General features: G+C 42.3%; 2 protein-coding genes across 3 annotated transcripts in view; both read left to right on the top strand.

The window, feature by feature from the left end:
• Nucleotides 1-4,338, top strand: part of DOCK1 (dedicator of cytokinesis 1) — a 317,964-nt gene extending 313,626 nt beyond the window's left edge. For both annotated transcript variants that reach the window (XM_080403104.1, XM_080403103.1), the window contains exon 52: nucleotides 2,976-4,338. In XM_080403104.1, coding sequence (XP_080259230.1) covers nucleotides 2,976-3,071 — 96 coding nt within the window. In that variant the 3' untranslated portion in view covers nucleotides 3,072-4,338. The remainder of the gene's footprint in view (nucleotides 1-2,975) is intronic.
• Nucleotides 4,339-23,634: 19,296 nt separating this feature from the next.
• NPS (neuropeptide S) lies at nucleotides 23,635-62,483 on the top strand. The gene is made up of 3 exons (XM_080403113.1): nucleotides 23,635-38,223; nucleotides 38,346-38,427; nucleotides 40,758-62,483. Exons 1-3 carry the CDS (start codon nucleotides 38,216-38,218, stop codon nucleotides 40,965-40,967), a joined length of 300 nt encoding a protein of 99 aa, XP_080259239.1. The 5' UTR covers nucleotides 23,635-38,215; the 3' UTR covers nucleotides 40,968-62,483.
• Nucleotides 62,484-72,089: the final 9,606 nt, after the last annotated feature.

Below are 72,089 nucleotides of genomic sequence, written 5' to 3'. Positions count from 1 at the left end.
ATCTCTGTTATTTCTTTCTGCCTAATTTGCTTGCAGAATGTAAGCTCTGGTAGGTTTTGTGCTTGTTATTTATAGCATATATATTTAGCTTATTCTCATTGTATTTGCATTGTATCTGTTTTTCAGAAGCAGGTTTTCAGGGATAATTTGATTGTTCTCTGATCAATATGAAGGGCTCATTTGTTTGAGAAATTCCTTTGATCTAATTGAATTGAGAATTATTGTCAATATACTGTTATTTAAATTCAAAGTGGATTTTCACAAATGATGCTATCAGCAGAGTTAGTTTTTTCTTGTAATAAATACAAAGTTAAAGATATCATCTGAGAGCAAAGCACTGAGGAAATTTTTATGTTTTGTAATGTATTTTAAAGGGGCACCTGGTTTATTTACTTATGAAATTAATGTGTTCTCCTTGGGGAGTTCTTGCATGTTGTACATTGATATTCTTCAGACCACCAGAATTTCCCAAAGTTTGCCCAGAGCTCTTGCCTGGATCCAGGATTGTAACTAAACAGTTTCTCAAAGATTTCGAAATCTGCAGTTCACAACTGAATGTGTGAAGCTAAATAACCTTGACAGTCCAGCTTTTAATCAGGTGCCATAGTCAAGATTCAGGAGCTAACTTAACATGCCAAGTTAAGAAAAGTATTTGGTCAGGTAGAGGAAATGTTTAATGGTTCTGACAGCAATGCTTAGACAGATCAGCAATGACATTTTAATATAAAAAACAAAAACAAAACAAATCAAACCACAAAAACAATAAACCCCTTGAGTTTTGCATATAGTAAAATAAAATTCTTATCTGCTTTTCCTATTAGTACAATGACTTGGTTTTCTGACTTGGAGATCATTGTGGTTCATTGTAAGTCAGGAATGAATAGCGCATGGGTTAGAGCCTGCTCTGGAAAATGAATGCTGCTTACTCAGCAGGGTTTTCTTGAAGCCTACATTTCAAGCAGCAGCGCTCTTTTGAGACTCAAACCTTTTCATAACCTGGTTGTTTCTTCAAAAGAGCTAGGATAAGCTTCAACCAGAATTTGAACACGGAAGTCTTCATTGCCAGGTATGTTCAAAATACGTTCAAATATGCTCGTCGGTGAGCAGGAGGCTTCCCCTGGCAGAAAGGGGAATGCAGCTTCCCAGGCAGGGCACTCCCACGCTGCCGTGCCTTGCCTTGGTCCAGAGTTTCTCATTCAGTAGCAAATTAAAACCAATTGATTTCTGAGTTGCTAACTCAGAAAGTGTTTGGTGTCCGAGGAGGAAGGTGAGAGTGGGCATGTCCCTGCTTCGGTGGTGCTGCTGGAGGGGCTGGGGGAATGCAGAGTGCACAGTCTTCGCCATGGCAAATGGAGAGACAAGCTTAGGGCAGGGCTTACCTGGCGATGGTTTGTGATCCCTGTTGGTTTGCCATGGGGGAGAGCCAGGAGGAACGAGGAAAGTAGTAAAACAGACTGGAAAGGATTGCTTTCCAGTAAGGATGTTCCAGCAAAAATCCAGCCTTCTTGGCTGTGCCACTGTGCAGTCTTACCTTTCTATTTAGTCTGTCGTTAGTAAAACTATCTGGTATCTGGGTTTATAACTTCATGCTGTCTTAAAACCTGCTTTGAAGATGGCGTTCAGTTACCTTGAAGATAGTTTTCTCCTTCTATTACACATCTCTGAAAACTCCCAGTCACTAGATTGCAGGAGCGTTAGGAGACTCTCCGGACTTCTTCTGCCTCACAGCAGAGGAAAGACTGAAATGTCCCCGCGTCACCCTGAACTCCTCTTCTTTTTGGACAGCAGCCTTGGATATCTTTTAAAAGGAACTGTCTTGTTTCTTAGGCACTTTCATGTGGTTTATCATATATATTGTATACCTCGTATACCATTTTCTTATGGTGATTGAGAGATCAGTTATTTTGTCCAAGCAGTACGTGCAATGTAACACCGGGGCATTTCAGATGTTTGAGCTGTTCTTGTAGGGGCGATCAAGGGAGTCTGGCAGAGTTTGGCAGGTTTTAAGTGTCAGAGCGTGGAGCCAGCGGTTTAGTATGGGGTGGGTAAGGCAGGACAGGTAGGCTGAGATGCAGAGAAGTGAAAAAGAAAAAGCATCAATATGCTTGGAGGAAAACAAAAGGCAGTGGCTGGGTGAGCAGGGGAAGAATGTAAGAAAAAACCAAAACCAAGGCAGCATTTATGAGCTGAGACACAGCAGTACAGCCTCAGTGCACTGACGGGGAAACTGTAATGTCTGCGTGGCCAAAATGCTACAGAAACCATGACTGCAAAGTGTCCCAGCAAACTGCACTGTTCTCAAGCTCTTTCTGGAACAGATTTTATCATATATATGATTGAACATTATGAAAAAAAGTCTTAATTTCCATAATGACTTTTTCAATTTCTCCAATTAGACGGTGAATCTAACCAAGGGTACTCTTGTTCTGTTGTATGATATATGAAGTGATTTAAAATATGTATATTTGAACAGTCTGGATTTCTGTTTTGAATATTTTAGTTATAATTGAATGTGTAATAGTAGATTGCAAGTTACTTACCTCTTTAAATGGCTTCCTTTTTTTTTTTTAATTATTTGTGTTCTAAATGTGCAGACTACAAAAATAATGGAAAAGCAATGAAGCTGTTGCTTCAACTTGGCTTTTAAGCTCTGTAGTGCATAGAGGCTGAGGGCAATCGATACAGACCCAGAAATCAATATCCTATCATGATATAAAGTGGGGAATTATAAACTTCTCCAGTGCTTTCAAAAGATTTTTCCTGAAATACTGAGCTAATTAATCATGAACCCTTAAGAGACTTTTTCATTGTCAAAAGTAAAAGTTATATTATAAGCTAATGGCCAAAGGCATTCAGTATTCATGGTAGCACATTCTATGGAAAAGCTTTTACGAGTCAGAGTTACATATGAAACAGCAAATATTTCAAAAATCCATTCATTGCTAACATAGTCTATCAAAATTGGTTTCTTCCAGCACCTGCCGCCCCCGCTCCCCAGCAAGACTCCCCCACCTCCGCCTCCAAAGACAACTCGGAAGCAAACATCTGTTGACTCTGGGATTGTTCAGTGAAGAAGGAAGCATTTTTTCCAAAGATAAAGCTGTAACAATTCATTTCCCTAAGTATTTTATGGCATATAAAGTTTACCTCATTCAGGCGTGTGTATCTAACATTTAGTGCAATGACTCTAACTCCATAAGAAATCCATTTCTAGCCGTGTGTTGGAAACAACACTACATCACACCTCTCTCTGGGGTTATTCCCTCCTATAACGTGAAAGAAATCTGGATTTCTATCTGCGACTGGGAGGCGTTCATCAACTGACACTGCCCTCTTCCTAAACCTTCTCCCTGCTTCTTCTGAATAACTTCAGGCACATAGGTAGCTGTGGAGATTAAATTGAGAGTTGAATATTTTGTACCTAAAGCATTTAGATAGCTATGGAGTTTAAAATGAGCTGAGTATTTTGTACCTAATCTCAGTGTATATAGGAATCAATGATGATATTCACATTGAATTCTGTGCACGTTGCAGTAGGCTTCACGGTAAGGAGAAGCTGCTGTAGGATTTCCCCAAATAACAGTTCTGCCCAGGGCTAAACATCAGGCGCAGCTTATTTGTGAGATGTGCCTTCTCTTTAATTGTTCTGTATTACAAATAAACTGATTGCTAATGGGCTTTGTAAAATTAGTCGTTGGTGATCAGTCATTTCCATTTTCATTCAGTTGGCCATTCTTCTGGGTGTTGATCAATGCGTGAAGCAAGGAAGCCTTTTAGCTGCTGACGGGCACGAGCATATAGGAAAAGAAACGGAATAGGCAGATAGGAGACTCCTGGTCGTTCTGAACCCAGCAGTTGAGTACAGGAGTGGGAAGAGCTTTTTCTTTTCTTTTTTAATGTGTAATATTTCATGTGGATTAGGATGAACTGAATGGAGTCACTTTTTCCTTGTGCCATCATTCTGTACAGCGTTTGTATATATGATGGTTTTTAGAATGTTTTAATTTTTATGGTGCCTGCTTTTTATGTAATAATGAATTAATGTACCTGCAAAGAATGCCTTAGGTATTTTTAATTTCCTAATTGCTGAAAGTGTAAAAAAAAAAAAAAAAAGCAATTTGTTTTCCAGATATTAGGCTCTGAGAAATATTGGACAATGATGGGACGGGGTGTCGGGAGGGAGGAAGGAAACTAACTTTATACTTTACTGTTTCTTATTGTCATCACATTTGTTTTTTACTATCTACAATCTTTTTACTCTAAAGGTAGATTGTTCTGAAATATACCACTGACTCAAAAAATAAAACATTATTTAAAAAACTTGTCTAATAAAATGAATATATTTCTTTGGTATTTTTGATTCTTACTGCAGAAATTTGTGAACTGTAGCACTCTATAGGGTTACTTTTTTTTTTTTTTTTTTTTTTTTCCTCTTCCTGAACAATTTTGAGGGACCCCATGGTAAGGCTGAAGTCTTTCATCATACTGGTAAGCTTGCTCCTCATGTACGTGTAGTACTGAGATAAAACACAAGTCAGCATTAGGAACATCCAGCTTTGTATGCTGCCAATATTCACAATGATAGCTTACTTATCTTTAAGTTATCTGTTGCTTAACACTTCAGAAAACAGATGAGTTTTGAGTAATATTTTCTACCTCAAGTAGCTACTACATGATGCAAGCAGCAGGGAGAAGCATGACTTACCCAGCAGTAAAACAATAATGTTGTTACAAAGGCAGAAGGATGACCATTCTCATAAAAAGTGGTGCAAGTGGTCAATTATATATTCTCATAGTTTTGCCTTAAAGCATTGTATCACTTTGGATCAAACAAACACACTTCTTCTTGCAATGTGAGATAACATCAGCTACTAGAGTGTCTCAGAATTTACTGTTGGCTATTGTCCTACAATTCCCTATTTGTTTTGTTATTCGTATAATCTCTGTTCAAGAGAAACAAGCTGGGAAGGATTTTTAGCTACACTCGATCAGATATTCTCTCCATAGACAATCAATAATGTTATTACAACTTTAATTCTGTAAGTCTTTCATTTAATTGAAAATTGCTGTAGAGACTGCTCTTGTTACTGCACGGGAGATTACACTGGGATGCTGGTGAGTTTTACTCTTTTCTCTTCCATTTACTTTCTAAAGGATAGAAGGACAGGAAGAAGCTTTCACATGGGCCTTTAACTGGATGATTGTAAATTGTATTTCTGATAATGTTTTTGTTTTCACACATCCTTGTCGAATTCCTGTACTCATGCAAGTGTTATAATTTAGCCTTGCAAGGATCCTCAAACAAGAGCTGCACTTTCAAATTGGTCTTGCAGTACAAACTCTAAATCTCATCTCTATGTTTTGCAAATATGCAAGCTGAGACTGGGAATTGAAAAATGAGACTGTCAGATTTTCTTTCAAACCCAAACTGTCACCATTTTTACAATCTAACAGCTTCTAGGCTGTAACTTGTCTAAAACCCAGCCAGAACGAATCATTACCCTCCTCAAAGTGTAAAAACACACTTCAGCAAATCCAGAAACTAATTCAGTTACAGTCTCTAAACAGTGAACAATCCTGCACAGGCTGTTATTTTTCCTGTGGTATTCTCGCTCCCTTTGTACTCCAGTGCTGTTCTATCAGAGCGTCCCAATGCGGTGTGAATTTCTTGTGACATTGTTTGCAGCAAAGTTGAGCTAATGCAGAAGAGCTCAGTACAAGACGATACAGGAAAATAAGTTTATTTGATTGTAACCAAAGTGGTATCACTTACACTTACGCTATCATTTTGACATCTTCGCCAGAATCGAGGCACGTGTGTCCAAGTAATGGGTCCGGGGTTGCTTGTGGTCCTGTAGAAGACAAGAGGTGCCTGCTGTGAAGTCTGCATCCTGTCTCTGTGCTGTTCTGAGGTTGGTGAACACATGCTTCGTGTTGGATATGCCTTGGTTCCCTTTGGGAGTTGGTGGTGGCTATGACCTGGTGTTTCTTCAGTCTGTCCTGTTCCTATGGGAATTCGTTAGGCAGCACTCGATGTATTTGATGTCTCTTGTCTCTCTGCCTGGTGAGGATGCTGTACAGTTCCAGTTCTGCTCTTCATCTTCCCACCGTCATCCCTTAATGGCCTCAATGAGCCTTTTTCTTTTTGCAACTCAATGGTTTGTGTAGCTGCCTGTGGATATGGTGGGACTGGGATGACCTGGTCCAGTTGCCACTGCTTTATCCTCCTGCCAGCACTCCTGGTGCCTCCACACCAAGACTTCATTCAAATCGATATTTCTGCTACAGGAGGATGCTGAAAGAAAGCTTCTAGGACAGGTGACTGCTCCATGTCTTCCATAGTAGACCTTGGCCAGGGCATTAGCAGGATCCACAGGGGCCAAGTTTTCACCATTTAAGACAAGGGCTACTGTTCAGAGATCAACCTCCCTTCAGTGCCATCCCTTCACTCCGATGTGAGAGCAACACCACAAGGCTTTGCAACACAAATTTTCCTGAAAGAAGAAATTCAGAGGTGTCAAGTTTGTGGATAGTATGAGAAAACAGATTTTCAATGGCCAGTAATTTTTGCTTCTTGAAAGTCAGCTTGAGTTTATTGGTGAAAGTTAACTAACAGTGCCAGTATAAAAAGGAGAAGCCCTTAATGCCATTTATCTGAGTCTTAGCTTGGGAGCAAGAGGGTAGTTTTTGCAGGTGCACACGTCAATTCCCATCAGTCCCATGCAAAACCACAAAAGATTTTTTGGGCACCGTTTTTTTGTTTTTTAATCAAATTTGTTTTCAGTGGGAAGCTCAATGCAAAGGTCAGTTCTTAAGCTTGTTTCCATAATTGACATTTACGATTACTGAAATGTCTCTGATGATATCACAAAATCTGAGTATAAAAATGTTTTTAAATTGTTTTGTCTTAAGATAGGTATATTTCTTTACCATAGATGTCTGTGATATGTGACTTTGCAGAAAAAATTGTGAAAATGTTTGCAGTGCACATATATATGTTTAATTTATAAGAGATTTATGTGAGTGTACACACATGTGTATACATGCACACACATTTAAACACATTTTTTATTGAAAAAAAAATCTCACTTCATTAACTAGTTGAGATATTCACCATCTTCCTTCACATTAGACATCTTCCTTGTTGATTCTTAGGGTCTTTTGGGGGAGCATTCTATGGCAGAAGTTCGACGTAATGTTGTTAATGCCTGTTGTCCTGTGGTGGATGTTCACAATTACCTATTTTTAGTAAAGGTTCTTTGGATAAACTAGTAATTTCTTGTGTACATATTTGGCACAATCAGGTGAAGTAAGCAGAAAAATTACAAGGGCTACAGCTGGTTTGACATTTAAATACATGTAAAGCAGACTTAGACAGTGGATGGTGTAACAGGAGTTGTCGTTTTCTGATCTGGCAATTACTGTCCTGCATTGGGCTTTGGAATAGCATTGTAAACCGTTTGGAACAAAACGGCGAGCCCTGGCACGGGCTGCCCAGGGAGGTGGTGGGGTCACCACCCCTGGAGGTGTTTACAAGACGTGTAGATGCGGTGCTTGGGGACACGGGCTAGCAGTGGGCTTGGCAGTGTTTGGTTAATGGTTGGACTTGATCTTAAAGGTCTTTTCCAACCTAAATGATTATGATTCTATAACGAAAGTATTTTATCCCCAAGCTGAAGGTAGAGGAAGGTAAGGCAGAAACTTTTTCCAGGGCCTGTTACGTTACGTGGGCATTTGCTGTGTTTCACAGAGACGTTGCTGTCACCGTTTGTAACTGTCAGAAGCACACGCTGCTGAGGAGCAGGTTGCACTTTCCATTGCCACTGCCTTGCAGCCATTAGTGGAAGCATGTACGATGCCTTGTCCAGCTTCTTCCTGTTTCCCCATCATGAGTCTCTTAAGTCCTTTGTGTTCTCTTGCAAGAAAAATGTTTCTTTTATTTTCTTTTTTTTCTCTTTCTTTTTTTTTTATTAAAGTAAATGCAGCATGCCTTTCTGGTTGTTTGCTTACTGTTACTGCATCCTTCGAGATGCCACACTGATAAATTGCCAGCGCTTTGCTCAATGTATTTAAATCTAATGCAAGATGCTCAGGGTGCACGCGTAGACTAGAGCTTGGGGACAGCCTGAGTTGGAGCAGGTCTCCGGGGAGGATGGGTGGTGAAGGTGGCCAGGTTTCATGCTACCACAGGGCAGGGGGCCAGGCTGCAGCTGCCTGCATCCCTCTGCACAAACTGAGTAAGGGGTTTTTCAGTTTGCATCTCCACCTTACCTTGTGACGAAGCCATAAATTGTAGCACGTGTGGAACGTGCCTGTGAAAAAAAGACCAAGCACTTGAGTGATGGTGAACACTGAAATTTGGGGTTTTCCTTTATCCTCAGCTTTCAGTGTTAACGCAGTAATGGGAAGCGTGAGGTCCAACTGCTCTGACATTTCAATTTCCTTTCACTCTCCTTTTGTACTTTTCATGGATCTAAACTGAATTTCAGGCTTGCAATTGCCTCCTTCTTGGTGATGCAGAAACGTGTGGATTGGTATAAATACTTGGTTATTGTATGGGATCTAACCAGCTGCTCTCCAGTGAGGCTATTTATAGGATTTTAAATTTCCCTCAGTTTTGTCATATGTATTCTGCAGACATGAATAATTACTGTAAATTAGGTTTCTCTATCAAATGACAGACCTTTTTTTTTTTTTTTTTTTCTTTCATTTCCAGTGTGTGTGGTATTGAATTCTAACACTTTAATGCAAAGTTGCCGAATTAAATAACTCATTTCACATCTAACCAAGCTGGCTCTGGACCAATGTACTGACCCCCTTATGAGACCAAGTTGGGATGATGACTGCATTCAATCTCATGCTGTGTTTAGCCCAGCAGTTTCCATTCCTTAACACCATCTTGTTACAGCTGTACCTTGATGTAGGGTTTTCAAAATCCAAGTTGACTATCTCAGATTCATTGCTACCCAGACTCCCTGTCTGCCGTCCCAAACTTGCAGAGTTTTTATGAGTGGTGAAGTGTTGCTATTTTAGGTTGAATCCATACTGGTTTGGCCATTTACTCAGCTTTTCGTTCCACACTTTGGCTCTGATGCTGTTGAACTTCTGTGTTTTGCAGCCCAAACCCTTGCAGAGCTGGGCAACTAAACAGAGGGACGTTGGCCATAGCGTGTTAATGCTACAGATTCAGGGATGAAAATTTACATCCTTCACACACATCCTTCACAGCTTATGTTTAATTTGCTTTATTTACAGACATTTGCAAATTATTATTATGAATCTTTCTCTGGAGATTCCCCTAGGATGCCCATATCAACACGTTCTCCTGGAATTTAGCCTCCTTGGTAGACACTCCCATTTCCATTTTTCAGCTCTTTTTTTCTCCCTTACAATGCCAGAAATCCGAATGGTTTGAATCTTCTTGTTTGTCAAACGATTCCTAATACACACCTCTTAAAAGGCTTTTGGGGCAGTGTCTGCTTGGTGTGTGCTGCCTTGCACTTTGTCTGTTGTGACAGAGGTGTCCTCACTATGACCAACGCCTGGTTGCCTGCCCCCGTGTTCTTTTGGGTGATTGTATGAAAAACCTTGGAGCCTCTGATTGTCCTCATTATAACCAAGAATAAGCACTGTCTGTCTGTCACACATTTCCAGACCAGGAGATCTAGCTGCTTAACAGATGCTTGAAAAGATGCTGGTTCTGCTGTTGCTGGCAGCTGTGGCCTGCTGCCGGTTTGCATCAGAGGGGAATATATGGTGCCATCAACATGTGAGGGAGTCCTTCATAAAGAGAAGGTGTAGATAAAACTCAACATTACACTGTTTTCCTCTAGATAAAGCATTTTTTGTGTGTGCTTCTGTTGTTGGCTTCTTCCAAGTTTTATATTTATTCTCCAGCCTTATTTTCCTATGGCTGTGCTCACATTTCCTCAGCACCATAGTCACAACTTAAATTGAGTTTCCTTTCTCCATCATTCTATGAACAATGACCGACCACTGCACTGACAGTGGAGAACCAAGAAAATGAACTACAAAAAACATCTTGACTGGAAAAAAAAATCTTGGCAGAATATTAAGCAGCCTGTGGAAGCAAATAGGTTTTTTTAAACTGGGCACCATTTTAAAGCAGTTTGACACATGTCCTGTGTTGAATTGCAAGCAACCGATGTAGAAGTGTAACAGTTCGAGAGGTAAAACCCCACCAGCTTTGGTCTAGGCAAAATGCTTCTTCAGATTAGTATGAATTATGCCATTTAAAACACTTCTTAACGTTTAATTTAACATTATGAATGTTGGTTTGGGAGGCGTGTTCTTGTAGCAAAAGAAGTCATCACCAAGTGCAGGAAGTTCACTCTGAGCCAAAATGATTGTTTCTCTGAAAATTATATGTGTTTTCCTGCATTTTGATCACATGTACCCAAAACCTCTCAGAGAAAAGATCTAAATAAATCCACCATGGTTTTAAAAATTTCGAAATTAAAATACTTTCTTTCAAAAGATGAGATAGTTATCTACTTCTTAATAGTGTTATGGGAGGCCTGTCCTGAGATATTTTTAAATCACGTTGGGATCTGGCTGTCAGTAATATCTCAGTCTACTGGTTATAAATTTCCTTCCATGATTTTATTACTGTGTGCAGTTGGCAAATATATTTGTTGTCATTGGTCTTCTGTGCAGCATGTTATTGTGAACTTGCTCCTCAGAAGGAAACAATAGCAAGGAACTGGAACGAGAAGTTATATTTTGTTTAAAAGAGGTAGGTTCTGTCTTTAATTACTGACCCCATGGTCCCTGTGGAGGTGAACGGAGGTCTGTGGAAGGTGACAGCATCCTTTTGTGCTGAACCACCCTTCTGCATCACGTGCCATGCCTGAACAGGCACTCAGGGACACGACTACGAGTACAAACACAATAACCCTTGGGAAGAGGCAGAGCACTTCTGAAACTCGCATCAGAAGCATCAGGAGAAAAATCGGTGTTTGTTCCTGTTGCAGCTGCTCTGTGGGGCTCCTGGCACGGTGGCAGAAAAGTGGCTTTGGGAAAATTAATTTCTTTTCTCCGGCGTGAGGTTTTCTGGGGGCGTGGTGTTTGTGTAGTGTCAATAGTAGAAATCTTGTCTTAAGGTAGGCCAGGCCTCCTAAAAGACCTGGAAAAGGTGAAGTTCTGTTCTGTTTGACAGCAAGTGGAGTATTGCTCTCACAGTGTTTGCACCTCTGTTCTTCAAAAGCAGAAAGGAGACACCAGGGGCTAAATCCCAAGTTACAGCTCGGCTCTGCCACATCACCCCCTGAAGTCATCCCTTTGCCAGTATCACTGCAGGCAAAAACTAGCATCCTTTTCCTAATGCTTAATCTACATAAAGCTATGCATTGAGCATCCTCAGGGTAACAGAACTGCCAGGCCAGTACTGAGTTTATGCCCATAGCACTTGCATGCATCATTCCTGTATTGCATTATTATTTTTCTTGGTAATACTTCTGCTGAAGGGAGTGAGATTGCTTTTCTAATGTGTTGGTAGAATTAAGGAGGAGTCTTGCCATAAAAGCTTAGTTTCTTCCTGCTGTACACTATTAAGACTATAGTATTATAAACTTATTTTTTAAAATAAATCATTGTTAAGCACATATCGATCTTGCCTTGATAACTACTTTTCATTCAAGAGTTACTCAGACAAAATTACTGTTGGTATCAGTCGGGTATACAAAGGGAACTGTTTTTTTTATTTTATTTAAAATAAAGGACTTTTACGCAAGAAATTAACATTTCTTGCCCAAATTATGAGTGTAAACAATCATAAAGTTTGGTATAGTTTTAAAAGTCAGTTTTGAGTGAAGGTAACTCGGTTCTAGATGAAGATCTCTCTCAATTCTTGATGCTTTGTACCCCGTGGTTGATGAAGCTCTGGTTTAACCACAGATTGCCTTTATTGAGAACCATTTTACATTAGAAAGTGTTTTCGTTGAAAACAAAAAAAAATAATAATTTGGGCATACTGGAGAACCAGGCTGCTTTTGCCTTGGCTGCAGACACATTGAGGTAATTGGAAGCTAAACGATGATTGCGTGTGGAAGAGCTGGACTGCCCCGAGCACTGGGGAGCTGAACCCCCCCGGCCTTGGGGAAGGAGAAAGCTTGCCAAAATAAAGTGGCAGCTGATAGAGTTTTCAGTCTTGTTTGATTCAGTAAACCAAACTGATTAGTTAATGGAATTTGCAACGATAGCATCCTGCTAGGTGCTTTGGCCCTCGCTGGGCTGGGGGTGAGCAGCGCGCGTGCCCCCACGCTGGGTGTGGAAGCGAGGAGCTGGCGGGGCACGGGAGGGACGAGCACCGCGATTCTGAAGGGGGGTGTTTACACCCTGCACAGCATGCGGGGTGCCCATGGGGGCTGCTGCGGGCACGGAGGTCGTTCAGGGAAGAAATGCTGGTGCTCTGCAGGCAGCTGGCAGCACGTCATGTGTCTGTCCTTTTTCTTGGGGAATGCATTTAAATCCTGGATAAGGCAGCAAGAAACGTCATCCTTTTTCTCAGCAGCTGCAGGAGAGCTTTGAGTGACTGCGTCAGGCTGAGCTGCAGCCGTGCCAAGCGCTACGGGGCAGCCCTGGCCCTGGGGAAGCAGAGGTGCAGGATGCGCCTGCCCTCTCCCCCGGTCCTGAGTGCCCGCTCCTGCCGGGGGGGACGTGCCCATGGGTTCAGGCAAACACACGTCTTCCCTCTGGGTTTGCAGCCCAAACAGGGAAAGCAAATGGAATAGAATCGATATGCCTGCCAGACGGTAAGGAAAAACTGGAAGTCCTCTGAAAGAACTGTATGTTGCAGTGTGGAGGCTGAGGTCCATGGAACAGACCGTGGCTGGGCAGAAGCCACCCATGGCTACCACTGCGCTTTCAGCAGATGTGTCTCCAGATGCACCTCATTATACATTACCATTTCATTATAATCCTCAGTGGTTTGATTCTCTTCCTTGTTTCTTCACCTCCTGAGTTGTTTGCCCCTGGATTCCAGTTCAGGCTGGGATGGGTTTCTCTTGGCACTTTGTGCACAACAGCAGGGCTGACTTCCACACCCGTCCCCATCCCTGCAACACTTCTGCTGTGTTCCACCCGTGATTCTTCCCTCCTGTCCGCTGGGTGCCTACGAGGCTCTTCCAGTGTAGCAGCAGGACAAGTAACAAGGACTCAGTGTTAGTGGGGAGAAGATGATCCCAAGGCGGGGACCTCACCCTGGTACATCACAGGCAGGAGCGGGCTGCTTTCTGCTGCGCCCAGAGCTGTGCCAAGCTCTGGCAGCATTATCTAATGCAGAGTTACCCAAGTTCAGCAGGGATGCTTTCCTTCCCTGCAGGTCATTGTAGTACCAATAAAACCCCCCTGAAGTCTCTGCATGGAAGTTATTTTTCTCCAGTGCTCCTTGTTTCTGGCTGACAGCAAGCATCAGCCGGTGGTACAAGCTAATTGGAAGTGACCAATGACCGCAAAGCCCCGTGTGGGAGCAAGAGCATGGCTTACTTTTTTTTTTTTTAAATACTGATGTTCACATTTAAGATGCTCTTTTTTCTCTTCTCCTTCTCCATCCTTTCCCTCCTTGATTTCTGTTATTTAACGAGCGGAAGAATTTAAAAGGGTACAACTGAAAAGTGCGTTTCATAAAAATGAGGATGCGCCCTTTTGGTGCAGTTTCACCCACCCCTGTTATCCTATGGGCAGGAGCATGGGTATGTTTGGGTTTCCACGGGGTGAGCTGTCTGTGCCTGGCTCTGCTTTTGCTGGCTGCAGTGCCGTGCCGTGCCATACATCATCCCCACGAGCCCCTCTTGCCCCAAAGGAAGGGCTGAGTTCACAGCACGGCCCCATGCTGGAGCCTTCATCAGATTTGGGAATGGTACCTCCCAGCTTGGGCATGGCCCAGAAGCCGTGGGGACTCTCCCAGTGAAGATGTGGGTCTGTAGGAAATTTTTTTCTGGCAAAAACCTGCCATAGTTGGCGGGGAAGAGGTTCAGGAGGAACCTCAAACAGGATGAAAGGGGGTTTTGTTATTCAGGCAAGGTTTTATGCAAGCATATACGTTATCAAATGATACTTGCATTACACTGTGCTGATAATAATAAATCAGGATGCCTGTTGCATTTTATTTTCACGATAAGAAAAATGAAAGGGAAGAAAGCCAAGCGCTTACCTATTTTGCCAGATAATTTACCCGTAGTCAAGCTATAAAATGTATGTCGCTTGCATTTCTCTTCTCTCTTAAAACAAAATGATGGAGCAGAGGAAGGCACCTTCAGGCAAGAGCAGAGCTAGGGGAAAAAGTAGAGCACGTGCTGCTGTTGCGTTTGCTGAGAAATGATGTGAGCATTTGGCAGCTCCTCACACGGTGCTGTGGTGCCTGTCTGTGCATTGCGTAGGGCAGTTGGGAAGGATGGGCAAAGGGCAACTGGGAAGGAAAGGCTGTTAATTAAGAGTGGGTAGCAAAAAGTAGCTGGCAAACGTATGTCTGTTTCCTAACCTCTGGATATACTTTTCAGATGGGGAAGTTGAATCTGTAAGGTGCTTTAAGTTAAAATTTCATTTGTTTTGCAGGATTTCTGCCAGAGTGCTGTTCCTCTCATTTATAATGAGCTGGAAAAGGTGTGAGTGCACCATCCAAAGCCTTTAATCACCGGCGCTCATCATGATCTTTCAAGCATTTGGCTGTATCATGATGATGGGTCAGAAATTATCTATAAAATAATTAATGCATCATCTGCTGCACATAAAGAGGAGTTTGGGTAATTCAGTGGACTATATGTGCTATTAAATATTTCAAATACATTCTGTACATTTTTGCCCACTTTCTCTTCTGCTGGGTAATCCTGTGTCTCTACCCCTGCCGCAGCCTCCTGTCCCTCCTTGGGCTCAGCTGCTGGTCGCCTGGGGAGCCAGGCTCTGGGGCAGGGTTTCTGAGACGGGACAGCATTCAAGAAGAAAAAAGGTTTGCATGGAAAAGTATAAAACCCTAAAGGAAAAAAATCCAATAATAATAAAAAGAAAGATCAGGGAAGGGAATTGAGCTTCAGTGGGGCATTGGTTGGCGCGTCAGTCGCTCAGGACACTGATGCCACCCAGGTGTTGGTGCTGAGGAGTGAGGGCTACTCAGCAGCATCGAGGATCTGGTTGCTCTATCGGGGATAATGGCTGTACCATTGCTTAGCTAAGGGGCTTTTCAAATGCGAGCTGTATTCCCTGTGTGTCAGCCAATAAATAATCACTCTATCATTTAAATTGTGAGCTGCTTGCAGAATCTTCTTGCACACAGAGAAGCTGAACAAACTGTAACTGGTATGAGGCACATTCCTAGAGAAAACAGTGTTCATTGCCTTTTGTTCCTCCCTAGAAATTGGTATCCAGCTATTTTCCCCTGAATTTGTTTCAGAGAGAAAAATTGTCTCCTTTGAAGCGCCTCTTTTGAAAAGGAACGGGTCAGCTCATTGCCAGTCAGTTGGTGCAGGCTTCATGGGATCGCCTGCCTGAAGTTCCCACCATCATAGGGTGGTCGGTGTTTAAAATCGCAATACTTAAAATAAGGACTGCGGTAGGAATGTGCTAACAAGGTGTTTCTTTTTACTTAGCATTAGAAATACTGAAATTACAGCTCCAAGATAGGTAATTGTGTTTTGAATATCAAGTATTACAACTAAATGCAGGGGGAGGGTCAAGGATTATGGACGTTTTCATTAGGAAACACCACTAAGGAGGTCTGGGTTTTATTTGTATTATAGAAACTACCACCTGAGTGTTCTAGATAATATTCCCCCAAAAAAACTAGTGGTTTTATTCCTTCTTTCTGCTCAGTTTCAAGTCTAAAAGGTGCTTGGGTAAATGGGAGCTAAACTTTTAAAGTTATTGTGAAATTGGTATTGGCAACTGAGTCTTGCGTTATTTGCCTGTGAATTGATACACAAGATTACAGCTAGCTGTGGGTTTGGGTGGGTTTTTTTCACTTTCTCTAAGTTAGCCCATTGAGACAAAAACCTCCAACTGTGGTATTTAGATTTTGATGACATAGGTATGCGTATCTTCTACATTGCAAATAAAAGCTGTGGATTTAACTAGTGCCATTTCAGTTCTCTGAGGAACACGTTAGCTATCTTGCTGCTTAAACTTTCTACATCTTCCATCATGCCATTCTCTTACACAACTTTGGTCCTCAAACCTCACTAAAATGAGGTGGATGCAGCAAAGTACTGTGTGGGTGATGTGCATGTTAAGATCTTGGCCTCCTGAAGTTGATGGAGTTTTTCATTACTTTGTTATTCCTAAAGCTCTATTTTAGCCTAGATTTGGTTGGTTTGTGGGTTTTTTTTTTATTATTATTTAATGCCTGTAAGGTTTTTTTTTAAAACCTTTAGTGTCCATTTCATAAATGAGAAGGATTTAGAGAAAGAGAAGTCTGTGCATTTTGCAGTCTGAACACTGGGATGCGTAGGGCTGTAGGACGTTCAGCCCTTTGAAAATCAGATCCTTTCCCTAGTTCATCCCATGCACCCCCAAAACTTCCCAGGATTGGTCATCGCTCCCTTTTTTTCCTTCTGAAGGTGAACACACAGGGAGGGAGAACATACGCCCGACCTGAGGAGCTGAATTAGCGGGGACGTAAGCAAAGGTGACACTTCCATTCTCTGTAGCTTCACATCCCACTGCTTGCTTTTGTTATGGTCTCCAGTTTCTATGGCTTTCTGTGAGTTTTCCTGTCTCTTTTCCACTGAATCAAGGCTTTTAGCCCTTAAATTCTCAACGTGGAGCTCTGCTTCTGCCTCTCTGCAGCACAGAGAAGCTGGCAATGCAGTAACATAAGTATAAGGAAAATTTAAAAGCATTTTCACTTAAACAGATTTGATTTTATCATTCTAGATGACCTCCACTTCCCAACATGCTGCTCTTATCAAGCCCATTGTAGCTGTTAAGAGAAATGGGATTCAACCATTCTGACAAATGTAAGGGGAAGACGCTGGATTTTGAGTATTTTAGGGTTTGCTCTAAGCATTAGACCCTTTTTCCTTTGTTTTTTTTATTTACTGGGAAATATTTGTCTGATAACCAGCCTGATAAAAGTCCAACGCCAACTTAGCGTTAAAATTCAGAACCCGAAGCACATCAATCTTACAGTTTCTCTTTTAACTTTAGACTTGTCAGGCTCTATTATTCTCAATACAGTTTGACAGTTCTAGGTTAAAAAGACATCAATTACCTTTTGAAATTACCCTCTCCGCTACAGGATTAGCTCTATTTCTGCTGACTTTGCAAGTTTGTTGTGTATCATAGATATTTTGGAGGGGTGGGGTGGGGGGTGGGGGTGGGGGTGGTGGGGTGATGCCTTCAAATGCTCCCTATAGCCATTTCACTGTGCTTGACTGGCTGCCTTGGTGATGGCTGGGGCACTTGGTGGCAACTCTGTCTTAGTCCTCCTTGACCGCATTCTAGTTATTAATAAAACCTGATTGTGGGGGTTTGCTGGTGCTATTTCACTCCTCTTGCAGTGTGTCCAGCTTGTAAATACGGTGTTTTGATGCTGCACTTACTCTATTAAACATGGAGAAATTGAATCAATCCCAAAGACTGTCACTGCTATATAACTGTAGGAAAAAAACCACTTTCCAGTTGCAGAGATGACTTTCACAATTTTCTCTTCCCCGTTGGAATGTGACCAAGAGCCTTGCAAGTATTTTTTTCCCCTTTTTTTTTCTTTTTTTTTCCCCCCCTTCCCCCGCCCCCCACCCCCCCACCTCCCCACCTCCACCCCCCCCCGGAGAGGAGTAGAATGGGCTTCTCCAGGGGATGGTTCAGCATTAGATGTTTAAAATTGCCTTCTGGAGGAACCTCTTTCTAGTGCATCTCCTGTGCCTAAAATGGCTTTATTAATCAATACCCCTACACTTCTGTGGGTGTCTAGGTGGATAACAGAGACAAAACTTCAGATTTTGTTTATAACAAGTAAATTAGTTGAAGACGTCTGGGTTTGAGCAAAAGCCCAAAGGTCTCATGTTTCCCCATTTTACTTATTCCATGACTGGTTTTGACCTACATCCATGTTCTGCTGTTACAATCTCCCCTCTGCTTCTTAAATCTATACAGGATTTTGTGCATATTTTCGGTGACAGTGGAGGAATTGATACTAGAAATGTTGCAATTTAATTTATAACTAGAAAATAGAGGATGTGACTGCAAAGCAAACATTGTGACCCAACAACAGAACTGTCCTAGATTCTCATATCTTGTTTTGAAATTTTATGACAGCTTTATTGCCCAGGGGTACAACATAATCACTTCGCAGTTCACTGATACGCTTTCTTTTAACATCTGTACTAAATGTGTTTTTATCCCTACTGCATGTAAGAGCACTTTTTAATTCTTCAGCTGCAAGGGAGAAAAAAAAAAAAGGAAAGTCTCAAAGTGTATAATGGGTAGAATTGCATTCTTTTTAATTTTCAGTGTACATATGCTTTGAATATTAACAGTCTTTCCACCCCTCGCCACCAAAATTCTTTATTGTCGATACTGGTTTTCTGCCTTTCATAAGCATTAGCCCTGGATAGCATCACCATAGCTTACTCTGTTGTAATATTTGCCAAGAAAACTTCTGAATATCTGAGCCACAAGGTCATCATTTGCAAAATTTACTGGTGGCACTAGAAGAGGTATGAGGGGCTGCAGGATCTTCCTGGCATTAAATCAGGTCCTGCATGGAGATTTTGCGTGCTGCAGTATCGGACTGATGAGGGCTGACAGTGTAGATATATCTACATATCTATATGTAGATACAGACTGTATCTACATATTCCTATTTAAATGTGTGGGCAAATAAAATCAATGGCTGTTGCTCTGGTTTGCCACTGAAGTTGTACGTGCGAGGTCTGAAAACCAGCGTTTCGGCCAGAGGTCCCTGAAGGGCAAACAGCCAAAAAGGTAGTCTTTAACCTGAAAGGTGCTTTCAGTGGCACATTTTTGGATTGTATTAAACAGCTTAGTAAAATCACTCTGTTCCTAAGTAAAGAGGTGATGTTCTTACTTTGACTCTTCTCTCCCTGAGAACCGCACTTGGATCTTCCAGCAGCACTTTCTGTGCTCGCTTCCTCTGAAATCAGATTGCCTTTCACCTTGATTTCGGTGAAACTTTGACCGCGGTGGAGTTTCTCTAAACCCTCGCTGCTGTGCGCAGAGCTGATGAAGAGTGAAACAGACTTTGCTGACAATTAGGAACACCGTTCCAGAGGAAACGGAGAGCCCCACCGCATTCGCTGCTGAGATCATTTCTGACATCTCTCAGAAACATGGATGGTACGAAGCGACACAGTAAGATAATGTCCCGGGAAGACCTTTTTCTCCTTGTCCCAGCCAGACCTCCACAGAGCCTCTCTGACTCTTCCTCCTCTCTTTTTCTGGATGATAGATTCGACATTTGCCAATATACTGGTGTGTGTCTCCACAGTGCCCCAAGCTCTCCGCGCCGTGACAGCCTTGGACAGAGGTTATAAATGAGCTGTGTGCCCTGAATCGTTTCACCTGGCTATTACCGCATGCTTCCAAAGTCTGTCATCGAAGGGAGGCCTTTATGTCTCAACATTTCTATTTTCTATTGCCTTGAATAAAATGGGACCTTCACATGCCCATGACCAGCATAGCATTTTCTCATCTTTTCTTGATGCTCAGATTAAATTAATTAAAAATAAATAAAAAAAAAACTGTCAGTGACTTGCAGTAAGGTTTTGGGAAGAAAAATTATTCTTAAATTAATAAGCAGAAGATAAGTCATGAAATGTTGTATTTGCATCAATAGATTATTATTTTATTTTTTTTTAAATAAAAATGACATTTTTGTTTTCATTTACCAGAACTCCAATTTGGGAAGCATCACCAATGCAGGCAGAGCTGCTGCAACCCCTCTGGAAGCCCCTTTGCCACAGGTGAATGTTGGTGAGCCTCATACGCTGAAGCAGGTCATATAAAAAAAGTAGGCTTCCTGTTGTACAACCAGAAAAGTAATTAATATCAAGAAATGGGAGGAGGAGACTGTTGATCATCTCAACCTCTTCTACTTCATTATTATCTGTTGTTTCCTGTCTGTGGTTTTAATGGATTGCCTCATAGCTATTAGATTGCTCATAACTGATCTGAATTTCTGACTTTCAAGTCATGGGAGAGGGTGTGTAGCTGTTATTTTTCATATTATTTCCTTTCTGCTTTTTCTTTTTGGTATTTTCTTTTTAGGGTATGCACCGATACATGCTTTCAAGAAAGTGTAGATCTATTTCAATTTTAACCTACATATACTATGCCTTGGTTAGTTAAGAGTCTTAAGGTAGTTTTGAATCTTCAAGTTGGCTCTTAAATTGCACACCAAAAACGGAATATGCTTCTCTATGGCCTTCTGCTGCAAGGCTGGGCATCAAACCTGACAATCATCTTTGTTCCTGGAACATAAGGAGCAAATTTAAAGGAAGATCTAAAGCACTTCAAAAAATCCATAAGCAATCAAAACACCTTTCTCTAGCTACATGAAAATAATCCTTTTTTCAAGGGTACTTATTTATTTATTAGGAAGGATTCAGAGGAGTGAGTTATTTATCATATGTAAATAGTCGGTGCTGAAAATGAGACCATGCCAGCTTAGCTGGATCAATGTTTTAGAAACCTTCATCCTGTATAGCAAAATTTTAAAATATTTCCCCAAGAAATATTTATACCTGTGCCTACATGCTGCTATTGCATGTGCATGCTTTGATATTAATGGCAACACCAGGCAGTTACCATATCCTAAACAGTCCCATCCTGAGGTATGGACTGCATCCCATCATTTTTGAAGCTTTCCCCCTTAGAGACATTTTGCCCAGATAGTAGCCTTAAGATTTATTTTAGTTCTGTTTTCTTCATTTTGCACCCCATTTGATCAGTTTTATACTCCATCTGCACTGCACTTCACATTTGTCTGTGTCACATGGACTGCTTCTCCACTTGCTCAAGAGATTCGGAACCTGTTGAGTAGCACTTGACTCAGCTTGCAGAGACAACATTTTACTTAGACCTTTATATAAACAAATATTGTCTGTTTAAAGCAATGAAGCAGCTCTGACCAATTGTCATGTTTCAGGCTGCATCCCCAAAGTGTGTTTCTTACTCAACACCCAGTCAGGAGGAACAAGTGTGTCTTTCTGGGAATCAGACCAAATGGTTATATATGCATTGTTGCTACCAGCGTTTTAAACCTGAAGAAATTTGATGTTTTTCTTGCCATTTTTGCTGTCCCAGGCCATTAGCGCATGTGAACTATTTCCACTTTGCTTTTGGTATCCTTGGTATTGCTGTTAACATCGCAGCCCTGCAAGCTGATGCTCCTGACATCGTTTGCCACCCAGTTTTGAATGCAGTCAGAAGACACACCTGTGCGATCACCGATTGCAAACTGGATAAATACCGCCTACGTGTTTTAACTCTACATGACCGAAATCAGAAGAGGTTTTCACATTAACCTCAGTGAGAGAAATCCCTGGCTCAGGGTGCTCTTGCACAGACATACACCAATGCATGAACTGCTCGTGCCCAGCTCAGAGCCGCCTGCCCCAGCACTGCGGAAATACCTCTTTGCATGTTATGTCTGAAAAAAGCAGTGGCTGTAAAGGCTCTGGTAGAGGCAGGCAAAGGGCCTTTTAACCGTTACACTCCATAACCGTCAATGATGTCACCTAATCCTTCCTCTTTTCCATCAGCTTGAAACTGATGGTACATATTAAAGCAGCTTCGGGGGTCCCAGAGTGCCCAGGGTCTGAGCACGCCAGCACCACCCGGGTGCAAGGAGATGTAGGCACGGGCCGAGGGGGAGCAGGATGGTCCACGGCAGGAGGCACGCGGTCTACTCGGTCTCCGCACATTTAGCAAGCACTGTCTGCATCTGCACTCCTGGGGAAGACCCTCACCAGCGCTGGTGGGACTGAGCAGAGCTCACTCCGAGGCCGTCTGTCCCTCCAATAATCCATGAAGAACGCTGGTGTCTGCTCCAGAGCAACAGATCTGTGACATTTCAAGAGCAGCTGGTACAAAAGTGGGTGATGGCCCAGGCAGAGCAACAGATTGCAGAAGGAAAGCAGGAGTATGAAAAATAAAGAAGGAATTGGAGTTTTCCACTCCATACCCATTTCTAGTCGGTTTGTACCTGCATGCTACCCTAGTAAAAACAGGGAGCTATGGGAAAGCATTTCCCAGCCAGGCAAAAAATTACTGGACGTTGTAAAGCACAGACCCTTCCGCACAAAAGGGTGAGCTGTCCTGGAGGAGGGCTGCTAGCATTCCGAGAGGGAAGGAGAGGTGGTGAGTCCATCACGCAAGTGTCAGGTGAGGAAGCTTTGCTGGGTGCTGAAAGCCATTTATAAAAACCACCACACAGTTTTGACTGACCACGCTTCTTCCTTGTTGTGTGACATCTGGATGAGGGAGATTTATCTCTTCAGTGAGATTTAGTTCCTTTTCTGTCTTCATTCGCGATATCCCATGACATTTCACTCATTGGTACTGAGAAATATCTCCCAGGAAGGGAGATCCTGTCATGCAGACATGAGCTACGCAGGGTTTGTTGTGACCTTTGGTGAAAGCTGGCAGGAAAAGGACCATTATCCACAGTTGTCTGACGTTGAAAACATTCCTCTTCAAACTGCAAAATAATTACTATTATGATCAATGTTCATGCAGTGCTTCGTTTCTGGGGACACCTGTTTTTTGACAGGTCCTTTCTCAGGAGAGTGTGCTGACAGGAATGGCTTAAGAGATATCCCGGAAAAAAAAAAAAAAAAAGAAAAAAAAAAAGAAAAAAAAAAGGAAAAAAAAAGAAAAAAAAAAAGAAAAAAAATCAGGCACAGCTAGGGACAGTTTTTCTTATTTCTTATAAGGCAAAGTGCAGCCTGGTTCTCACGCCTGGTTGGGTTTCCTGGGCACACTGCAGTGAGATAACAAGTAACAGCAGTACTAAGGCAAGATTTCATCAGCTGGCAGTGAAACCCCGTCCCTCCTGGCTCTCAGGGTGCTGCCCTTTGCAGCGTCCCCCATGTGGCCTCAGTGGCTGCAGGCTCCAGCCCTGGCACCGCTGGCATCGTCACGCCACGACAGCACTTCCATCCAAAGCTGGTTTAGGGCATTTGCGCCTTAACTCACTCTCACGTGCGAATAATCTCTTGGTCGTTAACTGCCGCAGAAAGCAGATAGGAGCTTTTCCTAAACCCACTTATTTCACCCATCGTTTCTATCCTCGTTGTTTTCAGCATCTCAGAATGTAATACTGGAAGGGGTGAGATACTGCGCTGCAGTCTCTGCCTTGTTTCTCCACGTCTTCCTCATTTGCTGTGCGAATTGACTTGGGAGATGCTACAGACGGCAATAAAGACCTTTCGACATTTCTAGACATATTCCTGTTACTACAGCAAAGAGCTGGCAGTAGCTCTCAGCTCATGGACGGCTGTCTGGAAGTCTCATTTTCATGTCTGCGAATGGCCACAGACTTTTGTGTACCCGCAGGTTTTTGTATGGCCGACTCTGTCACAAACTTGTTGTGAAAGCAGACATTCAGCAATGTAATTAAAAGTCGTGAACACTTTATGACTGCCGTGCCAGGTAGTGTGTTGTGCCTTCATTTTTCATGGCTTCCTACGATAATTGAGATCATTATTACCACTATACTTTCAAATCGATCTTTGTGGACATTCTTTTGCACCTTTATTGTTATTATTATTATTATTGTTGTTGTTGTTGTTGTTGTTGTGAATTCTTTTTTGTTGGAATTAGTGTATTCAGCACAGTCTCAAGCTCAGGCTATTGATAATGGTAAGCTGCACAAAGAAATGAAAACCAAGGCAATGCAAATATTTAAAAAGCATGTCACTACCACATGCTTTACCTGAGTTTGGGACAAAGCATCCTTTACATCTCATCTGATGTTTTTCTATGTCAGTGCTTTTTTCTAATTTACTTTCTCATTGTAATGATTTCTCTTAAATTATTTGTTAAGCAATGAAAGTCCAGATTAACGCTACCACTACTGAAATCTTAGAATTTTCCATCATCACTGAGCCTGCAGCCAACTGAACGGCGCTTCAAAAGTCATGAGCTCCCAGCCGTACTCTCCCAGAAGCTGGCTACTCTTCAGTGCAGAAGAAAAGGGGAGGAGGACTGAAAAACTGTGCTTTCCAAGGTAATCACATCAATACATACTTTTCTAGCTAAAATCTGAGGCAAAAAGCATGTCAATCCCCATTTCTGTGTGCAGAGGCAATGCATTAGAGATGGATAGGAATGGTCTGTACCTGCTTGCTGCAGACAAGTATAGTCCTTCACGGGACCTGTTCTGGGAATAAGTTTAAATCAGTACCCTGAGGACATCTTACTATAAAAATTGCTGAGCTGAAGTCTTTGCAGGAGTGTTTTTCCAGTTCTCTGCCACTGCAGGATGGGGCTGTATAACATGCGGCTGTACTGGCTCAAAGAAATTTCAAGTAAACATATGCAAATGTTACAAACAAAATCAAAACATTGCAATAATACTAATTATGAAAATCAATAGAGATATGTACTCTTGCAAAATAAATTATAGATTGCAAGATAAATCACATACTCTTAGAAGCAAGTACAAAAGACTTTCTAATATAGAAACCCTGTTTGAAATTATAATCTCAAATAATTTAGTCACTTAATTTACAATCGCATAGTGGTGTTAGGCATTTCAAAAAAATTCCTGAAGCTCTCAGCTATTTCACAAAATAATCTGCTTTATAATGTGTCTGTAACATGCACAGTCCAAATGTTTGTTGAGATATAGTCTCTCTGGCTATCAAAGGTAAAGCCTTTTTGGAGCTAAACACAGGACTGTGAAGTGCACAATAAATATCAACTCCTATTTTCCACTTAACACAGAATAAAATAATTGCATAAAGTTCTAATATCTTAAATGCTCATGGATTTTTCCATGGGCAAAGACACACACTGGAACACATGGACTTTTCCATCAGCATCCCCCAGGGCTGTAGCATCACCATTTTTTTTTCCCCAAGGACATTTCAGCCCAGGCATTTTTCTTCTCTACGTGTAGTAACACAGGAGAGAAGAGCGGCTGGTATGATGTAAAGGAAACCTGTGACTGTTGCGGGGTTTTAATCAGCATCCAGAATTCTCTCCAGAAACTTCTAATGTCTTTGACCAGCCACCTGGAAATCGGCACAGATTGCTTCTTCTTTATTGCTTGATATTTTGTTGCATCGCTCTCCCTAACAAATGTATAGCAAAGTTTATTTGCAGAAAGGCTGAGAAGAAAACATAGTTATTAAAAAAAAAAAAAAATACAAACAACAACCTATGGCTTGTCCAACAGCATGTGAAAATCTTTTTTATCTGGTTACTTGACATTCTGTTCATGTACTTGCTTAGCTTTGTCACAAAATATTTCATAGAAACTTAGGGATTTCTGACCCAGTTAATGGATTTATTTATCTGTTTATATATATATTTATTTATTTATTTTTACTTTTTGACGTGGGATCTGGTATTCCTGGGGAAACAGTCATTTTTCTCCTCTGCATTGGAAAACTGTTCTCACGGAGCTTTCTGGTGAGATCTTGTGTGCTGGTGGCATGGAGCTCTGGCAGGGGCTTTCAGCTCTTGCCTTCAGGAGAACAGAAGGTAAGAGTGGATTGCTGGGCCCAGCTATGACTGTATCCCTGATGGGATGAGTTTTGCAGTATGACCAGAAGTGGTGCACGTCCCCCTTGCAGGTGCTTTGGCAGTGGCCAGTGGTGCTAGGTGGTTTGTTTGGAGTGCCTAAACAAATGAAGAAAAAATAACCACAGGATATGAGAGTTGGCTAGGCTAGGCATCGCTGGCATTCCTGCGTCACGATAATATCTTGAAGCTGTATTTGTTTTTAAAATGAGCCTTTAGAGCAGGTTGGATATCTCTGGGAACAGTTGCCAGATATTGATTTCGTCCGTCCAGGAGGCTAATACAGCTCTCCAGCCCTTGTTGATAGTGGGCTCTTTGAAGCCCAGCCTGAAACAGGTTTTTTCACCCACAGGGAAGAAGTCCACGTCCCAGGACACCATCTCCCCAAGTGCTAATTTGACAGCCTTGTTGGCAGCCCTTGCTGTGAGGCCAAGGAATTATCAGAGCATGGATGCTGGAATTGCCATCCCAGCCCCTGGAAGTCATCCCTTCGGTTCACTGTTGAGCACACTGGCAGCAAGGTCCAGCCTCGGCTGACTGGTCTGTCAGACTGGTGCTATGCTTACTAAACTTACTTAAAATTAATGCTAAAACAAGAGGAAAATATGCAAAATATAATTTTCTATGTATTTTTTTTTTTTTAATTTTATTTTTTACCATACAGAGAGGCAGGCTGGTAATGGGTCACATAAAATTCTGTGTTCTCTGCAGTATCATCGGATGTACACTAAAATAGTATGGCATCTTTACCTCTGATGTGATTAATTATTTCTAACATTTTCTCCTGAAACATCGCTTAGTCAAATCAAGCCAGAGCTGAAATACTAAAAAAAGAAAGTAGAAGCAGTTACACTTAAAATATATGTTAGGAACCAACTGCATACAATTTCCTGGAGGTTTAATTTTGTTTGTGCAGTTTTGAAGGACCTGACTGTGTTTTTAGCAGCATGTTCTTTTAGCTGGACAAAACAAACTGCACAGGCCTGATGATGAAGTAGCAAAAATCACAGGTCTTCCTTACCAGACTGCTGCATTTGTCTAAGACTCCAGATGATTTTCTGATGTACAAAAATCTATGCACGTATATTTTAGCAATAAATACCCCACCCCCGTTAGGAATGGAAGACTCAATTATATTTTGTTGTTATATTTAACAAGAAAGAAACAATACAAATTAGTAAGAATGCATATAAACACAATTTAATAAATACAAGAAAGATATTGACATGCTCCAGTATGTGGAGTTTATAGCCTTGTGCAATGTAATTATGTTTATATGAGTATGAGCATAATAAACGGTAGCAAGTCACACAGCAATGACTGATAACAGAGTATGTAATTCTAATGATATACAGTACCACAGCTGAAATACTGAAAATAATGCCACAAATTGTGTAACAGAGACAAGAGCGGAAAGGTGTTTTGTTTTATGGGTATTTTTTAAGTGAAGGACTGGAACACTACCCAAAGAATGGAAAAAAAATAATCCCCCAAAATGCTCCCAGACCGGAACTATTGCAATCTGCTATTTAAACACATTTTTTTCTTCCATTTTTCCATGCATGTGCACTGCATGATCCCAACGATTCCTTGACAATCCCTATTCGCTTCTCTTTGACCCTTGCAGAAGAGCGAAGCTGTGAGCGGAGCGCTCCCAATGCTGCCACACAGCTCCGAGCCCTGCACCTCGCTTTATTCTGCAGCTTTTTGAGCTGCCCACGGGGTACAAGACATTCAGAGTTAAGAGCAGAACAAATTCTTTGCTGACCTTAGCCAGCTGAGCAGCCAGAGATGGAAGACAGGCCCTGACAAAGGCCTGGTAACTCGGGTTTTAAATCCTGAAGGAATTTCAGCCTCTCATTTTTGGCTGCAAGACTTGGCTCGTTCAGAGCAGAGGAGTCTATGCAGTTGATGCCCTGGGAACCGCAAGCAGAGGATGAAGTTTTAGCATCTCTTGCAAAGCTTGAAATTTCTCTCTTATTTCCTATATTGCTTCCCAGCCCGTGACCTAAATTATGAGTAGAAGATATTAAGCCTGGATTTTAACTTAAGAGCTGACTACACCCACAGGAGAAATTAAAGCACAGTGTTGTTTTTTGATTTAAGGTAAGCAAGCAGTGAAATGATGCTGGATTCTTTGTTTAAAGTGCTGTGGAAATAGAACATTTTGAGCAATATTCTGTTACTCTTTCTTGCTCTTTCTCCTCTAAAACCAGTGTCATACCCCCACCATATTCAGACACAGCACAATCCTGTTTTGGCTTGTTGGTTTGTTATCTCGTAATAAAATGTCATCTAACCTTAATTTCTTACTCCTTCCTGCTCGCTGTTAAACCTGTTTTCCCCCAAATCAGCATTTGCCAGCTCTTACTGGAATTTCTTCACCATGAAGTCTGTGGGGGTTTGTGAGCATAATCATGAGTGCAGTACCAGAGAAAACCTTGGGAGAGGAATGTGGCAGAGCTCTAACCTCTTGGCTAAGCATGAGTCCCGCACTGCTCATTGCGATGAGGAAGCAGAGGATGTACCCCCCCACCCATCTGTGGCTGGTTTTGAGGGCTCTTTCTGTAAGTATTGAATGTATTCTTTCATAAAATAGGAAAAAAAACATAATCAAATTTTTAAATATTGAATCTAAATAAATAATCTCAGTCCTTGAATAATGCCATTTCCTTTGATTATAGAACCTTTGTCTCTCCCCAGCCAGTTCTTTCACCTGCTAATAATATACCAGCGGATTTAAACCTTGTGTCCTTTGCTGAGGAATGAGATGCTCTAACTGTAACCCACCTTTACTCTTTCAGGGGAGATTTGGTTGATGTTGGACAACGAGGCATTTTATATTGGCTTTAGCTCCGTTAAATTTCAGGTAATGCCGTAAAAGAGTTAATTGATTTCTGCAGGTTACAGTCTAAGTTTATTTCGTGTCAGGATTTTCTTCTGACACTGCTCGTAGACAAGGTGATAATCTTGTATTTGAAGGCAAACATATAGAATACATTTTAGCGATCCCATGGAGCAGTTTCCCAGGCAACTGTAACATCTTCATCCACAGCAGGGTGCAGGGTTTGCCTGGCCAGCTTCTCTTCATGCTACAGAGCTTGCAGTCAGCAAACGTGCCTCGCCATCCTCTCCGGAGGTTAGAAAAGCAAATATGATTTCGATGAGTTTTGGACATTTCCTCTTGAAGTTAAGGTCCTTCATGGGTCTGGTATTGTCCAGAATAAAAAGTATTTGATGGCTCAGGTTGGAAAGACATGTAGCCCAGCCACAGCCGGCCAGCCAGGACTGAGTGGGTGATAGCTTCTGTGAACGTGGGAGACATGCTGCTCAGGGTCCAGCGGTGGGCGGGTGAACCAGGAGGAACATTAGCCATACCAGAGAAAAAAACCCCACATGGCTAAAAATAGGAAGGGAAGAATCAAAAGATCACTTAATACGGGGGGGAAACCCGTGGTCAATGCATTTTAGTTTTGTACCGCAGTCATTCTAGCAGAACATGGGACTGGCCTCAGAAGCGTAGCAGAGAACACAGAGTCTGCATGGACACAGTCTGCTCTTCTTCAAAACCCAGCCCCAGCCCCTCTTCATGCTATGCCACCCCAAATGTGTCAGCGGGGCCTTGGGAAAGGTTGTAGGTTAGAAAACAGCCCTGGGAAATTCGACATCATCAGGCTCTGTCTTTCCCATCTCTGACATCTGGAACGGAAATAGCCGGTTTACAGCCTGTGAACTACAGGGATTGTAAAAGAATTGGATGTGACTTAAGAACATAGTGCATAATTTGGGGCTGAAAACTCACACGTTGACTCTGAGATGCACATCAAGAAACCACAGCAGAGCTGAACTGTGAATCATTCCAGGGAACTGGGAAATCTTTGGGTTGCGCCTCTTGGTCACGTCTTTGGTGTGCAGTTATCGGTATCCAAGCTAGCTTGATGTGCCCGTGGTATAGACATGCCCTAAGGCCACAAGCTTCAACACTTGAAAAGAGCACATGTTAGGAGACTCTGCCATCATATTAGAAGCCTGCAATGAGTTGAATCAGGGTATTTTTAGCTCTTGTCCTCTTGGTTTAGATGATACTGATATTATGAGATTTGGCAAGGCAGAGAACTGTAAGGTTATCTGAGTTTCAGGGGATTTCCTATACGTAACGTGGTCCTGTTATTCCTGCTGTGGCAGAGGCTAGGAACTGTGTGAGCCTCGCTTTCTTAGCTGATCATTCATAATTTGTTGTACTAGTCTGGAGCATCTCAGATCTCTTGAAGAAATGGCGAAGGGCAGACCCGTGCCAGCCACTGGAGACCTGCGCAGAGATCCCTGAGCTAGTGGAGATGGTGCTCAGCGCAGCACCAGGAGAAGCATCACCTTGTCTCCAGGGCACAGTCCCTACGCCCATAAACCCCGCTGGGATGGCTTGGGTTCCACCACACTTGCATGGTTATTCGGCATTGAGGACCAGGGGAGTGGTGCGTGTGGTGCTTCCACGAGTGTTGATTCAGGTGTGCTCCTTGCTGCTGCACAGTCAAGTCCTTCAGCTCCCAGTGCTTCTTGCTTTTAAAAACAGGCCCTCAGCCCCTTTGAAAGTTATACCCTGTCTGCCTTCACTCCTCACAGCTGGGGTTCGCTCAGTCTTTATTGAAAATTGCAATATTGAAGTCCATCGTGTAATTTTTTCAGTGTAGTTGTGTGATGGGAATTGGGTTTAAAAGCGTGAACCTTTACTGCTCAAATGAAAGAACTAGCTGTCAGCAGGCAGGCTCTTTGGAAGGAAAAAAGAGTCACAGCGTTTTTTGTGGACTACATGTTTGCTTCTGGCAGTCAGTATAGTGTCAAGCTGAATGGAGAGCTGGTCTTTTTCATGTACTGTGCCTTCAACACTTTTCCTGTGAGACTGGAGCAATGAAACTTTGTAGTAAGTCGCTAGAGAATATCTAGTGTCCTGTCCGTGGAGAACAATCCTGATCCTCAGCATCTGTGTCCTTTCCTCTTCCCCCAAGAGTGCGGTTATATCAGCTCTTCTAATATTGGATTTTGTGTTTATTCATGCTGATCTGTACTCTTGATTAAGAAGTAGCAGTTGATTACCTCCAAAGTTAGCAGCTGTGGGGAGGGGTACAGATCAGAAAAAGCCCCGAAGACCCTGCTGCTAAAAGGGGAATTCAGAAGGCGGAGACAGGGAGAGAGATGAGGTTTGCAGATTAGGTATTGATGCGTGTAATAGAAGAGTAAGGGAGGCAGATATAACTTCTTGAGGAGTTATATCACATGCTAAAACATAATTGGGTATGAAGAAATGCTTGCATTTTGGCATGTGGTATTTTGGTATGAAGCCTTTTGTAAGAGGGGAAATCGGGCCTCTCGGTAGCTTATGTTCAGACAAAAGGCATGTCAGCTTGGGCACCGAATTGTATGACAGCAACATTACCTCTCTCCTACCTGAGGAACTTTATAAGCAGGGATAGTTGCCAAGTAATGATCCAGGGCTGGCATTTTGCAAGGTAGTGAAGCTCCCTGCCGTCAGTCGTGGAGGACCAAAGGTACGGAGCATTCCCGGTGCCTGGGTACCACGTCTGTGTCTCGACTGCCTGTAGAACACGGCAGATTTGCAGTCTGATTTTATATTCCTACCAGAAAATTTATAAGCACGAGCATATTCACAACGTGAGGCTTGCTCTGCGGTTTTTGTTTTCTGTTTGGTAGGTCATTTTGGAGAAGACCCTTCCATCAAAAGGCTTTTGTGAAAGAGGATGGCTCCTTTAAAGAGGCTGCAATATTCTTGCTTATTTTAAGTGGCACAGACAAGTAGAAAGAAAATAGCAGTGAGTTAAAAGAGCAGGAAGAACAGATGGAAAATGTTTTGCATTGTGGAGAAAAAAGGTGTGTCCTCTCACCTCCTACAAATGATGAGTGCTGTTCCAGATGTAGCCACTTATTTCCTCAAGGTACTTTAGGTCTCGTGTCACAAATTCAAACTGGCATCTTACCCTTCTCCAGAAATGCCAAGAGCTGATCTGTGGAACAGCTGAGATTTCTGTCTCACAAATGTTGCCTGTTCAGAAGGAAATGAGCCACCCCTGAGTTGCAATTTGGATATTTTCTCATAATTCTGTGCCAAACGAGGGGTAACTTTGCTTCTCTCCCAGCTGATCAGACCAGGACTGTTTGAAGAGGAAATGAGACCGGTGGCAGATGTTTTGCTTTCAGCTGACCTGTTTTCCTTCCTGAAGGTCACTCCAAATTGCATAAAAACCTGCTCAGGTGTGAGCAATTCACCCCTCTCCGTCCAGTCTGTAGATGGTGAGTGTCCTGATGAGCATTTGACAGCCTCTGTGTCCTTCACTGACCTTGCAGTTCCTATAGGTCTGCAGGTGCGTGTCCCATGTTTTGCCTCCTCCCCTGAAGTGTTTCATCGGGTTAGCTGTGCTACCAGGACTAACTTGTCACTCCCTTTTTTCCATTCCCAAATGACACAGTGCTTGTTGGTATAACATCTCAAGGACTCAGAGAGCAGGAAAAAAAATAAATGGTTTTGTACTGAGATTCTGTAAATGAAAATGTGCAAAACTGCTTGACCCAGAATATTCTGTTGGCATCTTAGCATAATAAAAAATGTTGGATGTGTTTTCCTTGTCTTTCGTAGCCTTATCCAGGGAGAACCCTGAGATACAATGCAATAACATATATAACAAATCATGCCCTTCAAAGCCACCCAACTCTTTCTCCCTATTCCCTGCTATTTATACTATTTATGTTAGCTTTCCTTGACTCCTTTAAAGTTTGATCTCTCCTTCTTAAGTCACATCAGACTTTCCTACATCCTTTTCTCCTCCTCCTCAAAAAAACTTTGCCTTTTCTTGTCTATCTAGGCTCTTTTCTCTTTCTTGCTTCTGCTTCAACAACTATTCAGACTTTCTCAGATCATCGAGATCTTTGTTGCATCCGAACAAAAATTGGGTTTCAGCTTTGACAGGTGTCTTTTTAGCTCAGCACTGACATCTTTTCTTAGGCAGCAACTTCCTGTAGGATCTATTTGAGAAATTTCTGAAAGCATAAATTATGCTGGCATGCACAAATAAGCATAGCAAAAATGTTAATTACCGCCACTTTTCAGTTGCTGAGTCTACCCTTAATGGGTTGAGCAAGTTTTGTCTGCTCTGCTTTTTTTTTTTTTTTTTTCCTCCAGATAAATTATCAAATGACTTTAACATTGGGTCGTGGTGCATAGAGAATAATGAGAGCTTGTTTTTCATGTTGTTGCACTTCATGCAGATTGTTTTTCTGAAGGCACAAATCTAACAAAAAAGCAAGAGCATCTATAGATTGGAAATATCTTCTGCCATGTCCTTTTGCCAAGAGCATTATTCTTGTCATTTCACAAAGGATATAACATGAACACGGAAGCGTCAGCATAAGTTGCATGGACATTTGTGCACTCGGCAGAGGGCCGGCAAGCTGCCACACACTGTGGTCCGTAGGCGACGATGACGTTTGGCTTTGCAGGCTCAGGTTTTACGTCACTGCAGAATTCGACGCAGTCAGCAGCTCTGCCTCATGCTAGGGAGTGGGGTAAGGAAACTCATGCTGTCTCTGCCCACATCATCTCTGTGTATGTTGACAGTAACCAGGAAAAAGAATATATATAATTATACATGATGATTTAGACTTTAAAATCCTGAGGATGCTATGACACAGCTGACAATTCGTGTCTGAGGTAGGATCAAAAACGTGACTTTAAAGTTAATTTCTGCTTCTGGCCTGGGAGGCTCAGGATGCAGCTTCATCCCCTTTGTTGTGACAGTGATGGGCATAGCTCCAACGATGCAGAAGTGCTTTGAAATCGGGTGGCAACTCAGACCCCAAGGTTCACATTATCTGTATGTCCACAAGTCTTGCGCCCTGTTCCTTTACGTACTGGAACACTGCTTGTTTGCTGCATACCTCCTAGCTGCTGACCATCTCTCCAGGCAAAGCAAGCTGACCAAAATGCCATTATGGAGTGGGAGGCAGGAGTGGCAGTGCTGCTTCTTGTTTTAATGCCTTTTTGATTTTCTTTTTCTCCTCATAGATCAAACCTGTGTGTCAGACGGTGTGTTGCTGAAGCCATAACCATTGCTAACGCAGACTTAGAGGGGAGCGATGCCTGAGTGGAATCGCATTGAAAATTAGGTTTTAAAAAGGAGCCGTGTGTCTTTTAGGCGAGGGCTGCCATGCTACCGCTCAGCGTAGGAGCCTTCCCCGTCTGCAGGTAGCTCGAGCAGTGTATCACCCGCAGGACTTGGCGGGTGACAGCATTAGCAAGCAAAATGAAATCCAATGAATGTGTGTCTCCTTCTGGAGAAGTTCTGGAGTTGTAACAGGAGCGCAGAGCTGTTTATCCACAGCAGCCAAGGCGGGCCTCGATGGACTGCGAAAATATGCACCTGACCTTTGATGAGACTATCGCATCCTCCACAGAGAGCACTTCTGTGCCAACACCTGGGCGGCAGAGGAGCGAAGTAAATAACACAGAGGACAGGCTGCAGCCCACAGGCACGAGTGCCATGTGTTCGTGGAGCGCTCGGAGTCCGTCAGCCGCTGCCCGGTCAACATCCAAGGGCAGGAGGGAAGGCAAGAGCTGCACCATTGGGCCTTACAACCCCTTACCCCATGGGCCAGGGACATGCTCTTTCTGGATCATAACCAAGTTTAAGGGGATTAAAACCAATCATGGCAGGGAAAATCCCAGAAATAAAGTGTGCACCGACAGCAAACTTTTGGCTCCTTTGTGCCGTTGTAGATGAGATCTCAGTGGTGCAAGCACAGGGTTTGGTTGTGTCCCCTTGCTGGTAGTGAGAACCCAGCTATAATGACCGAGGGAACAAACCTGCTTTCTGACTTCTGTTTTTCTGCTGTCTTTGCATCTTGCTGGGATTTCCCATTATCACTGAGTCAGAAACAGATATATAGGCTGTGAATACAATTAATTTCCATTTTGCACCTTGCTACGATCTCAAAGCAAGTCATCCTGGCTCTGTGGTTTCTTGATGTTTGTGAAAGCAAGAAAAAAATTGAGCTTGGAGCAAAATATCCAGGCGGTTTTCTCCCAGAAATCCATGCTGAGGTTTCACTGTGAGCATCCTAGGAGGGAAGAAGGTTTAACACCTTGCCTTTATCCAGACCACTAACCTGCTGTGGGTTTACTATGTTTTGGGATTACGCCAGTGGACCGTGCAGACAAGTTTTGGTGTATCCTTTCATTTTTATTGTTTTGATCCCTTAGCAAAGGTACACAATGCCCGTGTAAACACTTTACGTTTACTACTGTGATGGGGGAGGGAAGTACCATGTTCTAAAGCTTATAGCCTACTAGCCTTATTAAGCTGCAAGGCTCGATAGGCTTATCAGCAAGGTTTGTGATGTGTTGGCTGTGTTTGTCATGGGGAAACCAAATGAGAGCAGCAGCGAGGTGCAATACCCTGTTCCTTTAACAATGCAAGCAGGAGGGAAGAAGTGGTGGTTTGGCTTTGCAGGGAAGTGGAAGCTATTGCTGCTAATTTATTCTCATAAATGCAAATTTTATGGATGCTGGGAATTTTTATTATGGTTCTTAATGATTCATATGACCTATGATACCTGCCACTGAACCTTACCTGGGAGCAAAGCTTCAGACTGGGTGCTCTGCAGACAGAGTAGAAGACAGAAATGTCAATTGCCACTTGTTCTGTTAAACCTGATTCATCCAAACCTGAAGTGGGAATATCTTGAATGTATCTAAATCTCCATATACACTTTACGCATGCAAATCACAGTTGTGGTGTGTTAAATTGCATCCTGAATAGCTAGAAAAAATAAACTCAAAGAAGTGAGAGGCAAATGTGAGAGCTTGAATCTTCACTCCGTTCAGGTAATACCACGTCTGTGCATCTCAGAGGTGGGCAAAGCCCTTGAGCCCCGTTCTGGGTTGGTGATATCTCAGTAACTCATACTCGCCTAACTGCCACCTGCGTCTGCCTCGTGTGAAAGCCGTTTGTGGTGGCTCAGCTGGCTAAAGCCTCCAGAAAGGTGGAATCTGCTCGTGGATTTTGTGGGGGAAAAACCCAAATGTTACTTGGCTGTCTCCTCTTAGAGTCAGGTCCTAAGGACCGCAGTCTGTCATTGGTGGCTTTTAGAATTGGAAACAGAAACCAGACTGAAGAATTTTGCTGAGAAAGAACTTACCGTGAGCATTTATAATACGAGCATGAATGAAATACATGCCAAACCTCAGGTTAACCTTTCTTTCCTTCCTAGCGTGCAGACCAGACGCAATTGGTTTTGCAAAGTGCTTGGGAGATTTGTTGCCCATATGAGTCTCTTTCCTTCTCCCACCTGCTGCGTGAAACATCCTTAATGAGGGCATTTGATCACCTTTTTGCCCTTCCTTAGAAAGTCACATAAGAGCTGTGTTCCCCATGTTGTTCGAACTCCCTGTAACCTGCTGCTTTGCTCCAGGCTCCACAAAGCTTCATCCTGCCTGGGTTTGCTCCTTGGGGATTTCCATTGTCCTCGCTTGGGTTGTCCTTTCACCACCTGCTCGTGATGAAGGTGCCTCTCTGGGCACCTCTCGTGCAAAACCTGTGAGCGAAAAGTGGGGCCAAATCCACCCTTTTAGAGGGATGTGATAAAGGTAAGCATAGGAGGTACGGACTGGGCACAATGGGAGGTCACCAGGGACTCAAACAACTCATAATTTAAAAAACCTGAGTACTCACTAATGCACCAAATTACCCGAGTCTAAGGCTCCAACACTGAACCTAGAAATCCTGAACTGGAATCACAAGCGTAGTCTTGTCCCTCTCTTCCACAAATAATGTTGTGTGAAGGTTAATTTTGTATTAAAATGGAGTTAAACTAAATGTGGATACAGTGAAAGCTGATGCTAAACGATGCTCCAGCAGAATCCAAACCGAAGTGCTTTTCATTGCAGCAGAAATGGGCTAATCCGCTTATCGGCTGGAGTTGGAGGTCCTGTGCGAGTCGGAACGGGATGTTCAATTCCAAACGAAAGGATTTTCTCTCTGAATAAGAGGACACATTCTGAATATGCAAATAGTCAAATGTTCTCTTGACGGCTTTTATAAATGGATTGCTTACTGCAGTGTTTAAATGAGGCTAATTTCATCTTATGTTTCCATAGTTCTGTTGGTCCTGAAGAATCCTGAAGTACTTTACTAGCGACTACAAACACGTACTTTTAAAAAGTCATTTAAGAGCCATTGGATTATATCAACCACTGACATGATCAACACCACCGTATACAGCGATGATAAAAAAAATATTCCACCACAATCTGAAATGAAATTACGATTTTTTCTATAAAAAAGCATTAAAGGCTCTTACGTGCCACTGTATTTCTTCCAGCCTTACCTGAAGGCCTTACTGGTTTCTACCTCCTGGAATTAAATGCATCTACATCAGAAGCCTGAGCATTCCGGTTAAAGTTGCCATAATTTATAACAGTTCAGGTCTCCGCAAAGACTCACACAGATTCCCTTTTGGAGCCCTTATATGTTGAGTTTTTCAGAGTCAACTCCGAAGGCATTGAAGTGTTTGAGGCTGCTGAATCACTGGCGAGAATGTCTAACATTGTGACTGTCAAAAAAAGATCCCTAACGTTTTCATCCTAAGAAAAAAAATTGAATTTAATGTTTTTCAGCATTACCTTGCCTGCACAGTCTAACATTGACATCTTTGTGGGACCCTTACTGCTTTTACAGTACTCTGTATAAATAAATCACAGATTCCCCTAAAATGTTGCATAATTAAATGTGTTGCAGTAACAAATGATGCTCTTAGACATTAAACATTTGCTATATTGATGGAGATTAATGGAATTTATTAATCCTACAAAAGATTTGATTGAATAAACTTAATGTCTGCATGCAAGAGAAGAAATTAATGTCCAAAGAACTTAAGTTCTAGGAAAACCACTTAAAAATGGGGCGCGTTAAAAAGTAAACATTTTTAAAAAAGGGGGGGAGGGGAGAAAAAGAAAAAGCTCTATGTAGTTGCATATTGTTCTATGTATTGTGGCAGCTCTGAGTTTGAGGAACTTTCTATTTAAAGTGCACTGTTACTGTTTTTCCTTTGCAGCCAGGCTTTACAAGGTCTTAGAAGTGGTAAAAAATTCTTGAAATGTATTTCTGAAGTCTTTAGACCTCTGCCCATACTCGCTATAATGATACAGACTTAATGGTAAACACACCCGAGAGACACTTGAACAGACCACTTTGAATGAAATCAGTTGGTAGTTTCATAATGGCAGCTGAGTGTGCGTTCTTGCCATTTTCCCATTTAACAAGAAGAAAAGGCCAAACAAGTACCAATTAGTCATAATAAAATCAGCTTTGGTGACATTTTCACTCCTGAACTCTGGTATAAAATGGTCATCTAAGAAAGAACTGAAAGGATATGTGAGGAATTTGGTAGTATAACTGCATGTACACACATACACACTCCTGAGTAAGAAATGATCAGGTAAAAACCCTGCCGATTACTTTGTATGTGGAGAAAATACACTGTTTGTCTGTTTATGTGTATGCATGCATTTTGGCTTGTTTTTGTTTTCCATTTTAACTGATCTCAGTTTTTCTTTGAAGTCTATGCAGGTTAAACTTTGTTTTCATTCTTTGGATCTCAATGATACTCCTATGCTCGAGTTACCCAGTTGTCCCTTCCACGGTAAGTCATGCTCCCCGCTTACCAGAAGATGAGATGCTTCATTTAATTTAAATAATGAATTCTTTTTCTGTTTGCTTGTTTCTTTCTGTTGTTTTTTATAAAATGGAAGAAGCTTCTTGTTTTAAAGCTATTGGTTAAATATTATTACCTAATTTTCCTGGTGTATAGCTCAGTTTCTGCCTTAGTTACTAATAAAATATGCAAGCCTCTAAAATAAACATGTGAGAAACCTATCACATATTTAATGTAGGGTGTGGGGAGCTGAAATATTGTATGGAAAGACAAAAACATCAGTCTCCCCTCCCTTTCATCTAAATTCCTTGTCTAAATCAAATAGGTACAATAAAATATATGTATTAATTTCACTTATTGCTAGCTAGTTTATAAACCAATAAATTTATTTGTCACTGTTAGTGTGTAGGTAAAGGAGAAATTCTTGTATAAGGGAATTATGTATGTATTAGGGAAAATCATTGCATAGGATCAGTAATACAAATCTGATTGAACTGTGAAAGCAAGCAGAACAGCCTATAAAACTGAAGTAGACAGGTTACTTGAATAACGCTAATATCTTTTCAGTTGCTGGTCTCGACCAGGTTACCATGACGGATTGGTGGTCAAAGTATGCGTACAACATTTAAGACTTTACCATTGTGGAGTGAGATATTTTATTTCTAATGATGTCCAATTTCCCTGCTTCGGACAAAGTCTTCTTTAGACTCCCTGTTTCTTTATTGCTGTAAAATCAGCTCTAGGAGCCACGGTTCAGATTTCTTTTTCTCTTGTGATGTGTTTGCATCATTATCTTTTCATTAAGGTGATCTGTTGCTAGCAGAAATGGCGGCTACTTGTGCAGCTGTTTATTTTATTGATGTGAAGTTCCTGTTAGCCTTAATCTATCCATCGCACGGTTCCTCTGTATGTTTTACTTCTGTAACTGCTGAATCATCTTCCATTGCTGTTCACGGATAGTTTAGACACAGCTTGATCTGAGTAGCCACGTTTCTTAATGGATCTCTTTATGACAATGATATAATCAGTAAAATGAGTTTCTTTCAGTGAGTATCTGGCACGTTAAAATAACAGTCATTTACTCAGTCATGTAAGTCCCTGCGTAGGGTGTGAGCTAGCAGCTAAAAATTCAAGGGGCATTTCTCTGTGTCTGTGTTTCTTGCAGAAAGTATTTCTTCTTGTTAGGGAGAAACTTCAGGCTGGGGAAGAAGTCCCCAGTCAGTGGGAAAAGGTGGCTGCATGGGTGGTCAGCGAGCCACGCCTGCCCAGCTGCCCCAGTTTGGGCGCACGCTCTTGCTTGCAGAAAGCATCATTAATCTACCTTTTATACCCACAGAACAGGGAAAGTGTTAGGTCCTAAACAGCATTAATAACAGTAACAGCATATTGAATTAAAACTAATCTTAGTGAAGCTAATTGCAGTTTTACCATCAGTGCCAGTGAAGGCAGGTGGTGACCCCAAGGTTTTGCATGCATCCATTCCCTAAGCAAGAATGCAATACAGGCAGCTTTAGAAATGATGGCAGAGTATTTATTTTCGATAGATAATCCACAAGCTGGTAAATCAAATCATGAAAGATGCACATAGTAACTGTAGACATGCCAGGAAATGTTCTGTTTTAAATTCAATGCTTATTTAAATGCAATTTAAATTTGTAAAAGTTTTGATGTAGTTTACATTTTTATACTGTAAGGTGCAAGTAAAAGGAAAGCATACATAAGCCTACATGGATTTTAATCAAGACTTTTTAAAATTCCCATTACTATTTTGTCATTATTAAACTTAGTCATAACTATTACCATAACTAGCCGTAACTACTAGAAAGCTTCTCCCAAATTTCTGCTTTACAGGTATTTTCATTTTCTTTTATCTGTCATTTAAACTACATGACTTGACACAAGTGATAACATGATACTGTTTTATTGTTAACTGGAAAAACCCCTCATTTTACAGCAATAAACATGCATGCTACTCTAGGGAAACTGTGTTACATGTCACAACTGGTCAGCATCACGGAAAACAATTCATTTCATACCATACACATTATTGTAACAGTATCAGTATTTTATCCTGGAAATACCACAGTTAAGCTTTCTAGAAAACTATGAAAAAATCTGATTTTGAATATGACGAGTCCTTAGAAAATAACAATTCATCCTTGTCATTCTCAGCCTAGATTGGTTTTGTGTTTCTAGTTTGCTTTTTATACTGAACAAGTCCTGGCAAATACAGGAATCCATAATTTTACCTTTTCTTATCTCTCTCTTTTTTCTTTTTTTTTCTTTTTTCTTTCTTTTTTTTTTTTTTTTATCTTCAGAGCAGCAATCCTTTTTATTTGAATTGCCAGCTGTATGGAAAATCTGATTACTGCCTCGTCCTGCTGAATAACTGCTTAGCCAAGGTGGGCAGGAACGAAGAATTGGCTTTTTTAAAGCCTTACCTGGAGATGCCTTTCAATAAACGGTCCTTTCGCAACGGTGTTGGATCAGGAATTAAAAAAACTTCCTTTCGAAGAGCAAAGTCATAAACAAATGTCCAAAACCACAGTCCCGATTTTAGCATCTGATGTTTAACTTTGTGCTTAAAATCATTTTAATGCATTTCTATAGTAAAACCAACAGAGACAAATGTACCCGTGTCTTCAGCATGTAAACAGATGTTTATTTCAAAGAGCACAAGCCAAGTGGAGCAGATGGGATTTCTCAGAAAGGGCTTTGTTTCCAAAGTTACAGTATCATAAAGTTTTGTATTGAAATGAATGTTTTCATTTGGTTAATTCCCCTTCTTTGTCAAGCTACAGATTTAATCAGCTTGCTCTTGATTAATACCAAAATAATCCTGTGCTTTGACTAGATGTGTGCATGCAGGCTGTCGGTGTTATTCCTGGCATCCCTCCTCTCTGCCCTACAGGCAGACCCAGCAGCGAGGCGAGGCATGCCTGCGCTGCCCTGGCCCAAACCACCTTTACTTGAAGACAACTGCTCTGGCAATCTTCATACAGATTTAAAAGCACATTTCCTTTCAGATTTGCAAAGATACGAAGGGCCACTGCTGAAAGACAGAATCGGGCCCTGCTTGTAACTTCTAGTTTCTTTTTGATACAGTTATTTAAGATGACTTTAGCAGGAAATAATCTCTTGAGATGTGTCATCTCATTTCCAGAAGAGTCCTGGGAAATCACTCTAAGGCAGGGTATCAGTGCAGCTCCCTCTGCCTCAATTAATTGACTCACATAGGCAACACACATCTAATGAAATTGTGCTAAATGTGTTTTCTGCTCATCTGCTACAGTTGTGGTGCAGTAATTAACAACAGGGTGTTTCTTTTTTTAATTTATTGAAAACAAAAACAAAAACAAACAAACAAAAAAAAAACCCTCATTTGGTCTGAAAATATGTAAATGGGGTGTGTAGGAAAGGTCGTCTGCCGAGTTACACATGTGTGAATTTTACCTTGTGGCTGTTTTCTCCAAGCGCAGTGTAACAAGCTGTGACATTGGCTTGAAAATGTTGCGAAGTGTTCATGCAATGCATCTTGAATTCAAAGCTGAGATAATAATAAACCAGTATATGGATGCTTTCTAATATTTTCCTGTTAAATATCATAACCCAGGAGACCATTACTAAACCTAGAATAAGGTTGACTGGCATCATCACCCCCGTGATGTCCACTTCTATCTGCCTTTGTCCACACTGATATGTTTACAGAATCATGTTTTTAAAGCTGCTTAAACACTTAAGACTCCTTTTGGGTGTAGAGGACTGAAGCTGGGCTAATTAGCATTGACAATATACAGCTGTGGGGTGGCTGCAGGGGCGGTGGGGTGGCTGATGTAGATGAGGTGCCGGTGTGGCTGGTTAAGTTCAGTGGTTGGGAGCCAGTGAAGGGGGAGCAGATGAGGGAGAAGCAAGAGAAGAGAGAACACGTGCCCTGGATGAGCTGAGACGAGGAGAAGGCAGCAGAGGGATGGTATGAGGAGTGTGTTGGTATGAGATGGTAAAAGACCTTGTTGCAGTTTGATAGTTTGTGCTGTGATATTTGGTACTGTTGGTGTCTAGGTTGCTTAGCCCTTGCAGCTCATAGTCAACTGGCACCCTGAGACCTTTAAAAATGTACAAGGAAAATGTAAGATAATTATTATTCCCCTGCATGTTGTCTTGTGTGAAGGCTGGGTGGGAGGAAGCCCTGGCAGCAGTGCGGCGGCATGCGTGGTCTCGCCGCAGCACGGCCTTTGCCCCGTTTCCTTCTGGGCTGCTGTGATTTCAGCCATGGCAGATGTCCTGCAAATGCAAATTTCCAACTCAAACACTCTCTAGCTCTGTCCAGAGCTGCCCCAAAACTGGTGTTTTAGTGCCTTTGGCCATGCAAAGCTGAAGGGCTAGGAATGGCTCCTGGCCTGGGCCTGCTGAGCTGGCGGGTGAGTGTGCCCAGGAGGCGCCAAGCCCTGACGCAGCTCCCGAGTGCAGTGTCCCAACAGCAGTGGGCTTTCCTTTGTAGTATGTAAGGGAAAAAAGCTCCATGGATTTAATCATGCCCTTGTGCAGGCAGAATGTGTGTATTCTGCATCTGTGCATGTCCGTACTCTGTGAGGTGGAGGTGTTTGTCGTAGTGCAGCTATCTGGAGTGGCACTGTCCCCTCCTTGCAGCTCATCTCACCACCTAACTTATTTTTCAGGAAAGGAAAAAAACAAAACAAGTCCAGATTTATCTTTGTCTGGGGTTTTCACATCCATTTCAGTTTACTTTTTTTCTACGTAATCAAAAACATTTCTGCCTTGGTAACCTAAGATAAACAAGGCTGTCTGTAAGCTAACAGAGCTGTAAGTGTAGCTTTGAAAATCAGACTCTTCCTTTTCATTTATTGTGCAGGTGTATGACTAACTTTTTTAGTCTTTTGGAGCAGGGTATGTCCAGGAGGAATTGAGAGCCCATACCCTGCTCATGCAGACCTTCATCCGGTTTTTTTGTTGTTGTTGTTGGTTTTTTTTTTAGTATGGCCTGCAAGAAAATATCTTCTTGGCTACAGTAAAAAACCCCTTTATTTATGATCCAGTCATTCTCTAACAAGCCACTTCACCTTGAGGGATCTGCATATACAAAAAAGATGGTACGAGGAGGCCACCAAGAGCTGTAAGTCTTGCACTCACCTAAATCACAGCAAGCCAGCCTGGAAAATGTAGATTACCCAGCTGACTTACAGAAGTGGTCCTACCACTAGCGGCTTCATCTCACCGTCACCACCCACCGAAAACTCACAGCACTTATGCTGCCTTTGACATGAAATGCTAAACTCTTTTCTGAACTTTAAAGGTAGATTTATTTTGGAAAGAACAGAGAGTAACCTTAGTGATCTCTGTCAGAAAATAAGGATCTAAGGGTGCCACGGCTGAGCACGTTAATGTTTATGCTGAAAGAAACTGCCAACATGACATAAGATGTCTTTTTTCAGTGCAAAGAGGACAATAGGAATGAGTACTAGGAATGACTGCTAGCCTAGAGTATAATTAATGCGCTGCAATGAATTATATTCCTTTCTGGAGACCAGGGATTCATTAGTCTGTGAAAAGATATTTTGTTGACTTTACTATTTTTCTTGGTTAAGCTCAGAGAAAGAGAAAGCATAAACAAGTTTAGACGGTGGCAAGAGTGATGCTTTGTCTAGAGATTGAGGAGTGAGTTCGGAAGCTGGGAATGCCTTGACCAGTCTTGGCCTTTGATAGTAATTCGGTCTGTGACCTTAGATATACCCAGTTTCTCCATCTGAAAAATAAGAAGCTATCTTCATCAAGCTGTCTCGCATAAGCAGTGTCATGACTGATGGATATGGGAAGTGTTTTGGAGGTGCTGGGGCACTGAAGGGAGGTCTCTGCGGCCAACGCAGCATCCCAGGGCTGGGAGAAAGGTGTGAGCTCTGCTGCCTGGTTAGTGTGACCTCCCGTGTCACCTTCAGCATGGGACCAAGCATCCTAAGGCCCGTGCTCGTTTTCTACCCCGCAGGGAGCCCTGTGGATTGCATAGCCAAGCCAATTCCCAGGTCTACAAGCTTCTTTCAGCTGCATTGTCCATCACTCCAGCCAAACACATGGGTGAGATGCTCAGTCCCCAGCAAGGCTGACTGAGAGGCATCCTCTATAACCGGCACTTTCAAAGTGCAACTGCTCTTGTTCATTCTGTCTTGAGCTAGTAATACTATGTATTTTCTTCTTTTTTGATCATACATCCTTTGGTAAAGCACATTAAAATGCATTTAAAGGACATGCAGAGTCCCTGAATCTATAGCAATATTCTTTTTCACCCTACTTTGCTCTAACTTGTATCTACCTTTGAAGGCTTTGGGCATGTTTCCACTAATAAGCCCCTGTCTTTGGGGTGTGAGAGCCTTCTCCAAGCACAGCAGTCACTATTTTTAGCAGCCAGCCTGTCCTGAGCCCCGGGGTTGGGCTGCCTTGCAGCTACAGAAGCTGGTGTTGCATCCCCATCCCCACCCCTGGAAGGGCACTTGGCAAAGGGCTGTGCCCGTTATCACTGCTTCTGCTCCTTAAAAATGATCTGTGCCTTTGAAGAAGGCAGCTAAGGTTACCACTAGGTGAAAACGAAAAGAACAAATCCAATAAAATACGAACGAGTGAAATCTGCCTGAAGGAGGAAATAACATTTTTTTTCTTCTTCACAGATTATTGGCAAGAAAGGCAATTAAATAGCCTGATGTAATAGCATCTAATTTGCTTGCAAGACTGAAAATTAGTTGTTGTAATGAAACACCAATACTTGGTTTTCTGATTACCAAGCGTATATTAAAGTATATATACATCATGTTTAGATTTCCTAATTTGCCATTATTTGCCTGTAAATGGTAATTTATTACCTTAAAATACTGAGAGGAAGAAAGGAAGAAGTCTCTTGCTGGTTTTAGCTCTGGATAGAATTTTGACTTTAAGAAAGAACGAGACAGATATGAGAGAGTATATTAGATGTTATTATTACCGTAATAAAATACAGATAAAAATCATAGTGCAGAAAGACTCTAAGACAACCATTAAGCATTTGACATATAAAGAAAATCAAAATTTAACTTATCAGATATTCTGGCACTTTAAAGATTCATCATGAAAAATTACTTCTAACGGTGAAGCATTTATGCAATATGTCATTGATGAGCTGTCTGCTTAAACGGTTCAAGAGTTTGGAAAAAGATAAAAAAATGTCAAAGATATGCTTTTTATTAGTCTGAAAGAATGTTTCATTATATTTAAATTTATTTTTAGTAGTGAAACAGTATGGCATTCCATTTTTTTTAAGGAAACAAGCTGAGCTCATTGTCGTACTCTAACATGCGATGGTTAGTGAGCATAACCAAAGCGAGAATGTAGCTTGTTGACTGAAAAAATGATACAGCTGCACATCAGGCTTCACTCCGCTATTTGGTTTTACAGCCAGGGGGAATTTTTCTGCCTTTGCAGTGATAGAAAGATTTTTTCTTCTAATACCCTACTGGATTTGAAGTCATTGGGTTGATTATGCTTAATTTTAAGCATATCTTAAAAGCTTGATCAACTGAGACCTATCTTCTCAAAGTCTTCGGTATGAACCTTTCAGAGGACATAAAAGGGCTCAATGTGATAAGAAATGAGCTATCAAGTGCTGCTCCTGAAACATCATCCACAACTCATTGAAGTCAACAGAAAGCTACTGAGCGTCTTCAATGGGCTTTGGATCAGACGTTCAGCGTATTAACGGTAAGAGTATTTTGTGTTCACTTCTTACAGTCGGTCGAATGAATCCAGGGAATCTCTATGGCAACCCTTGAGCACCTCACAGCAGCTATGTGCACTAATAGATTTTTCTTCCCAGAAAGCATCCCCGTTGTTTTTTGTGGTTTGTGCCTACTGCCTCTTTAGCCCACTGTATCTTAATCTGGGGATCAGGGCATCGTTGGCATTTCAAAACCACAGCCAAATGCTGGAGCTGGGAGCTCCACAAGGTGCCCAGCCCCTGCAGCTGGCGCTGTGTCTTCATTAGCAGCCACTGCGTTCTAATTAGTAGCATGACACTTGGGTGAACAAAAGGTCTACAAGGATGTGTGTGTAAATTGATTGTTAAACACAGAGATGTAAATGCAGGAGTAAGCATTAATCTAGAGTATTTTCAGTCCCCCACACACTTTTATTTTTAATTTTTTTCTAATGAAAATTACACTAGCAAGTAGATGATGTCTATAGATGTTGCTGATTTTTTACTTCGTTTTTAAGTAAAAATCATAATGTAAATGAAAAGAACAAATGGATCTCAACTTGATTCAAAACACAGGGGGAAAGGGAGAATATTTACAAGTAAAAATGGCCATTGGGGAGTGGAGGGGGGATCCTTGCCATTTAGTGGTATTTGCTCTTCTTCACTATTTCATTGATAATCCTCTACAATGCTGTTTTAGAATATTTTTACAGTAAACAAAGACCTGGAATCATGATATATTTTGGTAGGAGCCTGCTTGACAGAGCTCCTTTTCCAAGCCAGGGTCTACATGCTCGTGCACGCCTGTGCTGTTCCACGGGTGTTTCTCAGCAGGGTCTGCCACGGAGAGCCACAGGGTCACCCTGTGCGGTGCATCTCTGCCCGGGTCTGGCAAACCTGCTGATACATCAGGCATACCAGAGGGGGCTCAGGTGACTGCCAGGGGAGGTTAGACGTACAATTTGCATGCAGACATCTCCTTTCAGGCCATAAATTTAGCTGTCTTAGTTTTGAAGCGGGTCCCACTCTTTCTGTAAGTATTTTCTTGAAGCCACTAAATGGTGGTTATAGTAAACTTCCCCACTATCTGGAAATGTATCAGGGAGATCATAGCATCACAGAATGGTTTGGGTTAGAAGGGACCTTGAAGCCCACCCAGTCCCACCCCATGCCCCGGGCAGGGCCCCCTCCCCCCAGCCCAGGCTGCCCCCAGCCCCATCCAGCCTGGCCTTGAGCACTGCCAGGGATGGGGCACCCACAGCTGCTCTGGGCAGCCTGGGCCAGCGCCTCGCCGCCCTCACGGGGAACAATTTCTGCCTCACAGCTCATCTGCATCTCCCCTCTCCCAGCTTAAGGCCATTCCCCCTTGTCCTATCATTACAGGCCTTACTAAAACATCTGCTCTCATGTTCTCAGTTTGAAGTTGTAAGGGCTTTTGCTATGCTGCTACATATTTCGAATAAAAGACCATGGCTTCTTGGACAGACATGCCTTTTGGTTTCCCCATGTTGTGACAAGGGATATGTTTGACTGTGCTGGTCTTTTTGCTTTTTAGTTTTAGCCAGGTTTGCAAATTATTCCTTCCTGCTGGCAATGTGTATCTTGTTAGCTTCCTGGATGACGGGAGCATCACAGTCACGAGCATATTTTCTGCTGCTCAGCAATGCCTGGCAAAGCGCATCCTGTGAAATGCCACATCATTTCATGTTTCTCAGTTTTAAAGTCATTTTCCACATTCAAAATATGGCAAAATCATTGTTGTGCAAGACACTGTGGCACGTCAGGAAGGATGCTAAGTTCATTCACTTAATTGGACAGCAATTGGTGCTGGCTGGAGTGCACCATAACGTGAAGGAGCAATGTGTAAGTCAGGGGGACAAAGTATTCAGCTGCTCATTATTGACTCAGGTTCACGGTTTAGCTCCAGAAGTTGTGCCCAGTGTGGGCGAACCCGGAGGGCTGGACTCTGGCTGCTGTCCTGTTGTCTGCCCCCTAGATGTGCAGGAGAATTGCAAGTGCTGTGTTTCTACATCTTTTAATAAAATAGCACAATTGGAAGAAAGCAAACTTTGCTTAATACACTATTTGTATTCTCTCTTATCTTTGGTAACTTTTGGTTATGTGATCTAATAATGTCTGTTTATTAATGAGGTTCCTTACGGTCACTTGAGGCAACGTAGGAAAATTGACTGGAGAAGCTTACAGAGTGATTTAAGGCCAAATCCTGACTGCTGAAAATAATGAAGTATGCTAACTGATGCATGGACATCCTGTTGATTACTTTAAACACGCTTAAATGAAAGAAGACAAACGACCCATGTGGGTGGAACTGATGTAATTGGTCTATGAAAAGATACTTATAAACAACAACAACAAAAGAGTAAAAAAAAAAAAAATTGTTCAATTGCTCTTTTCCCACTTGCAAACATGGCTTATTATTTAATATTTTCTTTGCCTATCTGCAAATATGTACAGTAGTGTAACTGGCTTCCTCATGGATGCTTCTAACTGCCAGCAGCTGGGCAAGCCGCTGTGTCAGAGCACAATCTCCATTGCAAATTGATGCAACTCAAGCACCAGGTCACTAAAGCACTTCAGAAAGCCCAGCCAGTTTCTTCTCTCTTTTTGTATCAAGCTGGCTTTTTTTTTTTTATTATTTCTGCAACTAAACTATAGGTTTTGATGCCCAAGTGCTTTGTGATGCACTGTTGTCTTTGCACAGTGCATTTTTCCAGCGTAGGAAAAGGGTGTGCAGGAGAAGGAGGTGTACAGCAGGTGCAGGTCTGCTCTGTGGCAGTTAGTTCAGATAGTTTGCTCTTTTTGCATGTAAACCATCATGTCAATTTGCATATTTGGGTACTTGAACTTTGCAAATTACTCCTTATGATCAACAAATAAGGTGTCATTTACGTGCTTGTGTTAAGGAAACGAGTTGCATTTCTCTTCGCTGCGTTCTGGGGATGAAGGCAGGTCCTTTGGCACAGTGCGAGCTCTGGCTGCCCGTGCTGCCTGCCTGTCACACCGCTTGATTAATGATACCATGGACATCACAGCCTTACAATGAAAACTAGGTGTTCTGGTCACTGGCCTGATGTGGATCTTTCGCTAAGCCACATTCAATTATTTCACTTTTTACTTATGTAAAACACCTTGTAGTTTAGATGGCTGCGGTCATACCGCACTGAACCCCGGTGTTTTTTAGGGTCTCATGGCTGAGGATAATTTGACCCATCGATTGCCAAGGGTTTGTTTCAGTGCTTGCAGAGTTAGTGGGGGAATACGACATGGTCATTCATCACCATCCTCCCCCCACCCCCCCTTGCATGAGTTCAGGACAGCTCCCCCCCTGCGGTGTAGAAAATAGGGCAGGGACGGTCCTGGCCTCCGACACCTCCGCTGCTGCGGGCGCAACCGCGCGCTCAGTTTGACTTCACAGCCGCGTGTCCTTTCCCATCCGACCCAGCTTGATGCTGATATGTCTGTGACAGTATCAGCAGCTGCCTTTTCAGCTTATGCCAGTAGCTTTCTACTTGATGGCAGTATTATTATTTTTTTAATGCGTTTCCAACAAATGCAGCAATTTTACTTTGAGCAAATCATGGAAAAAAATTAGTCTTCCTCATTAGATCTCCATAAGACAATGGTTACCATTAAAATGGTAACCGATGGTCATAACAAATGAGGTTTCAGTAGATATCTATATTTTTTTAGTGACCCTTAATACAGTGGTGTGTTTCTCTCAGTGCCTTGTTAAATACAGCAATGGTCAGTAACAGCAGCGAGGTAAGTACTTGTTCATGACTAACTGAACAAAACTGGGAAGTAAAAGCAAATGCAAACGCTCTCCTGGGGAATCCTGTCTTGGAATGTATGAAAACTCTTATATCTGAGAGTTACTTTTAAAATTCTTGACCTTCAAGAAATGGTTCGATTTTACCATAACCAAACAATGGCTTTCACATGCCAGTGAGGGAGAGTGAAGAGAGTCTTCTGGTTCTGTCAATATTTTTATGCTGTGGAGTTACAGAGGCACAAACCCAGGATGGTCAAGTCCAGGTAGGGATGCAGTACGCCTGACTGGTACGGAGCCCTGCAAAAAATTAAAAAAATAATACATGTCCATTTCTCCTGTCCCTATAGGAAGCTTCCCCGCACTACTTATGTCACCATGGGCAGGTTAGTTACTATCTCTGCACTTCAGTCTTGCATCCAACAAATACAAACTTGTCCTTTTTTCCTTCCTCTGCTACATCGATGTGATTTTCTGCTGCTGAGTCTGGTATGCGCTCAGTTGGTTGGGATGTTGGTGTCTAGCCGGTGCAAATTAATGTGGCATGTCAGCACTACTGTGGTGCAAACCATAACTGATTGTGGGAATGATGGATAACCAGCATGTGGTGGCATGAAGGAGAAGATTTGCAGAGGAGAAAGGGCAGGCTAAAGTTGGATCTCTGAGCAATTTCTGTATTTGGGTGGGTGGTTTGTTGTGTTTTGGTGTTTTGTTTTTTGTTTGTTTTGTTTTTTTTTTTTTTTTGTCATGTGTACTTGCACAAGAAAAAAGTTCCCAGAGAGATAAAAGCCTATGACATGTAAATATTTTGTTCTTTCTTCATTTTCATGATCACAAGCTTAGCTTTTCAAATTTGGTGGGGCTGGAGATGGGAGACGTGGTACTTTTTTCTCAACAAACCTGAAGTCTCTGCAGGTTAGCATTCCGTAATTATTTTTGTCATAAAGATGAATGCCATCCTAAAAAAGTTGGAAGCTAACAGCACTTCAGCTTTGATATATGAATATTACCACTTTGAATGCTGGAATGGCATTATAGATGGTTTATGGTTTTATGACTATGAGACATTTCTTCGAGTCTGATTCAGAAATACATTTCCAACACATTTTGAAGCAACTTTTTGGTCTGATTTTTTTTTTTTTTTTTTTTTGGGGGGGGGGCTCATCTTTGATTTATAAACGCTTCTTGAAGTGAATTTAAGAGATCATAGGATTTTACCGATATTCATCACAAAACTTAGATTCAGAGTAGTCACCTTTAGCCACCTCTAGTTTAATACCCCGCAATGTCAAGGAACGGCTGCATCTCATTAATTCACTCCAATCCCTGCTGGGAAATCACCGAGCCTTCATAGATAGCTGTTGCAATGTGAAACAGTTAATGTCTGTTACATTTTCTAAATTGTACACCCTCCTAGCTATACAAAGATCATGCAAATGTGATATTTGAGAGAATATATTGGCAGAATTGTAGTAGTTTTTAAAATGAAAATAGCATCATTTTGTTTTGAACGTGTTTCTCCCCTCACCCCTAGCCTGCCAAAGCGCTGGCAGTTCTGCACATCGCAATAAGCGCTATTTAAAAAATGTTTGGGGGAAAAAAAAAAAAAAGGCATCAAAATGGAAGACTGCCCTCTAATGTCAACAAAGCCAACCAAAGGGGACTGAAAAGGCAGCGAAAGGTTGGGGGGGGCTAGTAAGGGTTGCCCATAACTTCTCTGGATGAACAGCATTTTGAGTAGAAAAGCAGACAGAGGAATATTTGAAAATTTGGGGATTTCAAAAGCATCAAATGGAGTTGAGATGCTAGGACCCAGTAAAAGCCGAATCTGAGCCTCAGATTCTATTGGTTTTGAAAATCCTCCCCCAGATAAGGATTCAGCCATTCTTTCCCTGTCTTTTAGCGGTACGCATATGTAGTAGGGATCGAGTCTGAGCAAGGGGAGGGCTTGCGGGCAAGTGGGTCTGCAGGTTTATTTTAGCAGCAAAAGTCAGCTGGCACCGAATGGCATGGAGCAACAGCTGAGCTGCTCTGTATCATCATCACTGTTGTGAATAGTTTATACAAGAGGTCCCAAGGTTTTCTGGTGTTGAACACAGGAGGAAACCTATGAGATTGACGCAGGTCCTTGAGAAACATGAGAGTACAGTTATCTCAGTGACATCATAGCCTCACATTTACAGGAGAGAATCATCACTCAGCCTAACCAGGGTCCAGCAAGGACTTTACAGAAGGTTTCTGATATTTACAGCAGATATTTACAACAAGTGTGTGAAGTTACACCATCCCATTGCTCTCAGCTCCTCTAGCTACTTCTGTTCTTACACAAGATATTTTGGGAGATAAAAACAAAGCAGTACTACTGGCAACAAGAAAAAACCCAAAGTGCTAATTGTGGTTGTCTGAAAAGCTGTTCACCATGAAAAGGTAGACTTAAATATAAAATATTTTATATTATGATGCCATTTGTCAAAACACACAGATCAAGTACAAATTAAACAGGTATTGCATCTGTTACAGCTTCCTATTGCAACAAGTGTACTGTAAAAATATTGAAGATACCCCCCCAAAAAAAAAGAAGAAAAAAATGAATTTGCATTGATATATGCTAGAGAATTAATAACAAAGATTAATGAATGCAAGGCATGAGTCCCAGTGTGAGCTCCCACTCTGTTGACACACACACACCCCCCATCTTTTCTGCCTTGCTGAGATTTGTACGCCACCGTATTTCTGGAGTTTGTTTTCCATTGTTGACTGACAGCAGATTTCTGTGGATTTCATGCTGGGTCGTTTATGGTGTGACTCCCAGTTCACACGCTGGCATCTCTCTCACCCTGGGATCATGGCTACTTAACCACAGAGAAGTATTTGGGGAATAAACGTGAAATGCGCTTCCACAGACACTCCTGGCTGTAACGCTCTATTTTATGATCATTCAGCCAGCTTGTGGGAGTATGCACAGGGAAAGAACACCAAGGTGGATGCAAATTCAGACCTGATTGAAACATCAATCACTCACTGAGAATTATTTACAATATTTTCTAACTTGAGAAAGGAATAATGAAACGTGCATCCTAGGGGCTTTTATGGGCAAATTTTATTCCAAACAGTTGCAATCTACACAGAAATTTTTCACTCGTCAAGTACTGAAAAAGGCCAGGAATGAAACAAAACCCCAAAGGGACTGAAATTAGGCTGGCCAGAAATCTCCTTCAAACAGTTTTCCATTGGAAAATGCCATATCATAAAAAATTAAGTGATCTGTGAAAATCAATCAATCCTGACAAAGTCACAGCGAGGAAGATCTCCTGCCAGCTTGCCTGTCAGGCCCCCCAGCCCACTCTCCTCCGGGTGTCAGACTGATGATGCTCGCCCACCTGAGCACCTGGACAGGCGGCCAGGCGCCTGCTGCTGCTGGTGTCCCGCGTCCTCCCAAGCCCTGGAAGCGGCGAGGAGCTTCAGACCTACAGAAGTCAAGTGTCACTTTGACCATTCTGTTAAACTGAATGACAGATTTCCTCTTTTGAAGTGACACATGCACATGTGCGTTTGGTTTTTCCCATTTAGTAAGGTATTTTTTTAATCTCAGGGTTCCTTGCACTGGAGCTTCTGGGCTACTGTACAAGAAGGGAGAAGCAAACCGGAGCTGAAAGCTAATGCCAACCTATAGAAAAGATCTCCCAGTCTAGCAAAGCACGTAAGTGTCTGCCTCTTAGGAGATTAGCACATTTATTGAAGTTAGTAAGTGTTTATTCTTTGTTTTTCAGCCATTCTCAGATAACCCAAAGCATGCTGAGCACTCACGGTGCTAAAAAGAGAGAGGAGTGCCCAGCCTTGGAGAGCGGCCAGCTAAATTGGCCATACCCAAACTGCAGTGTAGGTATTTTGGGTGGGTTGTGAGTCTTTCCTAAACCTCATTACATCCTACATGGAGGCATTAGCCCTGCAGCTACTGCACCTGCAGTAATTTAGGTGCAATGGGGGGGGTGTAGAAGGAGAGCATGAGCGTGGGGTACAACGGTTGGGATCCGTGGTTAATGGCCCTGCTAGCTCTGCACCCAAGCTGCTGGAGGTGTTTATGCATTATAATAAGCATTTCTCTTTTTTTACATCTTAGCTATAGCATGCTGTGATTCCCAGACATAAAGGAGGTGTTCTGACACGTATTGGCATCAGTTCTGGGTACATATGTGTAGGCTTAAGATGCCTGTTAGCAGATGGAGGTAGTGCAGATGGCATGGCTATCACATATGGGGAGGAGTGTTTGATTCCTCGGAGTAGGAGTGCGATGTTATTCTCAATCAGAGAGGTCAGAATAGCTTACACTTAGCACTTGGTATTCTTGGTACCTGTTATTTCAGGACAGAAATATCTGTAAATATCACATGTCAAGGCTCATTGCTGGAAGCTTGGGAGGGGCGGGCGTGTGAGAGGTATTTCCAGATAAGGCAGCCTGTATTCTGTGAGTTATTTCTGATAAATGCTGACTATTTGTTATTTTTTTTTTAATAAATACCATAAGGAGAGATGAAGCTCTCCTCCACACACAGCTATGGTCTGGTTTAAATTAAGATTCAGGAGAGTGATGGGAACATGCTGCTGCTGAATGTGTGGGGAGAGCGAGGAAATATTGCAGTGCTTTCTGCTTTCCAGAAACAATTTCTAACGCTCTCTTTCAAAACACAATGCCCAGTAGTGGGTAGAAACCAATATTAAATCTGTCATGTTTTTATTTCATTCTTAACATCTCTGTTCAAAATCTAAACTAACTTGCACAGAAAAGCACGGATCCCTCTAACAAAGAAGCATTCTGGCAGCATAAACAACAGCTAAGCTCAAAAAGGAAATAAAAACATATCTGTGCTCTCCTGACGCAATATAACCCGTTAAACGAAGAGTATTCTGCAGCAGTGACTGAGGGAGTTTATTCCTGTATGGATTTTCTTAGAGTTTTAATGGGGGAAACCAAGTAACAAGTAAGATTCTTTCACTTTAATAGCTGGAAGAGTGAATTTTATGGAAAATGAGTGTGATACCTTTTATCTTTTCCTAATGAAAACACTGCCACCAGCTGGTTAATGAATGGTTCTGACTGGGGTGTTCCACAGAGAGAATTACAGGGATTTTTTTAAACCCACAGCTAACCTGGACATGATTTTGTAGGTCAGTACGTTTTCAGAACAGAGCGCGCTGATTATCTGTACCCTCCGTTACTTTTTCAAATATACCTACATGATGACAAGGCAATTAATTCTTTTTACTTTAAACATGTTGTTAAGCAAACCTTCAGGACAGAGCCCACCAGAGGGAGGTGGCCACAACACGAGGTACTTTGATCATCTTCCACCTTCATGAGCTGGTGTGACCATCACAGGCTCCACAGCGGTTCAGGCAACTCCAGGTTTTGTAACTGATTGTTTTTAAATCAACAGTAAAATTATTTGAGTCAAGGCATGTGAAATATATGGAAATTAATTTGTCTTTTCAAATTTGCAGGTCTTTTATTGATGGTGCAGCATTTTGTCAAGTCACTGCTGATAGGGGCTGGGCTGCAGGTGACGGCAGCTGCACACAGCGCAGTTATGGGTCTTGGTGCTGAGACTTTGGGGTGGTGCCAGAAACATCATCAGCTCTTTACTCGTGATTTTGCTAAAGCATCAGGAGTGGCTAAGACACTCCGGCAGTGTTGACATTTCAATTGCCATGTTGGCTTTTACTCCTGCGCTTGGGACAATTCATGTGTTTGAAATGATCGTTTGGGGTTTTCTGCAGACCTAAGAAAAATGCAGTTCAGCTTTTTAAAGTTGCCATAAACAATCACAGGGAAAAGAAATCTTGTAAATGGAGGTTGAGGCTCTGAGGCATAATTCTGTGCTTAGGAGGGATTCACAACTGATCTTGTGTCTGAGAGAAGGTGGATATGTTGCAGGCTCAGAAGGCGCCAGTCCAATAGCAGATCTGTTTCGTATCGCAGTACCCCATTTCCCCTACAACCAACCTCCTCCTTTGGCCCCAGACCCAGGCAGTGACTTTGGCAGCAGGTGGTGGTGGCGTTTTGTGGGGGTTTTTAAGCTCTTTCAGCAAGTTGAAGCCATGAGGAATTTCAGGGCCCCCAGCCCTCCACCAGGCTTTGACCCAAACAGAATGTTTGATACCCCCAAAACTTGCATCTGTGTTACGGTTATGTGCAGCTTCTCTTCTGCACCATGAGCAAAGGATGCTCCTGGGCTTTTGCCACGATACTTAGTCCAGGGCAAATCTAAACCTCAAAGGAGGGCTAACATGCAGGTGATGTGAATGTCACCATTGCCTGCAGCTGAAGAGCTTAAAGCTGCAAGGGAGTTTCTGCCATCCGCTGTGCAATGTGTGAGCCCTTCCGCAAGAGTAACAGCGGCAGCCACCCCATCTCCTGCACCTGCATGGCTTGTCCCTTCCCCAGACCTCCAAATTGGCTAGCTGCTTCCAGTCAGTTTTCTTACATTTCAAGCATTTTTCACTTAATTAGCACTAAATCACAATGACTTTTAATTTGTAATAGGAAGTATCAATTTTTTACTTCAAAATTAAGAAGAAAAATGACACTTTTTATATGCCAGAGCATTAACTGAGCTATAAATATATCCATGTAAGCCTCTCTGATTTGCAATAGACACGCCACGGAAAGCTGTATGGGTTGCATGGGTTCTGCAGGTCACAAAATATTACTGCTGTCAATCCTTCTCCTCCCAGGTGCTTGAGTGGAGAATCGGGGACCACAGCCGGCACAGCCTCCTGCGCCGCACGCGGCCCTCCGATGCAACAGTTTCCCCCACTGCTTTCATGGCTTTCCAAAATATAGTGGGGAAAACTGCTACAGACCCACCGACAGGCAAGTGCTTGCATCACTCCTATGCAAAAGCTGATATTTTTCATAGCATGGAACAGTTTCTTTAGGTTAATTTCCCAGCTTAAATTCAGTTAACCCTTTAATTTCCTCCTATGTGTTGCAGCGCTGTCACACTGCATAACCTTATCCATAAATAAGGCTGAATTAATATCCCCACCAAAGCCAGCCTGAAGTCCCCGCATCTCACGTTTCAACAGTGGATTCCACTTCCAGCTTTAGCACAGGGAATATATAAAGGAGAGCTGATTTTTCTTTGTAAATCTTCAAATAAGTGTTTAGTACTTTCCTCAGCGTAGTCTTGTCTGGGGCTTGGTGCATGGGATGGGCACGCTCTCCTCCACCCCCGTGTAGGGTGCCGGCACATCCACAGAGGATTGCTGCGGGATGCCCAGCCGTGGCGATGGTCCTTTGTGCTTGGTGGACTCCCCTTTCCCTTACAGATCAGCAGACCAAAGGGGTAGCATGTACATTGTGCACTGGGGGGATGCTCTTTAAGCTGCTGTGTCACCTTCACAAATGAAACAAAAATTCAATTACTGGAAGTAGCAGCATCCCTTTCTTTTGTTCAGCCAACAGTGGAAGAGTCTGTCATTGATTTCTTCTGAATGTCAATATCACAGTAGAAACAGTGCACTAGAAACAACTCACTTATTTCCTTAACATGCATGCAAGCGTAGAAAAATTTAAAATAAAACCTCAAACCTCCTATTTTGAAATAAAACTTTCAGAAGTTTGTACTCAACACAGAAAGGTGATCCAAATCTGCAGATCCTCCTGTATGTAAATTAAACTTGCTGTCCATGGATGAAAGCTCACCTGGAAGTGAGCTCTGTCCTAACATTTGAAGCAAAAAGCCAAACATCCAGAACACCCAGGGTTCAGGCATTGCTACACTCCTTTAAGATAACATCTTAAAATCTCCCAGAGTCCATTTATCAGTCATTACAATGTGGTTAATTGTTACCCCACAAGGGTAGCCTTAATGAGGAGCAGATCTCTGACTGTGATGTCTAAAAACAAGCTGGCGATAAACATGTTGGTTTATAGCGGAGTTTGGGTTTGTTCTTAACATAGGAGATGTGCATGATTGTCTTGAGAGCTCATTAGCTGTAATCTAATACCACTTGTAGTCAGCAGAAATCTGAATTAGCTAAGGACTGGCTCAGGTCTTCACAGCATGTAAGTACCTTCACTAAAGTTATACCAGATTTATATCAACTTTATAGCAGATTTATATAGGTTGCAGCTATCTCCTTAACTTAAAAGTGACTCCAACTTTGCATTAAAAATATTTACTGCTAGTACTCATAGACTGGGATCTTTATGTTCTACTTTTATGTATTTTATTATTTTAGGTAAAATCTGCCATTAGTAAAGGTAAGAACCAAGACAATAAACCAATTTAAAACTCAAAACTTTTAAAATTAATTAGATACATGAGCCATTACTGCGGGGAAATCAACATACTGCATTTTTTTTTCATAGACTACAAGTTTCTGCCAAGGTTTTCCTCCTACCTTAATACTACCAAGACCGAAAATAATTCACATCATTGGTTTTAACAAGAGGTAGTGATCAAATTTTAAATGACTCCAATTCTTCTACAGGCATTACAGTTTCAAACAAGCAGCCTTCAAGTCCTGCTTGGGGCTCTTTGTGATATATTATTCTCCCCAAACAAGCGTGTGCTGCAACCTTCCATCATGCAAGACCAAATTAATTGCTCCTGTTGTTCCTTGGAAGCTAACATTTCTCTAATGATCCAATATCTCATTGAACAACACTAAAATAACTAGTTTCGGCAAAGAGTGGTTTGCCCAGGGAGGACCTCCTTGGCACCTGGTTTGTCGTGAGCTGACAGCAGGCATAGTATCATGAAACACTAGAAAATTGGAACTATTTTGTCTGTGCACTTCCCACGCACTAAGCGTGCACTATACTTCGTATCTATTAAAATGCCTCAGTGGAATATTGCTGTTCATCAATAATGGCAAAACAAACACATTCAAGTCCATTGGTATAATTGGCTGCAAAAATTTTCTTCTGGGATGAAATTCAAGACGTACAACATTTCACAGCATTGATCCAGATTATGCCATGTCCTCCCAGTAGTCCCATTAATTTCAACAGGCTTCTTGAAAAATAAGGTAGCGCCCATGGGGAGAAGAGGGGAGCCAGCCCCACGCCTTGCCAGGGTGGGCAGCTGGCCTGCACGGTGCAGGATGAGTGCGAGAGAGCTGAAACCTGTTAAACTCATGTATGGAAGCTCTCATCCAGGAGGAGAAATTCCTTAGTTCACTGTACTGTAATCCTACCTGGGAGAGGAGGATTAGAGGAGGATTAAGCTACAGTGAACCAAGGTCACCCTATTCCCAAAGGACAGACTTCACACAGAGATTTAGTAGAGCTGCAGGTGCAAATACAGTAACCTGTGAAGGGGCATGGGTGAGGAGGAATGGTGGTTTTACTGAAAACCAAAACAGAAAGATTTTGCCTGTTTTACTCTAAAATGTCATTCACGCGTTCTCTTGTTGAGGTCTGTTTCCTAAGTGGATATATACTGCCTGCAGCAAATAAGCATCCAGATCCAGACCTGATTCCGAAATGAAAAGTTATTCCATAATTAAACAAACAAACAAACAAAAAGTATTTGTAATGCAAAGCTCATTCCAGGGAGATGCTTAGACACCTGTCTCTTCCCAATATCCAGAGAGGTCATTCTGGGTTCTGATGTTAGTACTCATTTAAAGGGTTTCTTATCAACGAAAGGTAATTGTATATTTGAAGTCAGTTAATCAGGAGAAGTCCAACTCAGGCTACGAAATGGCCACATCTAAACTGAAACCGTGCATGTGCGTAACCAGCTGTTATTTTGGAGCAGGTATGTGGATGTTGCTACTGGGAGTGCTGTGTTTTGCTGGACACTGGTGGCCGGGCTGGTCTGAGTTACCTGGTAGCTTGTGTAGTGTCTCAGGGTAATTGCGCTTTTAAATGCATGCTTGTGCGTGTCTCTGACATTCTGGGTATCTATATCTTGTAAACTGCAGGTTGCCCGGCACATTGGAGAACTCTGTTATAACATAGTTTATTATGAGCCACACAGTAATAGTAATTGCACTTAACATTATCGTAAAGTCAGACGGAAGAAACAGAGTGTTTGAGGGATGGGTTGCAGTTCAGCAAGCACAGGTAACTGGTGACGAGAGCCAGCTTTGGTGTTACAGCAAAGTTGGTGTGTCCCAGGAGGACGTGGTGGCTGGAGCAGGCTCACCTGGGTGGGACTGGTGCTCAGGGCTGATGCAGCCATCTCCAACCCCTCGCATGAACCACGGGCCTGCCTAGGAAGCACACGCATGGACAGGGCTGAACCAAGCGAGCTCATCCTTCGGTCGGTCCCAGCCGGCTGCGGATGGGACCCTGGGACAGCAACGTGAGTTATGCAATATTAGCTGTTTATTATTCATGTTTCTGTACAGAACTCATTAACTGTCCTGACATTAGCTCCTCGACGTACAGAGTAATTGGATATTTTTCATTTTACAAATAGAATATGTTGACCTTCAGTCAAATTCAAACAGATACTTTAGGGTAAGATTTAGAAAACTCATCTTGGAAAAATGAAAATTGTAGTGTGTCAGGCATTACAAATATCTTTATTTTTCCCTCTGTTCCTGAGGCTTGACTTCTGATTCAGCACATTAACACCTGCAAGAAAAGCTGTTTTCCCAATGTTCTTGGCAGATTTTTGCTTGGGATTATTTTAGATTGCAGTGTTTTGCTTGCTGATAAGATGTAAATAAACCCATAGGCTCCTATTCCCCTTGATAAAGGAATTAATAGAATAAAAGATGGAACAGTCCCTCTTAAAAATGTTTGCATGCATTACACAGTTCTGAAGCCTTCTGAAGGCTACTCGTTGGAAAACAAAAGTAATGTTCACCAAAGTTTAGTGTTGTATTTTAGCAGATTACCACAGCTAAGATTGGGCTGTTAAACTGAGATTTTCCCAAGCCCTCCTTAAGGACGCCTGGTCGATTTTAAAAGTGGAACAAGAGAATATCTCCATGTTTAGAAAAAAATGACAGGCTAGAAGCACATCTGATCAGGCAGTAGAAGTGTTTAGCAAAGGCTTCTGCGAACAGAGCTGTTACTTCTGCTTCCTGACAAGTCCAGAACAAATATTCTGACAGTGAATCAACTTCTGAATTGTGTGAGCCAAACACTTTAAAAAACGCTTTGTGTTGACTCAGTCAAAGGTTTTCTATGTTATTAATAAACTCAGCTTTTTCAGTCTTCAAAAGAGCTATTTGTGTCTTCTTCAGTGTATCCTTTGTGTTCTCATTGCAGGAAATTGTTAAGACAGGAGTAATCAGTTAACTCTTACGCATTTAACTCTGATGAAAAGCCTTTCATAGCCTACAATGGGCTTTGGATCAGCACCTTAAAATTATACTTTAGGAATGAAAATGTTTTCACATAAGAAATTATTCAAGATCTCCCAGGCTAACAACACCTGCTGGTTTCTGTCATGTTTCCCATGGTAACATGAGCCTTTAGAAAAGAGGGAAAGAACTACCCCGAGGAGGGAACATAACAAGAAGAATGGAAAATACAGGCTTATGAACCCACTTGTTTCCCAATGACTAAACAGAGAGTGTGTATTTTCATTATTTCTTTCTAATCCAGGCCACTGCTGGCAAGGGGAGGGCTGCAGTCTTCCATGTCACCATTGACGTTGTGCTTAAAAAAAGGTTTCTTCTTCTCTCAGGAGTGACTCTTGCCCGACATGCAACAGTATGAAATGAACAGATATGGGGGGTTTGATGTTATGAGTCCAAAGAATAAAACTCTAACAAAAGAAAAGCTGAAAGAGACTCGAGAGATGGTTCAGCCCCAGATCTTGTGTTGCCTCCAAGCAAACCCAAATTCTTCTAAATACCAAGTTAGGCAACTGTCCTGCTGTAACAACAGTAAAAAGCAGCACTCGAGCCACTGAAAATGAGGAAGTCTTGTCTGTCTAGACTGCTCCTGGAACATTGGTTAGGAATTCTTAAAAGGTCTCATTACCATCGAGTTGGTCTAAATTTACCTCATTTTCAGTGGACAAGAACAACTGGCTGCTGGCTTTCCCCCCTGAAACAGCCTCCCTTCGTCTTCTCTTTCTTATAATAAACAAAATCAGATCTTTCAGCTTTTTTCAGAAAAGTCATGTTTTTTTGAAAGCCTGTTAAGTCTCCCTACTGTCCCTCAGCCTCTGCAGTTCATCTCCGACCTTTCTTAAATCATGTCATCTCTTGCAGCTGTCACAATACCAGCTCATATTCGATGTATCACCCTCCGGCTCCCAGTACGTGTTGAAGTATGGCTGCATGGAAAGCTACTCCCCACCTGAATTTCATCTTTCTGAATGTGTACCATTTCCTCACTTTACTACAGGAATCTTGAGTCCTGGTTGTTTGGTTCTTTTCTATTTTGTGGCATTTTAATTTATACAGACTACTCTCTGTTGCTGTATCCAAGTAATAATTGAAAATGATGAGTAGAATTAGCCCAAGAAGACGTTTCTGTAGATGCACATTGAATTATCCCCAAGTTTAAAAGCAATTGATGAGTTACTTTCTGAGGGTAGAAAGTGCTGGGTCCTGTAGAGCTGGAGTTATACGCTATTCACTCAGTGTGTTATTTATGTGTACATTCTAGTTCCACATCACTGACGCTAATCCACTTGCCCAGTTCCTGTTGCCTTCATGAATGTTTGAAAATACGTGGAAGCAGTGCTGTGCTGATCTCAGCACTCGGACACATCTGTCTTTGTAAAGAACTCCATAAATGCCACACTCCAGTTAGCGGGTGAGTGCAGCCCAGGACAAGAGGCTAACACAGAATTTTTCAGCTGTATTATAACTGATCGGTGGTAGAAGCTCCAGGCTTCCCGACTTATGCACAAGTAGCGTTTACGAAGGTAGAAATCACTTGAATTGCTCTGTCACTCCATTCGGAAAAGGATGAGACAGATCACCTGTAGGAACTGTGAATTCAGGGTAGAATCCATCTCGTTTAACTCCAGTCATTTAAGACCTGGATGTCTGATTAAACAAATAATCTCGTTCCCTCTCTAGACTGACGTGCCCAAAGGCAGTTCAACCCCATCTGAGTCAACACCTCAAGAGGATGAATCATCCTCCTGAGTCACATCTATCAACATACTATCTAAGAAAAGCATGTGGATAGTCAGCCCCAGGGCGAGATGAACCCAAGTGTCATCTCTTACTCTTCAATCCCATGCAGCCCTTGCAAGACAGGCTTTTAGCCTGGACATTAAATAATCCAGCACGTTTGCTTATGGCTGGACACAACATTTTTGTTTGGTTTGTTTATTAAGCCCAGCAAGAACTTATTACAAAGTTCAGCAAATGACACAGAATAATAATAAAAAAAAATTCACTTCCCAATTTCTGTGCTGCTTCAAAACAACAAGACGTGAACTATGTCATTAGCTTTGTTGTTGTCGTCCTCCCTCTGATTTTTAAAGCTTTGCACATAAAGCAACTGGAATCACTACCATATTTTGAGGCAGGTGACATTTCTTTATCAGATGTACTAGACAGCTGATGACTCTAGTAATGCTCTAATTATGTGTAGTGAGTTGTCTCTAAGTGCTGTATGAAAATGCTTACTGCATCATTAGCTACCTTGTTGTTTACTAAATGCCTTTTATAATACTACAGGGGCCTGAATGAAGATTGTGTCAGTGATTGCATTCTGAATTTCTATTTTTAGGGTTTTATAATTCAACCATTTATTTTCACTCCAGGCTGAAATCTGGCATACTGATTCTCAGCTGAGACTAAACTTAATTACTAAATTTAAAAGAAAAGATCAGTGTGGATGGGTTATACAGCTGGAGTGTGGAGGTTTTAACATTAAGGGAGGTAACGTTTTCCAATACCTTTTCTTTTTGTATAGAGGGGAAGACTTGTAAAGCCTGAGGTGCGGAGAGCAGCCTAGATCGGTGAATATGGCTGAGTGTAGGCAGGCGCGACTCAAGAGAGGGGTGCAAGGGGGTTTGGTTTATGGCAAACTGCTCCAGGGTTTTCTCGCTGATAAAGACCAGGGGCCCTGGAGGTCCCCGAGAAGCTGGGGGGAAGGGTGGGCAGGGACAGCCCTCTGTTCTCGCCCAAAGTCAGCTGCGCTCAGGTGGGCATACGAATCGCCATCGGATATTCCAGCCGGAAAGTGAGGCTTGGTGTCTGACGGAGGCGGTGCAGAACCGCCAGCAGCTGCTGTAGCGCAGGAGTTAGTTCAAACAGTGCCTTTCTCGTCTGCCTGATGCGCCGTGTTGTGCAGCGAGAATCAATAACTTACTACAACTCTTAAGTTTCCACCAAAGCTGGCAAATGGCTCCGATACATACTCGTTACAATTTTGTTGCTTTGAGGGTAACGGCACAACGCTTCTCTGGGTCCTTAGAAATTATTTTGTTTGTGGTACGTGTTGCTGGGTTTTGCACAGTGATAGCAATTTAAAAATATTAAAGCCTTTAATTGCTCAGAATGAGGTTTACTTTTGCTGTCTCCCACAAAGGTGTAAAAGAAAGAAAAGGAAATTTCTAGAATAAAGTATTGTTTTCATGCTGTGCATCCTAAGCACAGATCACAAGTTAAACTGTGAGCCAAAATTACTTTTTTAAAAAATATGAATGTATTAAGCAGTCTGGTTTAAAAAAAACGATTTTGAAAAGTCCCTAGAGAGATGGAAATGTCAGTTAAATGTGTGCTGCAATGAAAAGAATGGTTATTGCCCTCTGCTAGTTCTACAGCTGGCAGCAAATCTAAAATAAAATTACAACAATTTAAAAATAACACAAAGAAGTTATTGGGTTTTTACAAACATATCCAAACGTGATCGGCTGCAAAAGGATGTGTGTTGCTGGTGGAGTAATTAGAGTTGCAATTTGACACATTGTTTGGCAATGTCTAATATTAGTAATATTTTGTCAAGAGTTAGAAATAATCTAGAAATTGTCTGGAGGGATTGTTTAATGGCTGACTCAACTGGTGCTTCCCAGAAAATTTTTCACTGGGACATGACTACATAGTCGTTTTTAAAACAACTTGCTGTAACTCCTTATGATTTTGTGAAGGACTTAATCCTTGCAAAGTGGAGGGCTTCCACTTTTAAAGCACTGTGATGTTGGCCCTGTGGGAGTCATTTCACATAAGAACGATCAACAACGTGAAGGATCTCAGCCAAAGGAAAACGCAGATGTGCAGGGAATGCTCTGAGTCAACAACGCCTCCCATTAGAGACAGCGGTGATAAAAGGGTAACGCACAGTCAGTTACACAGCTGAGGAGCGGCCCGTCCCCAGGGTTGCAGACGTGCAGCACCGCAGGGTATGGGCCTGGGTGGGAGGGGGGTCCATGGGGCAGGAGACCTGGTGCCCTTGGTTCACTTTGCCTGGCTGTAGGACTTGGGCATGTCCTTCAGACCCGGCCACTGAACTTACTCTTTGTAGAGGGATTGTAGAGGAATGAAGCTGGGTTAATTAACACTGATCATATACAGCTGTGGGCTGGCTTCAGGGGCGGCGGGTTGGCTGACGGGGATAATGTGCAGCTGTGGCTGGTTCTGCTAAGTAATTAAATAGCCCTAAGGGGTATGGGGGAGAGAGATGTGGAAGGGGTGAAGGAAGCAGAGAGGAGAAGAGAGCGCTGGGTGCAGAAGAGGAGCCAGGAGAAGGAAAACTCTGGATGCAGCAGGTGCAAGAAGCAATGTGGTCTGGCCTGAAGAGGGTGAAAAAACAGCATGGACAGTGGATGAACCTTTGAAACCTTGTGTGAGACTGATGGTGGTGCTGAGGCATGAGAGGGCTGCTATGGGGCAGTAAAAGCCTTGTTGTAGCTTGATAGCTTTGCTTGTGCTGTGACAACTCTTGACTATGCATCCTGTGTTTGTCAAAATCTTCCCATCATCACCTTCACATGCTCACGTGAAGAAGAGAGCACAAAGTAAAAGCGGATCTGTGTAGAGTGTGGTTGAGTAATGTACATGGAGACACAGGGCAGCCTGGAACTGGTGGGACAGGAGCTGAGTTCCTTCCCTGACCTCATGTCTCAGGGCTCCACAAAGGCCCAGTCGCTCCAGGGAGTGTGGTGTACACCAGCAGGACCTCTCCATGGTGGGTCAGCGGTCTCTTGAATCTGTTTTATTGTTCAAAAATGCCATGGTAGGCAACATCGGGTGGGAAAAGACAGTACAATATCAAAAGAGCGACTATAGTTTCAGTGAAAGTATTAAGTCAGGCAGTTAAACTTGGATTATATACCAGATTAAGTAACTTTGTTAAATTATTTAATTATCAATCTAAAATTCTAGACAGAACGTTTGGTCATAGTCCTCTAATAAGTGCTGCTCTACTCTTTCGCCCCCAGATTATGCAGTTTTAGTTTTCTCCAGTGGCTGAAGTAATAACGTGGTAGTACATCTTACAACAAATCTTTCATTATCTCTTTTGAATCAAAATGGATTTATAAAAATGTTTTTCCTTAGTGTTTTCAATTACAAGACAAACCTGTACATCACGCGGGTGCCTCACATAACCGATAATCTCAGCAGTCAATTAAATTTTAAATGCTTCTCCATTAAATACTTATTTTACCACAGTAAATAATTTAACATATTTCCATTTAATAGTGTCTCACATCACAAAGTTTTCAATCTTCTTTTTCAATAAAGTCACATCAGCCTATTGAAACTCAAATAAAGAAACTTTGCTTAAAGACTTTTTGGCTAGTGTGTTTGCTGCTGGTAACTCGGCACATGCACTTCCATTTACCATCTGAGTAATATGTAAAAATAGAAGAGAAATAAATTTTAAAAAGTCAACCAACAAACCTGAAAACTGAAAAGAGATAAAAATGAAATGCACTGACATTTTAACAAATCCTTGCATCAATTTCTATCCTGAGTTCCTATCCAAAATGTGTATCTACTTATTGTCGCAATTGGTAATGAGCAGTGTAATTCAAGTCACAGAATTACTCTAATAAACTTGAATAACTTCCCAGAACAATCTTCTTCAGTCTTGAATCTTTCTATGCTTGATCTTACCAAAAAATGCTCTTCATTTTCTGTTGACTTTGAACAAGGGAGCCTTGCTGTAACATAAATACCATTGAAAAGCTGGTGTTCACTAGGAGTTGCTTTTCATAAACAGGCTGAAAGCTGAGCTTTCCCCTCTGCAATCCGAAATCTGCGAGGTGCCTTTGGTGATAAACTGGGAATTGATTAGAAAAATATTTAGGGAGGGATGAGAAGAGGATTTTTCTCTGTCCTTTTTTTTTTTTTCTTTTTCTGGAGGGGTTAAAACGAAAAACAGCTTAAATTTTGCATTGAGTGTCTAAAATCTATAGCAAGTATTAACGACAGAAGAAAGGACTATAAAATAGGCAAGTTGAAGATGAAAAGACACGACTGTATATATGATACTGTGAATAACATCCATTTAGAAAGGTTGGCGTTAAACAAAGGGATGCATGTTGTGTGTGTCGATGTCTGTGTATGCCACAGGACAGGGCCAAGCCAGCCCAGCGGATCGTTCGTGTCGTGCCTTGTCCAGAGCGGATCAGGATAACCAATTTTTATTGGCACCACCCTTGCCTGTTGAATGACTGCAGGACAAAGATAAACCTTTTCCTGTCCTTTTTCCTTGTTTGTGCAGCTGAACTTGGACATCTGAAACCTGGACAACACAGCACTGCAAAAATGATAGCGCATTGCCCTGCTAGCTTGGAATTGATGGCGGCATGCAGGACAGCACCGTGCCCATCAGGAAGCCTGCTAACATCTGTGGGTCTTGGCCTGCATAAAACTTACAAGTCAGGCTGGGAAAGGTGAACACCAAAAAGTTGTTTGTGCTGGTTCTTAACAAACTGACAAGCTTTTACAATTATGTAAATGGACTGAAATGTATTCTATAGACAAAGATGTGCTGCAAATTCATTGCATATGTTTATCTTATTAATTTCATAGCATGAGTTATGTTTTCTGAACATCATTCATGAACATAAACTGCTTATCCCTCCATCATTATTGTCTTGTTCCCTTTTTTGTTACAGGCTTCGCTGGCCTGAGATTATCATAAACTCTTTAGAGCAGGGATATGTATTTGGACAGCATCCAGCATGGTGAGACCTGCTCTGGACTGGGGCATTGTCACTGTGAAAACAATACTCAATAGCAATCATATGCAACATATGGAAAATTATGATAAGAATGCCTTTAAAGCCTTTTAATTAGATATGATTATGAATATACTGTTGTCCTGTAGAAAACGTTATTGAAGCCCATGAGAAACTTCATGCGTTATATATCAGCTTAAAGGAAACTTGCTTATTTCTAATTAGTTTGTATTAATTGAAAGTTTTTAATAAGTTAGTCCTGCATTAAGAGGAAATCTTTATGTTAGCATTCATAGCTGTCATTCGTAGGTATTCTCCTATGGAATAATTGCAGATGTATAGAAATTAATGTTTTTCATACTTCGAAGCACTTAATTTGCATTTTGACTTGGTCCTTATAGATAAAGCAGAGGAATTGAATAGCAGGGATGAAAGGATTTTTTTGGAAAATTACATACTTCAACCTCTCGCTTTCCCAGCAGAAGGGGTGTTTGAACAGACTACCTCCCTATCTGGACCCACCAACGCTGCTGAGCAGAAACTGGGAATTTCAAGCACTTAACGATGTGCATCAAGCAGCAGCGTGTCGCAGCAGCAGACTGCTGCTCTGCACTTTCTACACTTACCAAACACTTTGCAGTAGTTGGGGTGGAAGGTCACAGAGACATCAGCAATATTATTGAAAAAAAACCACCCAAAACTATAGATTTCTTTTTAATTTTATTTCAGATTCACTGACGTTGGCCAAAGCAGCACTTTGGAGATGGACAGGTTGGCTTACTGGACCGTATCCTGTCTCTACAACCAACCACTGGGACCTCTTTAAAAGCAGCCGCAGAGGCCTCGTGTTGTGGTTGAAGATGCTAAGGTTCATTTTCATTTGGTTGCACAGACATTAGCATTTCAGTTCACCCCGGGGTACCCTTGGAGTGAAGCCTGTGTCTGGGTGGTGGGTTTTTTTTCCCCGATAGATATTTTCTGTTTTGGTCATGCTTCGGCCAGCTGGGGGTGGGTGGGGGGAGTTTCACACTAACAGGAAAAGGAAAGCTCATTTTACTCTGCTTTTGTATGAGTAAAAATGACTTTGCATGGTGGAAAATGCCAGCTGAGGAGTATAAAAAGGGCAGAGCGAGGAAGCAGCTTGTGACAGATGTTGCTTCTGTAAAGACAGAAAAATCCTGAGGTTGCTCAGAAAGTAAAGCTGATGAGTAAACACTGCTAATAAGTAAAGTAAATAAGTATTTGACTAGATGGGAGTAAACAAGCTTTACAGGATAATCCGAGACAAAATTTTAAATAGTTTCTGTGTGCATTTTGGTATGCAAGAGGGAAACAGGAGAGAGCTGGCTTATACTGGGTCTAAACGTAGCTCTTGATTCAAGCCACCATGTCCTTGGGGCTCTCAGGCATCCCCACCCTCAGTGCCAGCCCTTGTGCAGACCATGCCATACAGATGGATGTGGCTCCTTCAGCCACTGCTCTTCGGTTCCTCCTGTGTGCTGGCTGCAGCGCCTGCTCAGCTTCCCCCAGATGTCGTGAGGGCACAGGGCAGGGGAGAGAGGCTAATGTCCCTCTCGGTTTTGCTGTCTGTCAGAAGCACATAAAACAAACTGGTGAAAACCCGGTGCCGGTTGTCCTGAGCATTCACTTCTTGGCCATGAACCTCCCTGTTTTAGTGAAGAGATGTACTGGTGGGACAGGAGGAGGCTGCGTCCTTAATGTGGGTTAAGACAACAGAGCAGGGCAGTACAACTTTTCCAGTGTATTAAAAATGTGTATAAACTGTTTATCACTTGTTTCAGCAGCTCTGACCTCTAACTCTGCATTGCACCATACCCCACCTGAGCAAGGGGCACAGCGTCCCACGCTGGCGGTGGCTTGTGCCCCTCCACCCCCCCGCAGGGTCACCCGAGGGGCAGCACAGCCAGATCCAGCCCACAGCAGCAGCCAAGGCAGCTCCATCCTTACATCAGCCACCTCGCTGTTTCTCTTTTTCTGGCGGTGCCAAGCTGCCTCTATCAGATCCCAAGTGCCAAACCCAATTTTTGAGATATTTCCATCTCTCTAATTAATTAAGAACAACTTCTGCAACACTGGCATGCTCCTGTTCACTCACGAGAAAAGCCAGCCCTTCTCTCCTGAGCGGAGTTGTTTAACAGAGCTGTTCCCCCTGAGATGGCGAGGAGATCCCCAGGCCAACCTGTGCACCGGCACGCCGTGATGGTGGTGGTGGTGTCACCTGTGCAGCCATGGGCACCCTGCTCTTGCCAAACCCCTCCAGTGTAGCTGAGCCCAGACGGCGGTTTCAGAGCCAGGGGAATGGCCTTGGTTGGGCTTCCTAAATAACCCCCAACTCGTGAGAGGGACTTTGGGTTTGGTGGCATAAAATACATTACAGTGAAAGCCAGGGAAAGGCAAATAGGTCCCAAATGAGCAAACAAGAAGCGAATGACCAGGAATAGTAGCCAGAAGTGAAGCTACAAGCGGCGCGGGGTGTGTTCAGTGGTGGGGTCACCTTCGTTGCCACTTGCCTTCGTGGCCTCCTGTCACCTCGTCACGCACAAAACGGGTTTCTTCCAGCGGTTTTTAACATGCACCAAATAGAAATGCAGAAGCATCGCAGGGCACATCCAAACTAAATAAAACCTCACAGAGGGTGTTAAATTAAAACCAAACATGTGAGACACGAGCCTTTTAGCCGAGCACGAAGCGGGGAAGCTCCTGCTCTGTACGGCAGCCTAGCAGCATGAGCGGTGATGTTTCAAGTAGCCGTAGGTGGACACACGCCTGAGGCTTCCAGCACCCTGCGACCCCCTGAGATGTACAGAGACACCTGCACTAAATATGAAATAGGAAAACTCGCAGGCTGCAAAAAATCCCTCACTCCTGGGCTGCGATGGTCCACGTGCTGCCCACTGAGCCGCTGCACACACCACGGAGGGAGAACGGTTCGCTGCTGCTTGAAGTGCCACCGTTTCATACGCTTTTCTTTCCGTGACTTCCTCCTGTTCAGCATTCACACAGTGCCCATTAAAGGAAAATGGTGGATTTAGGATTTTGGTGGTTTGGGGTTCATTTTCTTTTTGCTTACACATAAAATAATCGTAATAGTCTTTAAAAGCTGTTATTCCCCATGCTGGGAAAACACTCTTTAGCCACCTGCTGTAAAAAGCATGTTTCAAAGACAACATTTTCTTTAAGAGCAGCAACCCTTGCTGCTTGGTGGGTTTGGGCTGTGCAGCTGGAGCACTGCGTTCATCCTCCTGCTGACCCTCCGTGGGTACCCGCCCTCGGGCACCCGTGTCCCTCCTTGCAGCTGGAAGCTGCTGGGCTCCCACAGGCTGTGAGCCCCGAGGTTGGCGGGTGGGACAGCCCCGGGCACAGAGCAGCTCTGGCACCTGGCAGGAGGTGCCTCTGTAAGCCCTTAGGAAATTCAGCCATAGCAGAAGGTTTTGGAGTGGGCTTTAATGTATTTATTTATGTATGTAAAAATTTAATGGAGTGGGCTGGGTTTAATCCGCTCTGAGTTCACGAAGATCCTGGTGCCCCGGGTGGCACAGAGCCCGACCTTTCCTGGGGGGCTGTAAGTACGATGGTCTCTGCTGCAGCACGTCAGCGCTGGCTTATTATCGCAGGCTTCACAGGGGGAGGACTGAGCAAGCAAATGCATTTTGAAACAAATTTGCTTTGTATGCAGAGCTGCTGATTTTAAAATTGTAATATCTTAGCTATTTATTTGTTCAAATGCCCTATGCACTTTATTTAAAACTCTGTCTGTGGCTTGTAAGATTTTATTTAATGTTTGTTCAGAGAAGCAGACTAGAATGATCAACTCCCAACTTGGGTTTTCCTCTTTGTTATCCCATACATAATGGGAAAAGGAACCAATCAAGAGACAAGTATTAAAGTTTTTGGGGCAAATAGCTTCTTGGAAGAGACTTCATACCTGTCTCACTCTAATTGCAATGTTGTGATTGATGCAAATCAGTTATAAAGTTATAAAATTTAAATATAAATATTCACTTTTTTTTTTTTTTAATGACACAGTCATAAGCAA

Source organism: Falco punctatus (genome assembly GCF_963210335.1).
Source record: "Falco punctatus genome assembly, chromosome: 9".
Taxonomy (NCBI): domain Eukaryota; kingdom Metazoa; phylum Chordata; class Aves; order Falconiformes; family Falconidae; genus Falco; species Falco punctatus.
This window is presented reverse-complemented; position numbering and strand designations above follow the sequence as displayed.

What these genes read in the sequence shown, in the direction of transcription:
- NPS (XM_080403113.1), top strand. An exon ending in ACCCAGTTGTCCCTTCCACG is followed by an intron (nt 38,428 to 40,757) that starts GTAAGTCATGCT and finishes TTTTATCTTCAG; the next exon opens with AGCAGCAATCCTTTTTATTT.